This window comes from Myotis daubentonii, chromosome 11 (assembly GCF_963259705.1).
Source record: "Myotis daubentonii chromosome 11, mMyoDau2.1, whole genome shotgun sequence".
Taxonomy (NCBI): domain Eukaryota; kingdom Metazoa; phylum Chordata; class Mammalia; order Chiroptera; family Vespertilionidae; genus Myotis; species Myotis daubentonii.
In genome coordinates, this window is record NC_081850.1 from 15,057,600 (window position 1) to 15,129,688 (window position 72,089).

General features: G+C 39.4%; 1 protein-coding gene and 1 long non-coding RNA gene across 2 annotated transcripts; both read left to right on the forward strand.

The window, feature by feature from the left end:
- Nucleotides 1-2,597: 2,597 nt before the first annotated feature.
- Nucleotides 2,598-36,278, forward strand: CAAP1 (caspase activity and apoptosis inhibitor 1). Its single transcript, XM_059656524.1, has 6 exons — nt 2,598-2,928; nt 8,868-9,068; nt 10,077-10,161; nt 10,663-10,738; nt 23,961-24,034; nt 33,946-36,278. The coding sequence occupies exons 1-6, from the start codon at nt 2,704-2,706 to the stop codon at nt 34,290-34,292; spliced, it is 1,008 nt and encodes a 335-aa protein (XP_059512507.1). The 5' UTR covers nt 2,598-2,703; the 3' UTR covers nt 34,293-36,278.
- Nucleotides 36,279-43,315: 7,037 nt separating this feature from the next.
- LOC132211853 (uncharacterized) lies at nt 43,316-66,202 on the forward strand. Its single transcript, XR_009447580.1, has 3 exons — nt 43,316-43,337; nt 50,473-50,530; nt 63,117-66,202. It is a non-coding gene; the product is annotated as an uncharacterized LOC132211853 (long non-coding RNA).
- Nucleotides 66,203-72,089: the final 5,887 nt, after the last annotated feature.

Genomic DNA, 72,089 nt, shown 5'->3' on the forward strand with positions numbered 1-72,089 from the left:
AAAAATCCACTTGAAAGATAAGTGTTGAAGGTATGGTTTAGTAGTATTTTAAATATTTTTTCTTTTTCAGTTAAACATTTTCTTATGATTTCCTTAATATTTTTTCTGGATATAAAAATACATATTCATTTAATGAGACACACAAATAAAAATTTCCGGTAATCATACTACCCAGAGAGAACCATTCTTAATATCATATAAAGGTATGTAAACATGTTTTATTTTTTTAAAGAAATGATATACATTGTTAAATAACCTGATTTTTAAACTTAACATACATTAGTATGCTTACTTCCACCTTAATAAATATATGGGTATACCCATTTCCTATTATTTGACATTGTTTTCTTCCAATTTTTTTCCCAGGTTTTGTTTAATGTTTAAAATTCGGGTGCTTTTTTTCTGGATGTACTAAGAAAGGCAGGATCTTAACTTTGAGGGCAAGTAAACCACTTTGGTGCCTCTTGTGGAGGAAAATAGTCGTCAAAATACAGTGAACAATGATAACTTTAAAAAGAAAAGAGCTAACACCCTCGTACAGAATAAGTAGGTTGATTTCGGTCTTAGGCCAAAGGTGAGGTCCTGTGACTGAAAAATAACTGTGGGGTTCCTGGACTCACTGTAATAAATCAGAAAAGTAAAATGTCCTGTGGCAATGATAATTTTTAATCAAATTTAAAGTCTCACGATATAGCAATGTTTATACAGTATTTTGCAACTGGATTTAAAGAAAACCAGTTAAGTATCATTATAAAGATCAGACAATTCAGGTAAGCTAAATATCATACATTAAGCAATTACTTTATACTAATTCTAAGTTTATCTTCATCCCTATGTGATAAGCACTGTTAGTAATCTTAATTTACAGGTGAAGAAACTGAAATAGGTCCGGTAAATATATAACAAGTTAGTAGTAACTAAACAATGAAGAAGAGAATGATATTTGATAAATGATGTTGCTAACATTGGGTATTAATACGGAGGAAAACAACACTTTGTTGTAGCCATTTCAACTATGGTACTGGTAGAGGCATGTAAGCTTGATACATAGACTAGAAGGTGGCTTTAACAAGCCTCCAAACCACATTTTTCATTCTTGTGTCTTCAAAGGAAGAAATGTTTGCTTATTTCTACATTATTTAAAAATTTTTAATAGAACAACCAGAGGTGCAATGTAATATAGTGAAAGAGGATTCGCTTTGGAGTTAAAAGACATACTTTTCAATGACATTTTCACCACTTGCTAATTTAGGAGAAGTTGCATAACCTCAGCCCCAGTTTAATTATATGTACACTGGAATTTCAAAATATAGAAGAAAATGAGATATTTATATAAAAGCCTAGCAAAATGTATGTCACGTAAGTGCTTATCAAGCATTCCTTTCCGAAATAGCACAAGGCTACCATCTTCATTAACAATAAAAGTGCTGTGTACAAAGAACATTCAAAAGGCAAAATGACAGGCACAGTGATCTGCCAACAATATTTTATTCTTGCTCCTCTCCCATTTAACCAACAGATTTAGTGTACATGTATAACCAACACACTGATTACAGTAAATTGTTAAACTTATTACCCGGTGATTTGATGAGAAAATAGTGTTCCAACCAGTTGGAAAGTATTCAACATTGCAAGTCAAAAATGCAAGTTAAAAGTTAATATTTTCATACATTAGCACCAATTTTTAGAAAGAGCCCTAACTGGTTTGGCTCAGTGGATAGAGCCTCGGCCTGCAGACCGAAGGGTCCCGGGTTCGATTCAGGTCAAGGGCATGTACCTTGTTTACAGGAGGCAGCTGATCAATGTTTCTAACTCTCTTTCCTTTTCCCTTTCTCTCTAGAAAAAGTCAACAAAATATATCTTAAAAGAAAGAAAGGAAGGTTTCAGTGTGTGGGTGACCTTTTCAGCTGGTCCCATATTCCAAGGAATGGATTAAGCAGAACAAGAAAAGGATGTTGATATCCTTTGATCAATTTATTTTGGGGGTACAAAATGCCATAGGGAAATGCAATTTATTTTTGTTTAGCTGCTTATAGCTTCCCTGGGAGCGGCGCCGGCGGTGGCAGCGGCCCGGAGCGCGGTGAGCGCATTTTGTTCACAAAATGTCAACAAAATAAACACCAGCCTTTGAATATTACTTAAATTGAGAAAATACAATGAAATACTAGTGCCAAGTGCCCTCAGAGGCGAAAAGGAATCATACCTAGGAATTAGTGTTAACGGGAAGGACAACGAAGCACATGACCCTATTCCTGTATAATTCCCTAGGCAACCTTTTCAAAAACTGTCCAGGTGCTGATGATAATGAGGTATTTCCTTAAATTCTCTTTCTTAAAATGCTATTTGTGCCATAAAAATTGAAGAGCAATGAAAGTGGAGAATCAAAAACTACAGGTTTAGCAGTGAGTCTGTATACTGACAACGGCTAAAAACTAGTCTCAATAAGGCAGATGGAAAGCTCCACCATCCGGCTTTCGCGCAGCAAGAAACAACAAACTTCAACAACGCGGCAAACTCACTGGCGCGACGAGGGGAGGCGGCGCGTGAGTCCCGGCACCGCCTCCGGAAACGCCTCACCGCGTCTGCGACGGGGCCGGAAGTGACGCCACATTGCGACGCCGGCGCCCGCTCCGGCGGCCGCGGTGAGGTTTAGGTTGTGGCTTCAGAGACGGCGGGCTTTCCGATGGTTCCAGCTCAAGCATCATGACGGGGAAGAAGTCTTCCCGGGAGAAGCGGCGCAAAAGGAGCGGCCAGGAGGCGGCGGCGGCGCTCGCGGCGCCGGACCTGGTGGCCTCGCTGGGCGACGGCGGCGGGACCGCCGGCTTCCCCGGGAGCGGCGCCGGCGGGGGCAGCGGCCCGGAGCGCGGCGAGCGCCGGAAGCGGCGGAGCGCGGACTCGGCCTCCGGGGTGCCGGGCTCGGCGCCGCAGGTGCGTGCTCGCCTTTCTCGCCCTGCGTTTTGGGGAGGATGCGGGTGACTGTCGGGAGCGCTGGCCGCCGAGGTTCCGCCGCGCGGAGGGGCGTGTCCCCACGGCCCGGTGCGCCCCGCGCTCCCACGTTTCAAACTTCAGGTCCCTGAATTTGCGGGTGACGAACTGATTGTGCTTTTGGCTCCCTTCACCCCTGTGGTCTCCCGTCTCCCTAAAAAGTACGAGTAGAGAGCCAGCCTTTACCGCCCGTGCCAGCCTCGCTTTGCCTCTCCACAGCTTCACCTTTAACAGGTGGCCATGAACTCCGCATTGCAAGACCAGGAAACTGAGTCAGAGGTTAAGGACGTCTGCCCAGTCACAGTTGGTTACCAACGCCTAGAATTGTGTCCAGTGTCTGACTACGTAAAGGACATGTTCTTTTTTTTTAATTAACATTTCATTTCGGTATATTTTATTTTTTTGAATATATTTTTATTGATTTCAGAGAGGAAGAGGGGGAGAGAGATAGAAACATTAATTATGAGAGAGAATCATGGATCAACTGCCTCCTGCAGCCACCTCTGGGGATCAAGCTCCGCAGCCCGGGCATGTGCCCTTGGCCAGAATCGAACCTGGGACCCTTCAGTCCGCAGGTCCGCGCTCTGAGGGACATGTTCTTCATGTTCCATTGACCTGCCAAGATAGCGCTGTTTTTAAGAAAATCGTTTCCTTAATAGTATATTATAAGGTGTGCACAAACACATACTTAAAACTTATACAACACAGAAATAAAGGGGAAAGTGTGGCAGGCGCTCTTTAAGAAGCTCCCACCACCCATTAATAGTTTGATACCCAGTCTCTTTATTAATTCTTACCAGACGTGAGTACTTAAAATTTCTACATATAAGCCTTATTGTGACATCGCCCCCATTGAGTTGGATAATACGGCTGCATTGTTGGGATGAGGGGCCTTTATATATGCAATTGCTTCTTTTTTAATGGCTGCCCGACATTTCATTGTATCTTTATTGATGAATATTTAGGTGTTCAGTTTTCTTGCTATTGCAGAGATGATACAAAAGTGAACACCCTTGTACATGTGTCATGTGCAAGAATTACTTTTACTTTAGATTGGAGTCTCAGAAGTGAAATTGCTGGGTACCTCTTCTGGACATTTTATAATGAACTAGAGGCCCAGTGCACAAAAATTTGTGCACTCGGGGTTGGGAGAGGAGGTCCCTCAGCCTGGCCTGTGCCCTCTCACAGTCTGGGACCCATCAGGAGATAATGACCTGCTGGTTTAGGCCTGCTCCCGGGTGGCAGAGGGCAGGCCCAATCCCTAGGTGCAGCCCCTGGTCGGGCTCAGAGCAGGGCCCATTGGGGAGTTGGGGCCCCGCCTCCTGTCATGCACAGAGCAGGGCAGATCAGGAGGTTGCGATGCCACCCTCAGTCACGCTCAGGGTAGGGCCGATTGGGGGGTTGGGGCACCGCCCCCTGTCACACTCAAGGCAGGGTCCATAGGGAGGTTGCAGCGCCACTCCTGTCATGCACAGAGCAGGGCCCATCAGGGGGGTTGGGGCTCCACACCCTGTCACACTGATCCCGGTGCTGGGAGGCCTCGCTGCTCTGCTGATCCCAGGGCCAGAACGCCTCTCGGCTCCGCTGATCTCTAGCCTGGAGGCCTCTCGGCTGCTGATCACCGGGGCTGGGAGGCCTCTCGGCTCCGCTGATCACCTGGGCTGGGAGGCCTCTCGGCTCCGCTGATCACCTGGGCTGGGAGGCCTCTTGGCTCCGCTGATCGCGGGGCCAGGAGCGGGCCGGGAGGCCTCTCGGCTGATCACCGGGGCCGGGAGGCCTCTGGACTCCGCTGATCACCGGGGCTGGGAGGCCTCTCGACTCTGCTGATCACCGGGGCTGGGAGGCCTCTCGATTCCGCTGATCACCGGGGCTGGGAGGCCTCTCGGCTCCGCTGATCACCTGGACTCGGCTGATCACCGGGGCTGGGGGGCCTCTAGGCTCTGCTGATCGCGGGGCTGGGCCGACTCTCACCTCCCTGATTGCGGAGCTGGGCCGACTCTGGCCTCCGCTGACCTCGGGGTCGGGAGGCCTCTCGACTCTGCTGATCCCAGGCCCTGAGGCCTCTCTGCCCTGCTGCTTCAGGGCTGTTTGGCTTCGCTCTGCTTGGAGCCTGAGTATGCAAATTAACCGCCATCTTTTAGCTTTTATAATTGAAACATTGTATCTTTTGGAGTTGTTGCTTCAGGAGCTCAGAGCCCCGCAGCTGCACCAAGCCTCCTATTCTCAGCTGCCTGGCTGCCAGCCGCCATCTTGGCTGACAGTTAATTTGCATATCTCACTGATTAGCCAATGAAAAAGGTATCAGTCGTACGCCAATTACCATTTTTCTCTTTTATTAGTATAGGATAGAATCATATTGCATGTGGTCTTTGGTGACTGGCTTCTTTCACTTAGCATGTTTTTTCAAAGTTCATACATGTTGATACTCATACCAGTACTTCTTTTTTTTGGCTGAGTAATATCACATTTGGTTATCCCATTCGTCACTTTATGGACATTTGGATTGCTTCCACCTTTTGGCTATCCTATATAGTAATCCTATATAATAAAAGGCTAATATGCAAATCGACTGAACAGCAGAACAATCGGTTGCCATGATGCACACTGACTACCGGGGGCAGACACTCAACGGAAGAGCTGCCCCATGGTGGTCAGTGTGCTCCCACAGGGGGAGCGCAGCAGCAGTGGCGGGAGCTTCTCCCACCTCCACAGCAGCGCTAAGGATGTCCGACTGACGGCTTAGCCCCCCCCCCCCCCCCCCCCCCCCCGCGGAGCTCCTGGACTTTGTGCACCAGGCCTCTAGTTATGAATAATGCTGCTATGAACATTTTTAGTGGGGACATTTGTAATATTCTACCAATAAGTATTTGCCATAGGTTTTGTAGTATAAATATGATTGGATTAAGGAAATTTCAATTCCTAGTTCCATGAGGATTGTAGAGTTTTATCCAGTGCTTTTATGGCATTCTGTTGAGATGATTACATAGTTTTCCTTCAGTAATCAGATAATGTAATTTTATTGATATATTAACTAATATTGAACTATCCTTGCAGTCTTCGAGATACCTACTAGTATTTGGTTTGTTGGTTTGGTTGTACTTGGCTGGAATTCAGTATTTTTACTTTTAATTCAATCTATGTTCCTAAGTTAAAGCAGCCTGTGGGTTTTATTTTTCTTGTTATCTTCTCTGGTTTTGGTATCAAAATTCTGCTTGCCTCATGGATTGAGTTGAGAGCCTTTCCTTTTTTGTCCAAACTTGACTATTGACCTATACAGCTTACATCATTCTGTGTCTAGTAGTTTTTTTTTTCCTCTTAACTCTTATTTTCCAAATTCTATGATAGTTACAGATGTATTCAGTTTTCCCACACTCTCTAGATTCAATTTTGGATATCTTAAAATAGTTTCCATATTTTTAGTATTCTGTATCATGATGCTCAGACCAATAATGGTAAGTTGTAAACATTTGCATACAGAACTAAACCCCATTTCTAATAAGAAGTAAGTGTATTTGTGAAGGAAAAAAAAGAAATTATGTTAGTCATATAGATAACATTTCAGAATTCCAAGAGTGCCATTATATTTATTGTGTATTGAGTTCCTATTTATTTATGTATTTATTTGTAACAGTTTATGGAAATACATACCATACAATCTACCCATTTCAGGTGTGCAGTTCAGTTGTTTCAAGTAGTTGCGCAGTCATCACTACGTTCAATGTGAAAATGTTTTTTACCCTCCCCCCAAGAAACTGTGTGTACATCTTGGCTGTTTCAAAGATGCACCCTCACCTTGTTCCCTCCCTAGGCAACTACTTATCTACTTTCTATCTCTATAGATTTATTGATTTCCCTGTTCTGGGCATTTTATAATGAATAGAGTCATATTGTATGTGGTCTTTGGTGACTGGCTTCTTTCACTTAGCTTGTTTTTTCAAAGTTCATACATGTTGATACACATATCAGTACTTCCTTTTTATGGCTGAATAATATTACATTTGGTTATTCCATTTGTCACTTATGGACATTTGGATTGCTTCCACCCTTTGGCTATTATAAATAACGTTGGTATGAACATTTGTATACATGTTTTTTTTTGCATAAGTTTTTGTGCAGACGTGGTTACATTTATTTTGGATATATATCTAGGAATGGAATTGCTGGGTCATACAGTAACTTCTTGAGGAATTGCCAAACTGTTTTCCAAAGTGGCTGCACTATTTTATATTCCTACCAGCAATGTGTGAGGGTTCTAGTTTCTCTACATTCTTACTAACATTTGAAATACTTTGTAAGCCATTAGAACCAGAGTTGACCTTCTTTACTTTTTCAGTCTAATTATAGTATCCTTCTAAGTAGGCTTTTAAAAAAAACGACTTATTATTATTTTTAATTTTAATTTTTTTTTTGTTAATCCTTACCCAAGAATATTTTTTCCATTGATTTTTAGAGAGTGGAAGGGAAGGAGACAAAGAAAGATCAGTGTGAGAGAGACACATTGTTCGGTTGTTTCCTGCAACCCAGGTACATGCCCCTGACCAGGAATCGAACTAGTGACTTTCTGGCGTGCATGTTGATGCTCTAACCACTGAGCATACTGGCCAGGGCTAGAAACTGATTTTTAAACCATTTCATTAGAAAAGAAAAAGAAGAAATCTACCTGAGCTACATAGTTTGGATTTTCCAAGGAAAATGACTTTTGAATTGCTATCTGCATTTGTTAGTCTTGGAAGGATAGTGTGTGTGTGGTATGCGAAATGGGGGTAGGGTAGATTGTTATAGGCAGAAGAACAGTATGTACAGAAGTCCTGCCTGTATGAGGTGAAGGGAGAACAGGTTATATTTGCGTAATTCAAAGAAGTTTGTTGTTTTTGAATCACAAAGAATGAGCAGGAAGGACTAGCTAGAACAGCCGTGGGCAAACTATGGCCCGCTGGCCGGATCCGGCCCGTTTGAAATGAATAAAACTAAAAAAAAAAAGACCGTACCCTTTTATGTAATGATGTTTACTTTGAATTTATATTAGTTCACACAAACACTCCATCCATGCTTTTGTTCCGGCCCTCCAGTCCAGTTTAAGAACCCATTGTGGCCCTCGAGTCAAAAAGTTTGCCCACCCCTGAGCTAGACCATATTACCCTAAAAGCAGTAGGAAGTCATTCAAAGGTTATAAATAAGAAAGATGAGTACTATGTACATTTTATAAAATCCATTCTGGTAACATTATACAAAACAGACTGGAGCGACCTCAGATTATGTTCGGCAAATACACTTAAGTGGCTAGTGAAGTAATCTGGGCAAAAGGTAGTGGTACCTTGGACCAGGATTAAGGCAGTAGATTTGGAGAGACTGGATAGATTTGACAGAAGTGTCTTAAATTACTTGATTACTTTGATTATGATTAGGTTTTATGATAGTTTTAAAAGTGATAATAGCTCCCGGTAAGCAGTAATACATTACTGTATAATATTTGTGATTTGTAATATTTTTGCTGCTATCCTGTTTTCTATATCAATTTAAGAATAATGACAAGACATACATAAAACTTTTGGATGAATGGCCAACTGAAGGATTATTCCAGTTATTTAGAAGACTAAAATTGTAGGAAATCATTCAATATTGAGTATATTTATGTGTCCTAAGATATTATCTCTTTACTTAATATAAACTTAATGAGATAATTGTGGTGTGGAGAATAAGTTCAGAGAATACTGAGCAAATAATTTTTCTTTCCTATGGTTTTAGATAAATAATCTATGTAAACCAAGAATTTGGAATATTTAATGAAGAATTTATTAAATGAATATGTGTGACGTTATGTACATATTCCATACACTGTAAGTAGTATTATGTAATGGTGCTTGAATTTCCTTTCCTTTTAGGAAGCCAAATATCTTTTACCAACTTTGGAAAAAGAATTACTCCTGGCAGAGCACAGTGACCTTGAAGAAGGGGGTCTGGACCTGACTGTGCCGTTAAAACCAGTTAGTTCCTACGTGTCAGACAAGAAGGAAATGCTTCGGCAGTGCTTCTGTGTCGTCGGCGAGAAGAAGTTACAGAAAATGCTGCCTGACGTGTTAAAGGTACTTCATTACATGTGGTACCAGACTGTGCACGTATAAAGAAGTTACACACCTTTTTTGTAGCAGTTGGCTTACTTAATGTAAATTATAATTGGATGTTTTCAACTAAAACAAGCTATTTAAAAACATATAGAAAAGGGAGTTTATATAAATGGCTTTGTACATGTAAAAATTTGCCAAGAAAAAAAAATGGGTGAATTTAGTGTGCTTAGGTAAGGAATTTATTGACCTTCTGGAAATAATTCTGTTAAATGCAGGCATTGTTAGTAATTAAGTTAGAGGTATAATGATTCTTTCTGGTGCTTCAATGGGAAGGCAGAGGAGGACTGGGGGAAGGGTAAGAGTTCAACTCAAAGGACTTGTATGCATACATATAAGCATAACCAATGGACACAGCCACCAGGGGCGTGAGGGCCTGTGCCGGGAGGGTGGGAGAGGTCAATGGGGGAAAAAGGAGACTATTTGTAACACTTTAAATAAACAAACAAAAAAAGATAATACATTGCTGTGTAACAATATTCAATGATGTTTGGTAGTGGCTTATATTTTATTAAATTTACAAATGTTTTCATGTATTTGTTTCTGAAAATTATTCAGAGTAATACATGCTATTCTAATTTTAGAGTTGTAGAAATAGGGTTTGGACAAGTTAGGCTCAAAATCATATATGTAAGATAGAGAGCCAGGATTTGAATATTTAAACCTTTAGAAGAACTACCTGACATAACTAGAATGCTATTGATAATATCTGGGCTCCTGATTACTCTTTGGTTTGTTTTTTCCTGATAGCATGACTGTAAATTCTCATCAAGTTTTATAAATTATAATGTTCACATGTTAACTGTCAGTTTTTCAGATTTCATCCCAGGAAAGGATTAAAAACACATGGCTTTTAATGTGTTGTATTGTAAAGTTTTGCTAATTGGACTTTTTAGTGATTGCTGCTTCCTAGTTTACATTGCCATTATATTACATAAATGCATTTTTTAAAATGTCATTGTTTTTTAGAACTGTTCAGTAGAAGAAATTAAAAAATTATGCCAAGAACAGTTAGAACTCCTATCTGAAAAAAAAATATTGAAGATTCTTGAGGGTAAGAATACATACTTCTCCATTCTGATAACTTTTTAGTTAATACTATATTCAGAATAAATCCTGAGGTGTTCTTTTTCTTACTTGAATATTACTTTAATTTTATTATTGTGTAATCATTGAAAAGTATTTTTACTTCTGTTTGTTCAGAGAAATATAGTTTATATACCAGAATAGCATTTCAAGAATAGACTTTTTAATAATGTATGTGTGGTTTTTCCATCTCAAGGGTATAGGTAAGAGCATAAGTTTGTATACAGTAATAAAATGAAATAAAAAATGTTTACCCAAAATACTATAAAATTGTTTTTTGAGAAAGCAAAGTTTTTTCCTAAAATATTTTATTTTCTGCTTTATAATCTCATTGTTCTTAGTTACCTATAAACTTTAAAGTTCTTTGATCTTCATCATGTTTAAAGATGACACTTTTTATATAATGATTAAAATTAAATTATTGTGACATTTTATAAGTATGCTTTTAATAGTTTGTTTCATTTATAAGGTGACAATGGTATGGACTCTGATATGGAAGAGGAGGCAGATGATGGCTCGAAGAAGGGATCTGATTTAGTCAGTCAGTAAGTTAAAACTTTTTCATTTTAAAGTGTTTTTGGTACTCCTTTGGTGAGTTGTTACCTGAAGAATGATTATTTTTCTGTGTATTATATAATTAAACAGTGTAGAAAGATTGATTTACTTTACTTGTAATGATTGGTTTCTTTTGGTATATATAAGGATGAAGTTTATTGCTTTCAGGATTAAGGTGATTTTTTTAAATAGCTACTCAAGATACAGAACAACAGCAATACCAACTTGAAGCAGAATCATATCTCTCATTTGGAATTTGAATAGTGATACCCACTATTTGTTAAGTACTTTATCAGTCATTATGTTAATGACTTAGAACATTATTTCACTGAATTCTTCTTCAGACCTATTAACATTAGGCAATAATAGCCTCATCTCACAGATACGATCATCAGGTGGTTTATTTTATATAGATATGTATAATTGGATTATCTATGATAATAAAGGCATAATATGCTAATGAGACTGGATGTCCTTCTGGACAACCTTCCAGACGTCCTTCCGGATGAATCCGGGGCTGCGAGGGAAGCCCAGGCCCTGGGTGCCAGAGGGAAGCCGGTGCCAGCAGCTGGAGGAAGGAAGGCCTACTCTTGCATGAAATTTGTGCATCAGGCCTCTAGTTATGATATAAATCCCTAAAGTTTTAGAACACTGACTAATCAAGAAACAGCATGCTAATTTTTTTTCTAGATAATTCTGTTCTGTCACTACTAATTTTAGCATCTGTTGATGATTTTTGACTAAAGCAATTATTTTTTGGTAAATGCCAAAGACTGACTTGTATCTCTCTTTGCAAAGGTAGTGGCACAAATAAGAGTTTACCAGTGGCAGTAGCATAAATAAGTAGTACATAGTTAACCTGAAATCTTGAGTATTTTGTCATCTCTAATAGAATATTACAGGGCGAGTATCACCAAAAAAGGACAATTTCATTTCCTGTTATAACTTCTAGCCTCCAGAACTGTAAGAAATAAATTTCTGTTGTGTAAGCCGGTGGCAGCGCTACCAAACTAATTTTACACATATACACATTTCTGGTGAAATTTCCTACCCAAACTTATTTTGGAAAAATTTTAAACTTACATGAAAGTTGAAAGATTGATATAATGAATATCCATATACTCTCCACCTAGATTCATCAACAGTAACATTTTCTGTTTTTGCTTTTTCTTTGTATATTTCTCATTTTCCCCCTCAGAGCCATTTGTATTAGTTTGCTAGGACTTCTGTAGCAAATTCCACAGACTGGCTGGCTTAAACAACAGAAATTTACTTTCTCACAGTTTTAGAGGCCTGAAGTTCAAGATCAGGGTACTGGCATGGTTCCTTTCTTCTGAGGCCTCTCTCCCTGGCTAGCAGATAGCCATCTTCTTTCTGCCTCTTCACGTGGATGTCCTGTGTGTGTGTGGCCCTGCCCTGTGCCCCAATCTCTTATAAGGACACCAGTCAGATTGGATTAGGCCCCACCATGATGCCTTATTTTAGTTTAATTACCACTGTAAAGGGTGTGTCTCCAAAACAGTCACCTTCTGAGGTACTAAGGTCAGAGCTTGAATATTGGAATTTTGAGGTGGAGGGAAACACAGTTTCAGCCCATACACCATTTAAAAATAAGTTGTAGATGTCGTAAAATTTTATGCCTAAACAACTCAGTATGCACTTCCTAAAAATAAGGACAGTCTCCCACAAGGTCATCACTCATAAGAAAATAAACAGTAATTAAAATAATGTAATTAAATGTATTGTCATGTAAAATCTCCCCAATTACTAAAAAAATTGTTTTATAGTATATTTATTTATTTTAATTAATTATGTGGTTGATTCTGGTCCAGGATCCATTTAGAGTTCATGTGTTCCATTTGACTGTTAACACATTTCGTACCGCTCAGGAGTTTTCTCATGTTTCGCGCCCATGGAAAAAGGAGCGAATCTAGATACTTATGTAAATTTTGTTTGGTCCCTCTTCATAGAGGAAAATGTTTTACGCAGTACCATATGTTAAAAAAGTACTAGGAACTTTAATTGTTTAATTGTTTTTGTAAATAAAAATGTTATAATTATTGAAAAACAACACCTAAAGTGCATTATGATGAATTAAATAACGTGCAGTTTGCCCCAAAACGTGCGGTCCCTGGCGTATGTCTTAGAGATTTCTATGCGGTACGCAATGTGTTAATATCAATATCACAAAGCTGAGTTTAAAGGAAAGATTTAGATCAGTGATGGCAAACCTCTGACGCGCGAACTCATTTTTTTGGTTGATTTTTCTTTGTTAAATGGCATTTAAATATATAAAATAAATATCAAAAATATAAGTCTTTGTTTTACTATGGTTGCAAATATCAAAAAATTTCTATATGTGACATGGCACCAGAGTTAAGTTAGGGTTTTTCAAAATGCTGACACGCCGAGCTCAAAAGGTTCGCCATCACTGATTTAGATATATTTTGTGGCTAGTCCAGGAACTTAGTACAAATCTTAAAGGAATTAGAAAATTAACAAACCAAAAGGAAATTGGGAAATGAAACATGAAGGTAAACATTAAAACTAAAGAAATAGAAAACAGAAAGGATAAACAAATCCATTAACTTGGTCTTTGTAAAAACTAGAACATAGATAAACTCCTCTTGGATCTAGTTAAGGCAGCAGTTTTCAGCCAGTGTGCCGCAAGAAATTTTAAAGCATGAGATACCTGACTACTTAGTCAGGGGCACAGACCTCTTTTCCCTTAGATTGTCAAATAAAACTGCTAACACAACAATGACAACATCTAACACAACAATAGCCGTTCAATGTGAATGAGTCAAAATTGTACCTATTTTTTTGGTCTGAATTTTAGTAATTAGTTTATATGTGTCATGAGATGTAAAAAGGTTAAAAATTGCTGAGTTAAGGAAATAAGTGGAGAGCAATTTAATTGAGATCAGGAAGGAAGAAGGAGACATGTGTGAATCTAACTAGTTCACCTTAAGTAAGCAAATGTCTTAAGTTTATAAAACAATATATAGGTATTCTAAAATCTTTAGTGTCAATGATTTCATAGTGTTTTAAAATTTTTAGGTATTGTGACAAGATTTGCAAATGTTACAGATTATGACAGTTGCTTAACAAAAATAACAATTTTAAGTTAATACTGTGATATGGAGGCCTGGGTTTAGGTGCTATCTCCATTTGTAGATGTGCTGCTGGAAAAGAAGTTTTATTGTAGCTAAAATAGCACTAAAAATGAGAACAGGTATTAACTTGGCCTATAATGCGAGGTGATTATGCTCTTAGGAATGTGTTTATAATGAAATTTAAGTCTTGAATAGCGCAATAAAATAATCAGGATTGAAGTTTTATGTATAAAGAATAAAAATACAAACACTTTAGGGAAATCTTAGCAATATTTTAGAATTGCTCTAATAACTTTTTATGAATTTTAAATTAATATGCTTTTAGTAAGTGATACTGAGGGAGATGTCAGTAGAAGTAAAGCTGTATTTCCCAACAGATAATAAGCAGTGTTGAGATAATGTCACAGTTCTAGAAGATAAAGAAATTTTAAAATCCAGGTTCTCAAAATAAAGCGCACCACAGAGCAGGAGTGTCCTGAAACCATTGTTCCTAGTTACTGCTACTTTCTTAGCAGAGGATGGATATGTTCTAAAATACTCATTCAATGCCAATTTTGGATGGTTAACTTTTTTAAAAATTAGATATTTCTAAATAGGTCTTAGGAACTTTAAGCAACACATATAAATTGAACCATTTCATGTTCACTAGACTGTTTAAATAGCAAATAAAATTTCACAAGGAATTGTTTTGTGAAGTGAAAAAATTTTTGGTAGGGATTATTTTTAAATCTCCATTTAATTATCCGCTTTGTAAATCTGAAATGTCAGTGCTTTTGCTTAAAATGGCATGCATGAGTATTCTTAAAATATAAGTGGTTGAAAAGAGCAAGTTGATGTCATTTAAAACAAGTTGCTACTTACAATGTGCTGGTTATTAGTTACAATATACTAGATTTTAATGATTTGTAATAGTTATGTTTCTTAAATGGTCTAGTTATTCCACCATTTAAAATGAGTAGCTTGCTGTTTACTGCTGTTTATAGTAAGTTTAGGCACTTTAGAGATGTTAAAATGAAAGAACAGCATAGTTCATTAAGATGTTTATTCTTGAAAATAAAGGGCTATTCCTCTGGCTTGATCACTGTCTGACTGAGCAGGAACTAGGATTGCGTTTGTGACCACTATTCTATTGCTGAACCTGGCAGCAATACGTGGTAGAGCTCTGATGCTGTTTGTTTCTTAAAAAGCCAGTGATTCACACTGCATTAGTTTTCCTGTTGAGCTATCATGGTACAGCTGCTTGCCACCTTCTGTTTTTAATAAGGATAAAGCCTCCATGTTCTCTTTGATGAGTTAGGGCTGCCCAAGGGGTTCAGCTCAGCTATCTGTAGAGGACTTAAGAATTTGGTTTGTTTCCACAAGTAACATATATTACTTGAATATCTAAATATAAGTAACTTTCAAAGGGGCGATGGCATTCAGCCAAATGCTAAACTCCCAGAGTAACTGTCGATGAATTTTGGAACAAACTGCTATTATTAAACTTCAGTGGAATAAAATATTTGAATAGAAGTTACTGTGCTCTGGAAAATTGGATTAATGGGTAGCATAAGTCTACAGTACTGATTTAAGTAAGCATTTTATCAGTGGATACAAAAATAGGCCTCAGGTAGACTCGACACCTGGGCTTGCTGGGAATGATACACTTCAGAAATTCACCCTGAGCTTCACCCAGCTCACTTACCCACTCGGGAATTTATGGTGTTTTGTACGAGTTATTTATTTGTTCGTTTGTTTAACTCTGTTAGGGAAATTTTCAATGTACGATGAACCCTTGCATATCTATCACCCACCCACTATGTCCCTTCTCATATTCTATCCTCCCAATTTCTGCCAAATTGGTAACTTTGAAGCAAATCTTGACCTACTTAGTTTAAATGTTAAGCAGATAGGAATCTCTAGACCAGTGATGGCTAACCTTTTGAGCTCGGCGTGTCAGCATTTTGAAAAACCCTAACTTAACTCTGGTGCCGTGTCACATATAGAAATTTTTTGATATTTGCAACCATAGTAAAACAAAGACTTATATTTTTGATACTTTATATATTTAAATGCCATTTAACAAAGAAAAATCAACCAAAAAATGAGTTCACGTGTCACCTCTGACACGCGTGTCATAGGTTCGCCATCACTGCTCTAGAACAAGGGTCCTCAAACTACGGCCCGTGGGCCACATTCGGCCCGCCGAAAACATTTATTCGGCCCTCCGGGTGTTTTTGCCGCCTAGCAGCCAACTAGTTTTTTTTTTAAACTATAGTCTGGCCCTCCAACGGTCTGCGGGACAGTGAACTGGCCTCCTGTTTAAAAAGTTTGAGGACCCCTGCTCTAGAACATCCCTTAGAAGGGAAGGAAGTGAGCTTCTCCGGTTTCAGATGGGATCTTCGTGTGAACTGCAGCTGTGCTCCCCAGGGGGACTTTGAGGGACTGAGGAAGCATTGTTTTGTAACTGTATTCCCCTCCCCTCCCACCCCCCCCACCCCCCCCCCCGCGCCACACACACACAAAGTTTGTATGCTTTATATTACAGAAACCTGATTTTGAAAGTATCTCATCACTTTTCTGTCAGTGTATTGTTTGGTGTTTTTTTTTTTAAAATATATTTTATTGATTTTTTACAGAGAGGAAGGGAGAGGGACAGAGAGTTAGAAACATCGATGGGAGAGAAACATCGATCAGCTGCCTTCTGCACACCCCCTACTGGGGATGTGCCCGCAACCAAGGTACATGCCCTTGACCGGAATCAAACCTGGGACCCTTCAGTCCGCAGGCCGACGCTCTATCCACTGAGCCAAACCGGTCAGGGCTGTCAGCGTATTGTTTCATCCTGATGCTCAATCACTGGGTTGGATGTTAGCTGGCATTTTTCCTTTTTTTCTACTATTCCCTCATCATTTTTTGAAGTTGAAATTTTTTTTAACATTTACCTGACTCATTGTAGTAATTGCCCTTACTGTTTCACTTGAAAAATAAATTCACTAATGTTCACAATGCACTAAACTTGTTAATTCTCTAATCCTCCTGTGTACTTCTCTCACCTTTTGAACTGTTTGCTTACCAAGAGTCACTCATGTTTGTTTCCAATTCAGTTATCTTAGTTGCATAATTTTAGTTAAATGTATGGACTGATGAAGTATCTATATGACAGAGGAAAGTTGAATGATTTGGAAAAACTCAAAGAGGCGTTTCTAAAAAGTTGTCACTTAGCTGTGGGATAAGCAACAATAAAATTTGGGGGCACATAGTATAAATACAGAGGGCTATTTTTTTGAACTCATATTTTTGCAATTTAAATAAGCCCAAACTAGAAATGGCTTATGTGAGTAGGTTGAGACTGAGTTTTTTTCTATGGATTCATATTAAAAGTAAGGCTGTGGCCCAGTCGGCTTGACTTAGTGGTTGAGCGCCCACTTATGAACCAGTAGTCACAGCTCGATTTCAGGTCAGGGCACATGCCCACGTTGCAGGCTTGATCCCCAGTGTGGGGCGTGCAGGAGGCAGCTCATCAATGATTCTCTCTCATCATTGATGTTTCTCTCCCTCTCCCTTCCTCTCTGAAATCAATAAAATACACACACACACACACACACACACAATTTATTTATTTAAAAAAATTAAAATGGAAAGAATCTGGTTAGTTTGGTCCTGTTTCTTTATCCTTCTGTTTAGGTATCCTCCCAGTATTTATCATTAACACAAAATTGACTTTCTTTTTCTGTTTAGAAAATTTTTTTAAACCTGTGGTAATTCACATGTGGTTCTTAAGTTCTGCAGATCTCCTCAGTGTATTATTCTGAGTTAAAAAACAAATTCATTGAGTCATAGAAAGGATCAAGAGTGGAACTATATTTGAGGTAAAATAAAGAAATTTGGACTGATACTGGTTTGAGCACTTAAATTCCAGAGATCGGTATAGGACTCACTTATAATTCAAGGCCAAGATTGTAAATTAAGCTTCTTTAAGAAGGAGCAGTGCAGGTTAGAGAAGGGAATTATAAAAATAAAAAAATGAGGTTTTTTGTTTTTTTTTCTTAATGGAAAGAGGTACAAAATATCATTGCAAGATTCTTAACCCAAACCAGAATTAGCAGTGTTCCCTCTCTTCCCCCTTTCTCTCTCTCCCGTTGTTATAAAATTCTTATGTAGTTTTAAACTGTTTTATTGAAATACCATTTAAATATAAATTATTTTTAGTTTTCCTAACTCTAATACCTAGTTTGTCTTATCATCTAGAGGTAAATTTTATAAAATTTTTCATAAAACTAGCAAAAAAATACTTCATATGTACATGTACCTTTCTTATACTTTAAGACATTTCCTTTTTTTGTATATATCTTGCCTTTCACGCTTTTTGATGAAGATATTTAAATTGTATTAGAGAAATCTGAATGTTGTATATAATTGTAGTTTCAAAGTCTGCATCTTGGAAAAATTAACTAGATTTTAAAGTTCCAAACTATTTTCTGAAATTTTTTTCAACTTCAGATAATACTGGTATAAAATCATCTACTGTTTCACTTTTTAGACACAAGGTGGTGCACTGGACTTACAGTCTGAAATTCTATTGATGAGTTTCTTCAACAGCCTTAAGATAAAACAGAACATTATAAAAGTTCACTTTGGGCACTAAAGTAAATTATTTATGAAAGCAGAGAATTTTTATAGAGGGATTTAGTTTTATTTGATGGGAATCCAAGGGACTTTCACAGAGAAAATTAAATAATGTATAAAATAATTCATTTTGCTGCACTATTAAAACTTTTTGTTTGGAAATAATTTCAGTCTTATTAAAATGTCATGAGGATAAGACTATTACAAGAAACATATACTCTTTATCTAGGTTTACCTATCATTAACATTTTATCCTACTTGCACATCTTCTCTTTATATTGGTGTGTTTTTTTTTTTTTTTTGGAATAAAATAGACTTTATTGACGATTTAACAAAAAGACAAAAAACAAGTTAACATCAGAGCAACACCATTTGAATCAAATGTCAGACATCAAAGTTTCCAAACGGACTTTTGGTAAACCCACTACTGGGAAATTTGCACTGGCCCTTAGTTGTAAGCAATCCTTTACTCACAACATCTCACTGGACCTTCTGTCCTCTCATTCTCTTCAATCTTCTCTGTTCCCATGTTGTCCTGTAGAGCAGATGGAATAACCCTTTTGATTCTTCAGTTCTCTCCAGTCATTCCACCAGTTCTCACTTTCTAGCATAGATTCTCTCACAAAGTGTTCCTTCCCATGCCGGGGTCCAACCCCAGCAGGTCCAGGGGTCCCCAAAGGTGTGGACGGAGTTGGCGAAGAAGGAATGACACGGAGACAGCGCTCAGTTGATCAGCAGCCTAGCCAGGATCTCTAGCCAGGATCTCCAGCCAAGTTCTGGTCTGGATCTCCAGAGAGGTTCTGCCTAGGATCTCCAGCCAGGTTCTGTGTCCATGCTCTCCTGCTAGGCTCCACAGCCAGGCTCTGTAGCCATGTTCCCTCACTAGGTTCTTCAGTCAGGTTCTGTCCAGGTTCTCCAGCCAGGTTCAGTCACCAGGTTCTAGTCAGGTTCTCTTGCCAATTTCTGTAGTCAGGTTTAGTCCAGGATCTTTTGCCATGTTCTCTCCAGCGAATTTCTTCTGTCTGTAGGTTCTGTGTAGGTTCTGTCCGTAGGCTCTCTCTTCTAAGTTCTGTCTATATTGGTGTGTTTTTTCCTGAAATATTTGAGACTAAGTTACATACTTTACTCCTAAATACTACAGTGTGCTTTTCCTAAGGATGGTGGTATTCTGTTTTATATAACCACAGTATAGTGTAACTGTAGTTAATTCAACTTCAGTATTTCAACATTGGTACAGTACTTTTATCCAATCTACCATTGGTATTTTAATTTGTCATTTGACTTAGTAAATGTCCTTTACAATGTTTCCCCCCTCTAGTTCAGTAGTCTCATGTCAAATATAACGATTAATTTTTATGACTCTTTATCCTCCTTTATCCTGGGATGTTTCCACAGCCTCTCTTTGTCTTTTATAACATTGATCTTTAATCAATGTTTTCATTTGGGTTATACATTCTCAGCTAGAATATTGCATGGGTGATGGAGGTTGACGCCCCTGGCCAAGGTGTCAGGCCTGGGAAGGGGGCGGAGCCGGCAATTGGAGGGGTCTGAGGGTCCCCTGCCCAGGCCTGACACCTCGGCGAAAGGCATCAGGCCTGGGCGGAGGGGCTGAGCTGGCCATCAGAGGGAGATGGGGGTCCCCTGCCCAGGCCTGACACCTCTGGCCAAGGCATCAGGGCTGGGAGAGGGACCGATCTAGTGATCAAAGGGTGATGGGGGTCGACGCCTCTGGCCAAGGCGTCAGGCCTGGGCGAGGGGCCGATCTGGCGATCGGAGGGGTCTGGGGGTCCCCTGCCCAGGCCTGACGCCTCTGGCCGAGGCATCAGGGCTGGGCGAGGGGCCGATCTGGTGATCAAAGGATGATGGGGGTTGATGCCTCTGGTGAGGCTTCAGGCCTGGGCAAGGGGCCGATCCGGCAATGGGAGGGTGATGGGGGTCACGCCTCTGGCCGAGGTGTCAGGCCTGGGTGAGGGCGGTGCCGGTGATCGGGGGGAGATGGGGGTCCCCTGCCCAGGCCTGAAGCCTGGGCCAGAGGCGTCAGGCCTGGGCTGGAGGGGCCAAGCCAGTGATTGGTGTGAACTATAGAGGAAACACCTTTTCTGACCACTCATTGGCTAAGCTCCCTGTATGCCACTGGTAATATTCTTAGTAACTTAGGTAATAAGAATCCAAAAAGGTCATCTAGGGTTTTTCACCACACTCCTGGCGAAAAAAACGAAGGTCCGCTGCTGGAGGGCTAAGAAATGTCATATCCTGCCTTAGCCGGTTTGGCTCAGTGGATAATGCCTTGGCCTGCCAATGACAGGGTCTGGGTTCAATTCTGACCAAGGGCATGTACCTAGGTTGTAGGCTCCTCCGTGGCTGGGGCCCAGGTCAGGGCTCATGCAGGAGGCAACCAATCAAACTGTTCCTCTCACTTTGATGTTTCTCTCTATCTTTCTCTTTCTCTACCACAGTCTCTAAAAATCAATGGAAACATATCCTCAGGTGAGGATAAAAAAATAATAAAGAAATTATTATTATATGAAAGACACATCTTGAAAATGCCTAAAGAAAGTTGACATTTTTTCATGGTGAAGGGACTGGAGTCCGTGTTGATGAAAAAACCTTGCTGGCTGCGGTGACTGGCAGTGGCTGCAGCAGTGGGGTGATGGGGCAGGTGCCTTCCCCTGATCAGCCCGGTACCTCCCACAAAGGGAGGCCAGACTGCGGCTTAGGCCCGCTCCCCAAGGGGAGCTCCCAGTATGTGAGAGGGGGCAGGCTGGGCTGAGGGATTTACGCAGTCCTATCTAATAAAAGAGAAACATGGTAATTAGCGTACGCCTGCTACCCTTCTCATTGGCTAATCAGCGAGATATGCAAATTAACTGCCAGCCAAGATGGCGGATGGCAGCCAGGCAGCTTGAAACTAACATGAGGCTTGCTTGTTTCAGTGACGGAGGACTCCAACGTTCCCCGCCTGCCTTGCCGGCCTCTGAGCTTGCAGTTTGAAACATAGTAGAAGCTAAACAAAACTCCAGAAACCTGCTTTCAGCAAGCCAGGATCTCAGAGCTGGAGTTGATACAGTGTTTCGATTATAGAACACAAACAAACCATATACCTGCTTTCAGCAGCCGAGGCCTCAGAGCTGGAGTCACAGCTAAAGCTGGCCCAGAATAAGAAAAGGAAAGAAAAAAAGGAGCAGTTGGGAGCTTCAGTCACCCGCCAGCCTGAAAACAGCCCTCAGCCCCTCACCCAGACTGGCCAGGCACCCCAGTGGGGACCCCCACCCTGAAGGGTGTGTGACTAGCTGAAAACAGCCATCAGCCCCTCATCCAGGCTGGCCAGGCACCCCAGTGGGGACCCCCACCCTGATCCAGGACACCCTTCAGGGCAAACCAGCCGGCCCCCACCCATGCACCAGGCCTCTATCCTATATAGTAAAAGGGTAATATGCCTCCCAGCACCAGGATCAGCGGAGCCGCGAGGCCTCCTGGCACCGGGATCAGCGTGACAGGGGGCAGCGCCCAAACCCCCTGATCGCCTTGCGGCTCTGTGTGTGACGGGCCGGGGCCACAACCTCCCTATCCGCCCTGCTCTGTTCGTGACAGGGGAAGGCGCCCCAACCCCCTGATCGGCCCTGCTCTGTGTGTGACAGGGGGCGGTGCCCCAACTCCCCTATCGGCCCTACTCTGTGAGTGACAGGGGAGCTCCCTAACCCCCTGATTGACTCTGCTCCGTGCGTGACAGGGTACGGAGCCCCAACCCGCCTGATGGGCCCTGTGCTCTGCGTGACAGGGCAGCGCCCTAACCCCCTGATTGGCCCTGCTCTGTGCATGACAGGGGGTGGCGTCATAACCTCCCCATCAACCCTGCCTTGAGTGTGACAGGGGGCGGTGCCCCAACCCCCCAACCCTCCCTACCCTGAGCGTGACTGAGGGTGGCATCATAACCTCCCAATCCGCCCTGCTCTGTGCATGACAGGGAAAGGCGCCCCAACTCCCCAATCAGCCCTGCTCTGAGCCCGACCAGGGGCGGCACATAGGGATTGGGCCTGCCCTCTGCCACTCGGGAGCAGGCCTAAGCCAGCAGGTCGTTATCTCCCGTGGGTCCCAGACTGCGAGAGGGCACAGGCCGGGCTGAGGGACCCCCCCCCCCCCCCGAGTGCACTGGGCCTCTAGTCTATATATATAAAAGCCTAAGCGACTGAATGACCAAACGACCTGTCTCTGTGACACACACTGACCACCAGGGGGCAGACCTTAAACGTAGGAGCTGCCCCCTGGTGGTCAATGTGCTCCCACAGCCAATCTCCCAGTCCCCCCCCCCCCCCATTGTCTCCCAGATTGGCCCTGCTGGCCAGCCGGGCCAAGGGACCCCACCCATGCACAAATTTATGCACTGGGCCTCTAGTGTAGTATATTGGCATTCACTCTGCCCTGTGTTGCCAAGGAATATTATTGATATCCTTGTTGAGTTCTGCCAGTCATTCTTGTGAAAGAATAAAATCTGGCATTAGACAGAAAGAAATACACAAAACAGTTATCACAGTTATAAATCTCTCAGATGATAATACCAAATTCAAATTATTTTGTAGTCCCTATTTGAGTTTGTGCTTGTATTAGTAGAGTTTTAATATGTAAAAAACATGTAAGTTCTAATTATGTTGATTGGAAAGAATATTACAAACTTCTCAACGAAATTATTATGTCTTTATCTTTTGGTTATTTAAGGAATTTGTTGTTACTAAGTAGATAGTTTGAGTAGGAAAATTTCCTAAATACTTTTAGTGTATTAGTTTTGGGGTGTGTATGTATAAAAATTCTCAGAAGGTAATGGGTATTTATTTTAAAGAAAATAGCCATTTTGAATATATGAAATTCATTAATTTGATTTTTGCTGAAAACTATTTGTAGTATCAATATTAAGATGATATAATACCCTCTAAGAAGGAACATTAGTTTGCAGCTCTGTTGCAAAACATGGTGAATCAAAACTTTTTTAGGTCATGATCTTACACTTAATCTATATGTATTTTCCATTTGGGTTACAAAATTAGGTGAATATAAAATAATTGGAATTCCAAAGTGCCCATTAAACTAGCAGTTGAACTTGATAAATTATTGGATTCATCTGTGACTTATTTCTTCATTAGCTACTGTGCAGGGTATTAGAAGGGAGACAACGTTCTCTCCACATTCCTTTCAGGTTTGCCCCTTGATTTCACAGAGAAGTATACTGCTTAAATTGGTGGTAGTTTAGAGCTGCTCTTTCTGACCCTTGTATACATGTTTCTGAGTTGCCAGAGTACACTAAATCAGCGGTCCCCAACCTTTTGGACCTCGCGGACCACCGGTTAGCGACCGCTGCACTAAATGGTACCCTGGGGGTGTAGAACATTCAATGTGCCTTTCCAAGTGTCTAACTTAATTCTTGGATATTGAGCTGTAAATATTATTTGATTGACTGTAGGTTTAACAATTGTTTTTATTTATTTTTATTCCTCAGACAAGACATCTGTATAGATTCTTCTTCATCCCTGAAAGAGAACAAGCAACCTGAAGGTCTGGAATTAAAACAAGGTATGAATCAAGTACTTAATTTTTATATAGCATTTACCTGAAGATTATAAGCACTAATAATACATTTTCAGCTCACCTTATTTTACAGTTAGATGACAGAAAAGTTTATTTGATTCAAGATCAAAAGAGTAAAGAATACATCCTTTATTTCATGAGTCCTTCAGCCCCAGAGTGGTTCTGCCTTAGTGATGTATAGTTACAGAGGCCACCAGAAAGTTGTCGTCTTCAATAGTTCTAATTTGATGATCTCTATTACATATCCTTAGTTGTAGATATCAGAGATATGTTAACTGGTAGCTGTGGTTTGTATGTGGAAAAAGAAATCTTATGGGATAATTTACTCTCTTTTTTTTGCAGAGATGTCTTGTCCTTGTTTACTTTCTTCCTTATTTATTGTTTTCTATAAATCGGTATTTTTTGACATTACCGTTTACCAGAAGTAAAGTGGCAATTTGTAGTTTATTTGATCCAAGTAGATAATAGGGCTAATCTTTTAGATATATATTTTTTGTTTGTTTCTTCACATCCTCAATGGGAAAATTGAAAGTAAAAATAAAATTTTATTACTCAGAAATCCCATTTTTCCTTTTTCCTGCTAAAAATACTTCAGAGCAAGTGATAACCTTTTGCAGCCAAGAGGATTGTAATATTTATGATGTAAGCAACTAATCTTTGATAACTTAGAATAGTTTTTTAAAAACTTGAGTTATAAGAACTTATTTCATGGAGAGAATCAGGTTATCAATTTATTTAGGCAGAATTTTTTTTAACTGTGGTCTGTTACTAATGCTTAATTAACAAATTGAAAAGGTGTTGGATAATGAATTTTGTGATTCTTTCAATTTATATATAGAGAGAACAAAGCCTAGATATTCTGTAATTCTAACTTATGTACTGTTGAGTTTATAAATATTTCTGATTGACCTTGAGAATACCATTGCTTTTCAGAAGTCCTCTTTTTGTTAGCCAGACGAAATTATGTCTTTGTATTCTGACTCCTACTGAGCACCCCCCACAGACATAAACTCAGATTCATAGTTTTCATTTACATTTATTTGCCATATATAAATAATGCAAAGCACACATCACTTTCATAAAATGTAGTCATAGTCTTATAGCTCATGCACCATTTATCTGTGTAATTGGACAACATTGCCGTTGCTTTTGCCTCTGTTTTTACTCTGTATCACATGAGCAGGCAGTGTGGAGGTTAGCTAGACCATCTGTGGAGAGAAGAATGTCATATAAAGGACAGAAAAAAACGAGTGGTCAGGCTGATTCTAGGGAAGAAAGAATGGAGACCTCGTACAAAGTAGCCAGTGCCGCCCTCTAAGGGAAGATGTTTTTCTGCTTCCATGTTCAAGCACCTGGAGTCATTAGAACTCCCTTCCCAGTGTCAACAGCCTGTTTTGCTTTGGTTTTCTTTTGGTAACTTCAGTCATTTGAAACCCAGCCATGGAGACAAAAAGGGAGAGAAAAAGGACTCAGAGTAGCCAGATACCACAAAGCTTTTATGCATAGGAGGTTTTATAGGCCACTTCGGTTCTCACTGAGGCATCAGAACTGTCAAAAACACACGATCGTCAGTAAGTGACAGTAAGTAGAGGTGAAAAAACCTTGAGATCAGAGCACATTAGTTTCATTTTGCAATACAGTTCATGTTGTGACCAAATCTGTAGGAAATGGTTAAACTGAATTTCAACTCCTTTTTAAAGGAAGCAGGGAAATAAGTCTTCTAGAAAAATGTCTACAAAAATGATTAAAATATAAAATGTTTTATTGTGTAATGGGATAAACATAAATTACCTAGACGATTCAATTATGTAGAGCTTGTCCCAGATAAATATTTGTATAGCTGAAATCTGAACCAGCTAATAAGTAACTTGCTTGGAAATAGAAATTCTGGTAGGCTCAATACAGATTATTGCCTTTTTTCTAAATGAATTAATGTGGCCTATTTTTAATATGCAAAACTTTCAAAATTGATTTAATATTTTCTCTAACTTTTTTTGCACAGCTAGCTATTCTTGCTCACAGTGAGCTCAATAAAAACAATATAATGCTTTTTGTGAATGCATTGTCATTTTATTTAACAGTTTGGCTGTTTAAGAAAATTCATTGAAGCTTGCTTACTAAAGTAACCCTTTGTTCAGTAGACCAAAATGTAAAGCAGCATTGAATTTTCCCTTTGCTCTTTGAGAATAAAATAAATCTTACTGTACTACCTATTAATGGTGTATGATGCTGACAGGTATTTAAATTACATTTTCATTTTTTTCAGCTTCTAAAATATTCAAATATTTTTAAGTAACTATGAATTACTTAAATTGAAATTGGCATTTCTTTGTTTAGTACTGGTTTTATTGATTTTGTTGATAGGAAATAACATTTATAAAACTGGTTTTGCTAAAGATGGGTATAGATTATACCCTGACTTCTGTCACATTTTAATAAAGAATTAATATCTGAAGATTCACCTTCCATGTGCAAACATTATTGAAATATAAATATAACCTACTGGGGATTGATTGGTATTGTAGTAAAATAGAAATTCTGTTGAGGTTATTTTCCTGAGTCATTCATTTTTAGCAAGAGGGCAGTTGTAGAAGAAACACCAGATATAGTTTTGCTTTTTGTCTTTAGCATAGCTATGTTTGTAAACACATGCACATATACATATGCAAGCCTGAGATCTTACGTTAATTTCTGGAGGATTTCAAGGCTTGAATTTTTGAAAAGATTTTGTTCAGCTTTTAAAATAATAGTGGTTTATATAAATTTCCTAAATTAGTTATTTGTTTTGTCATTAAAATAAAAACTGCTATTGGTTAAAGGTAGAAAATATTTTTAAAATATCAAATCTCTGCTAATATTAATGAGTTTTTCTATTTATCTAAATAAACTTGCTTAAGACATTCAGTAATATTAAAATAATGATTTATATTCAAATTGTTGCTGTAAAGTTTACAATTGGGGAATATGAGTAATTTTGAAAATTATTCTCCTTTGTAACTTCAAGAATTAAGCTCTTGTCCTTGGAAGTTGTTAGGGTAAAACTTTTTTTTTTTTTTTTTTTTTATCCTGACCCAAAGATACTTTCCCATTGATTTTTTTTTTTTTTTAAGAGAGTGGAAGAGAGGGAGTGAGGGTGGAGAGAGAGAGAGAGAGAGAAAGAAAAAACAAAAACAAAACATAATTGTGAAAGAGATATTGATTGGTTGCCTCCCTCATGCACCAGGACCGGAGCATGGTATCCAGCTTGCAACCCACGTGTGTGCCCTTGATTGGGAATCAAACTGGAGACTGTTTGGTATGTGGGCTAACACTATAATCGCTGAACCACATCGGCCAGGGCAGGATATATTTTTTTTTTTTATTATACATGAGAAATACCTAAGTTAAATGTGGGTATTTAGGTTGAAGATAAGTTGAAATCACTTGAAAATATTTGAAGGTCTGCCAAATGGAAGAGTGATTAGGCTTGATCTATATTGCTTTCGAGTATAAAAATAGGGCCAGCAGATAAAGTTATCATTTGAATATTTCAAATAATCACAAGTAACAGAAAATGCAGTGGGCTGCCTTCTGAAATACATTCCTGTTGGTGAAGGTGTTTGAAAACAGGTTATAATAAACGGCCACTTGGTGACACTGTTGTAGAGCTGACTCGAGTAAATGTCTGGCTGTTTGGCCTTGATCTTGAAGTTCTTTTCTAGCTTCAGATTCTGTAAATGCCAGTGCCTAGTGCAGTGTCTTCACTTGGGAAGAGTGCATAATAACTGGTTTCTTAAATTGTTTAATGGAAGCAGGATGAAATACACAATTTCTTTCTAACTACATTTTGTTACTCTATTAGAGGAAAAGATACTTGATTTAAAATGTCTTTAAATTATATGATGGTTCCTTGGAATGCATACATATGAGTATAATCATAAAAATAAATATGCAACCATATGGCATATAAAATTATCGAAATCAATAAGGCGTGTACTACATCTTATTCTGAATCTTTTACATTAGTTTTCTCAGGCAGAGTTTTGTTGTGCTTATGCTCGGATCTGGCCACTTTTTCTTTTTTATTCAGATAACATTGGTTTTTAACAGCAATTTTCAACCTTTTTCATCTCATGGCACACATATATTAATTACTAAAATTCTGCGGCACACCAAAAAGATTATATTTTTTCCCCGGTCTCACAGAAGAAAAAGGTATAATTTTCATTTATTTACATTGGACAGCTATTGTTATGTTGGCTGTTGTCATTTTTTTATTTGACAATCTAAGGGAAAAGAGGTCAGTGCCCCTGACTAAATAGTCAGGTATTGCATGCTTTAAAAATCCTTGCAGCTCACTGATTGAAAATCTCTTGTTTTATAACATTTTGTAAGTTTCAGATACACAGCATTATAATTTGACATGCTAATTTTTAAAAAAACGTAGTTGCCTCATGCAATTATATTTTGGCCTTCTATTTCATGAGTTAGTGAATTATCTTTGAGAATTATCTTCTTAATAAGAGCTTTAAGGCCGAAACCGGTTTGGCTCAGTGGATAGAGCGTCGGCTTGCGGACTGAAAGGTCCCAGGTTCGATTCCGGTCAAGGGCATGTACCTGGGTTGCGGGCACATCACCAGTAGGAGATGTGCAGGAGGCAGCTGAACGATGTTTCTCTCTCATCGATGTTTCTAACTATCTCTCTCCCTTCCTTTCTGTAAAAAAATCAATAAAATATATTTTTTTAAAAAAAAGAGCTTTAAGAAATTGAAAATTAGACTTTTAATAAGGAAAAAATGCACCCAGCGGGTGTGGTTCAGTGGTTGAGCATCAGCCCATGAATCAGGAGGTCATGGTTCAATTCCTGGTCAGGGTAAATGACTGGATTGCGGGCTCGATCCCCAGTGAGGGGCACTTGCAGGAGGCAGCTATGTCTCTCTGTCGATGTTTCTCTCTATCCCTCTCCCTTCATCTCTCAATTAAAAATTATATTTTTAAAAAGGGGGTTAAATTACATTGCCATTGTTTAGTAAAGGTATTAAATATAAAACTACATGAGACCATTTGAATCCTTAAAGTGAGGGATAAATGGAAAAACCCAATTAATTTTCGTTCCTGTTGGTGCTGTTATTATTGTTCTAAGGTAGTACTGACTAGGGGAGGCAAAACTGAGTGAGTAGAGGGACTAGAATAAAAAGAAATGAATTTGCAGTTTTAATGTTGAATTTTGCTAAACAGAACTTGACAGCCAATAGCTCAAAGAATAAATACATTTATATAAAATTTAAAAGGTAGAGAAAAATGCCACCAGAGAAACTTTTATTGCTTTGTAAAAGAAGAGAATAAAGATTATCAGCTAATTAAGCAGCATTGGTAGGCCAAGAGTTTTCCATGCCTACCATGTACGTACTGCCGAGTAACTCTCTGGATTGGCAGATGTTTTGTGCTGCCTCTTTGTATATCGGTATTGCAGGCATGAGCGCTAGAAAGCTGAGGGAGACTGGGAGGAAAGTGTTACAGGCTGCCTGGTGTTGGAAGCAGAGAAGCATATGTACCACTGGTAAAGTTTGAGTCTAATTCCTTTCTTCCTAACCCTAGTTGCCTCCTTGATCGGCTGTATTCACAGAATGCAGCTTCTCAAAAGGAGTTAACTTCTTTAAAGGATTTCAGACACTGTTCTGGGAAAATGCTGTTCAGTTCGGCAATTGGTGAAGCAAAGAGTGGTGTAACCATCAGTGCAACTTAAGAATTTACATTTCTTTTCTCATTCCTTTGAGCTTTTCACAAGTTATTACCAACAGTAACACCAAATGGGATCATCCCTCCTTTTATTTTATTTTTTTAAAGATTTTTAATTGATTTTTAGAGAGAGAGGAAGGGAGAGAGAGAAACATCAAAGTGAGAGTGAGACGTAAATCCTGTCTCCTGAACCACCTTCCTGGGATCGAGCCCACAACCTGGGCATGTGCTCTGACCCAGAATTGAACTGGCAACCTTTAGGGTGCATAGGATGATTCCCAGCCAATTGAACTACACTGTCCAGGATCTCCCTGTGTTTTTAAATCTAATTTTTTTCTAACTCTCTGCTTTTTAATTTGTCTCTTTCTATGAGTAGTAGTTAAATGAAAGGGTGAAAATTACATTTTCTGTGGCTGTTAGCCCACACTGTTTTTGTACCCTTTGAAAGCCCCTCTGTTGCAATTAAATACGATACTTTTCTAGATTTAAAAAATAATAAACTAAACTGGCAAGGCTTGTAGATGCATAATGCCTTACGTGTTTTGTCAAGAATGAAATTACAAATAATTTGAGTCAGTATTTTGAGAGAAGTGTTAATTTTCATGTGTTTTTGTGTTTTTTAATTGTACCCATTTTAAACATTCTATTTCATTGGCTCCTAGACATACTCTTAGGGCAGCTGCTTTGGTGGTCACAAACTCCAAACCTTCATCAAATGTTTGGATCCCCTCTGAATCCTCTGCTTTTATCTAGTTCATTGGGAAAAGTACCTTCTTGTGTAGAAGTGCTCCTACCAAAGGAAAGATAGTCAACATTAGGCTTGCAATCAGATTTTGTTAGTTCCTGTCCCTTTTACATATCCCTCACCATTAGTTTATGATTTAATTAGCAGTTTTGGTTGCCACATCATATTATTGATTTAAGTTGAGCTTACAGATAACAGACTTTAATTTTTTAAAAATTGTTATTTCTTTTCCCCCCCTTTTTTAAATATATTTTATTGATTTTTTACAGAGAGGAAGGAAGAGGGATAGAGAGTTAGAAACATCGATGAAAGAAAAACATTGATCAGCTGCCTCCTGCACGCTCCCCACTGGGGATGTGCCCGCATTCAAGGTACATGCCCTTGACCAGAATCGAACCAGGGACCCTTGAGTCCACAGGCTGATGCTCTATCCACTGAGCCAAACCAGTTATGGCAATTAATTCCCTTTTATTGTGCATGAATTTCATGCACTGGGCTACTAGTTTATTAATAATAATAATAAAAGATCTGATTGGTAGAGCAGGACTGCGAGAGAGGATTGGGACTGAAGGGTGAAAAAGGCCTGGACGAAGGGAATCTCTGACCATTTTCCATTGCAGTGACAGCAATTTTCTAAATTGCTCAGTGTGATACAATTTAAAGTTCTGTTTTCAAGCCATTGAGACTTATTATCTAGTTTATGTTGTGGCCAAACGTGTTACAAAATAAAGTGAGGTGATTGGGCATGATGTCCCCCATGAGTGTGCAGAGGGAGTGTGGCGTGGCCCAAGAAAGAGGAAGGGTGAGTGATAGGTCACAAATCCAAAGGAAAAATGATTATTTCTTAGTTTTTTGAAATAGCTTTAGAGTGTCTATATACTCACTCACCACCTCTTCTCCCAGTTTCCCTTATAATATCTTGCATTAGTGTGGAAAATTTGTTACAGTTGATGAATCAGTATTAAAACATTGTTATTAACTAAAGTCCGTTTACATTAGGGGTCATTCCCAGGGTTTTATATTCTATGGCTTTTGATAACTCTATAATAACATGTACCCACCATTACAGTACCATTAGAGTATAGTTTCTCCTCTTCATCCTTCCCCCAGACTCCTGGCAACCACCCATCTTTTACTGTCCAGTTTTGTCTTTTCTGGATATCGTACAGCGAGAATCACAGAGTCTGTAGTCTCTTTACAATGGCTTCTTTCGCTTGTCAATGTGCATTTGAGGTCTTCCATGTCTTTTTGTGATTTGATAGCTCATTTCTTTTGTTGCTAAATAATTTTCCATTGTCTGGATGGACTGCACTTTGTTTATCCGCTGACCTATTGAAGGACATCTTGTTTGCTTCCAAGTCATGAATAAAAGCTGCTACAATCATTTGTAGGCAGGTTTTTGTGTGGACATAATTGTAACTCTGGGTAAATACCAAGTTTAGTTTTGTAAGAAACAGTCAGACTGTCTTTCAAAGTGCCACACCATTTTACATTCCCGCCAGCAATGAATGAATTCCTGCTCCAAATTCTTGCTAGCATTTGGTGCTCCATTGTTATGTATTTTGGCTGTTGTTATAGGTGTGTAATGGTATCTGGTTTTATTTTGTAACACTCTAATGGCATATGATATTGATTTTCTTCTCATGCTTTGCCATCCATATATCTTATTTGGTGACTTGTCTCGTCAGATCTTTTCCCTATTTTTAAAGTGGGATGTTTGTTTTATAATTATTGAGTTTCAAGAGTTCTTCTCTAGTTTGGATTTCAATCCTTTATCAGATGTGTTTTGCAGACATTTTCTCTCAGTTTGTGGCTTGTCTTTTCATTCTCTTATTATTTATTCATATTTACACATACTTTGTAGGTCTATGTATCTTACATATTGTATTTATTCAGGTGGCTTTAAGAGACCTATGAGAAGAAGATACACTCAGCCTGAACCAACATTCTAATATGTGAAGCTTGTGGTCATTCTGATTCTGTTAAGATCTGGGAGGCAGAATAGAATGTTTAAGTGCATAGATTTTCAAAATATACTCAGGTTTGACTTTGCTTCTGCCATTTTAGTTTTGTGAACAAAGTTACTTAAACTCTCTGCCCCTCAGTTTCCTCATTTATGAAATGGGGATAATAATTATGAGTGTTTAAGGGGATTGTCAAGGGCGGGGGGAAAAAAAGGACACATATATAATACCCTTTGTAATACTTTAAGCAATAAAACAATAAAAAAAAGAAAAGAAAAAAAATAATTATGAGTGTCTAATATTATCTTGGCATAAAAGAGTTATAGAGAAGTGCTTAGTAATAGTAAGTGCTCAATAAATATTAGCTCTTGTAATTATTTCTACCATCATTATTGTTGTCATTAACGCTTTCTGCTTCATCCCCTCCGTATCATCTTGACTATCTAATTGGTAAAATTGTTTCTATATTGAATTATAGTCTGCATTTATGTAACTTTTACTTATTGGTCCTTTTGTGTCCTTTGGATTATGAAAAATACCTCTTCTGAATGATGTCTCTTTGACTTTTGAAGCTGATCCCTTCTATTATCAGAATTTCTTCATTGATCAACCTGTTTTGTAAATAAGTTTTCTTTATCATAAGGAAGTTAAGAAAGTTAACATTTTGGGGATCAAAACTTTTAAAATATATTAGAATTTAAAATATAAATAAATTGAAGGTATAAATGAGCACTCAGAGTTGTAAATGACACCTGGATTTGAGTGATGTCCAAGGCCAAGGGGCTGAGAGCTATAATCTGCATTTATATTCACTTGTCATCAGTTATAGAAGTTTTATAACAAATGCATTTTAAAAAATTATGGTGTACTAACTTTATTAATTAAAATCCTCTTGATGAAAACGTATTTTATCTTAGAAAATGGCCTTGGGCATTCTCTTTTAATTTATTGGTTTAGAACAAAGGGCTTGAAAAGCATATGAAAAGATTTGGGGTAATTGCAATGTGCATGGGGTCCAGCTTACTAACGATTTTTCCCCTTTTTTTGTAGTTTGTAAAACAAAGTATTTTAAACTCTTTCCAGAGTGGAATTTTGCTTCAATAATCAGCAGTACCCTGTCCCCAAAGGGTTTCCAATGTCAGTTTTCAGTGTGTAATGTAGAAGCTTCACTGTGGTGTAAAGTTTTACGTATTTTATTTAAGAAAAAAGATCACAGAACTCCATATGATGGTATAAATTTCCCAATGCTTACATGTTTTAAATTGGAAGAAAAATACATTAAAGTTTACATTAAATTATATCTGTTCTCAAAGTGGAGGTGTCAGTGGGATGGGGGATTATAGAGTATGTTTGGGACTCCATGGTGGGAGGTGTGGGTCAAAAAAGCCCGTTAAGCATAAATAGAAAGGAAATTTTGACTAAGGCAATCAGATTACATGGTTCTTTCCCACTTTTTTTGTTTGTTACAGGCAAAGGGGAAGATAGCGATGTTCTCAGTATAAATGCAGATGCTTATGACAGCGACATAGAAGGCCCATGCAACGAAGAGACAGCTGCTCCTGAGGTCCCAGAAAACACAGTCCAGAGTGAGGCTGGTCAGATGGATGATCTGGAGAAGGACATTGAGAAAAGTGTGAATGAGATTCTGGGACTGGCAGAGTCGAGCCCAAAGGAGCCCAAAGCAGCTACCCTCACTGTTCCTCCACCAGAAGATGTTCAGCCTTCTGCACAGCAGCTGGAGCTGCTAGAACTTGAGATGAGGGCAAGAGCCATTAAAGCCCTGATGAAAGCTGGTGATATAAAAAAGCCAGCCTAGTTATTTAATTTGAACCTGAATTTTAGTTGTGTTTGAACAAAGCCACATGATATGACTTTGTATCTGAAATTTATTTGGGTCTTACATGATATATCTCATGTAACCCTTGTTAGATAAACTCAATCTAGACCTAAAATACCTATGGCTATTTTTGTTGATGTTACTTTCATATTATATATGTGTTATTGTTTTATGAGTTCATGACAAATATTGTTAGATAATTGGATACTTTGTTAGATAAGTATTTTAGCTTGTCTGCAGATTAATATCTGAAAAGCCATTAGCAGAGTCATGGTAATTTTTTTCTTAATTTTTAAATATTTAGGTACCAAGCCTAAAAGCTTAAGAAAAATTGACTAAGCATGTTGCTTTTAAGACCACCTATATTTTGCAATGAAATATTAAATTAGTGCTCCTAGATTTGTTAACAGTTTAAGAATTTTAGTTATGCTCATATGCACCTTGAAAATATGTATTATCTTGAAGATATACACCTTCTATGGTTCTGGATTTACTAGTAAAAACCGAGCAACATCTTTTACTGTAAGGCTTAGAGATCTGAAGTGTCTGAGAAAAACATATTTAATAAAGAAAAAAAGGACTTAATGTAAGTCAGTTTTTAATAAAGTAGAGTAGTTGCCCAGCTTTAGTTCCAATAGACAAGTCATTCTGACAGGTATTTGATTTTTATTGGACACTTTGTTGAAGTGTTTTTCTTCACTAAAAAGGGAACACGTTTTCATTTTCATTCCAAGCTATCGGGAAGAGGAGAATATTTTATCATAGAGTTGTTCGTCTGTTGTTTTTGCTTGAAGATCTGATGTGCTATAATTCCATGAATTAAAAATAATAAAGACTGTCACTCTGAATTTGAAGACTTTTGATACTTTTCCAAAAGCAAAATTAATTTCAGGAAGCTTTGATAAGTCGATGTTATAATTAATCTAATTTTGTATAGTTTTTGTAAATAACTAATAGTTATGGATGCATTTTACCCCATCACTAATTGTAGTTGTTTGATACCAAAATACATTTAGGTAGAGACGCTTAACTTAAAATAAATTGTTGGGTTTTTTTTCCCAAAATATAAATCTCGAACTGTTGTTTTTATAATTGCTCACAATTATAATGTATTTTATGTATAAGCCATGCTTTCCAAATATTCTACGAGGATTTTCCTCAGACACTAAACTTTCAGGGATTGTGTTTTATAGCTGGCTTAATTATATATACACTAGAGGCCTGGTGCATGAAATTTTGCATGGGTGCAGCCCCTAGGCCTGGCCGGCCATAGAAGTGCGAGCATCTGGCGTGGGAGGGCAGGTTCCAGCTGACCTCTGGCTTCTGGGCAGCACCTGGGCCCCCCCTCGCACCTGCCTTGGCCTTGCGCCGCCCACTCACCTGCTCCACCATCCTGCCGTGGTCCTGCTCTCGTCGGGGCCTATCGGGGCCAGCAGCGCCTCCACTACCGCCTGCTGCCAGCACCGCATCGCCAACGCCCACCATGTTCCGCGCTGCCCCAGCAGTCTTACTCCTGGTCTCCTGGTCGAATGACCGCCTGAGGGAACAATTTACATATTAGGCTATTATTATACAGGATTTTAGAAGGTGACTTATAGAAATAGGGAGTATTTATGGAACATTGGAGTTGCAGTTATAAATTCTTTTTGTTGTTCCTAAACAACAAATAACTTTGTCATGTTTTTTTTCCTCCCTGAATCTTTATGATGAAGCGGAGGCCTGCATCATTTGAAAAGCTGCTCTTAGGTGGTAAATGTGAATATGGTTTAAGTAGTGGTTTAAATATGGTTTCTTGTAGTTAACTGCTTTAAGAAAAAAAAAAGCATTGATTATAGTAACATTTTCTGTCAACTTACACTAAAAGTTAAAATGGTAAAATACTGCATAATAAACTGTAATAATGCTGCTACTAATTATAAAATGCAGTTGATGATGTGTGTGATTAAACATATGGGAGTAGGAAAAGGTCTGAGTGTTGTGTAGCTGATTAAAGTCACCACCTTCAGCATTATGTGTGTTCTATTCAGCGTGCAGGCGGGTTAGAGGACATTTGAGTAGAGTTGGTATGTGTGAGGTGGAATGAGCTGAGCAAATTAGAGGTTACTTAGAGTCCTACTTAGAAAAGCAACTTTTTATCTTATTCTTTTTTAATGTTGAAAGACAGAGCTTTTTGAAAATGAATGGCTTTAGAGAACAGGGATAAGTTTGCTCTAGACATGCCTAAGTAATGAGAAAATAACATATATTGATCTGATGCTGTTATTTAAATCATCTACTCACAGGTATTTATTGATTACCTTTGAGGTTGTTTAGTCTTCAGAATCTTAAACTCAAGGATGTTACAGTATAGATTTAAGTGTAGAATAGACTGACTAAAAAAGATATGGGTGCTACTTCCTTTTATATCCCATTCCTCCTTCCTTTGCCAAGGTAAGGAAAATTTCTAGACAATGTTGCATTAATTAAAAGAGAAAAAGTTTGGCAGCCTTAATTTCCGTATAAAGCAGTCCATTTGACTAGGAACTTGGCCAAAATCTTGAATGATAGGTGGCAACTGATAATGGGGTCCTCTGCACTAGACCTTGGCCCACTTTTTGATGTTCCTGCTAATTTACACACTAAGATATATCCTAAAAACCTATTACCACATTACCTGTGTAACATACTAATTATGGAAAATCACCTAAACTCCTCAAATCCTTTTGTTGAGCACCATCAATTCCTTAAAACTACCAGACAATATATCCTTTTAAAATATATCTTGTTACCAAAACCTATTTTCAATAAATTATTAGATCCCAGGGCATGATTAGCTATCTGAGTAGAAGTGTTCAAAGTCATTTGAACAGAATAACAATTTGTGACAAAATACGGTACAGGGAAAAAGTAGGTTTACAGTTAAGTCTATGGAAAATAATACAATAATAATACAAGAATAAACTTTTGCATACTCACAACTGTAAACCTACTTTTGCCCCACACTGTGTTTATTTTTTAATACCGTTTTCAAGGTAGATAAAGCTGGGGTGAACCCATAATTTGGGCCAAATATAGCTGGCAGCCTAAAAGTTTTAAAATTTCACAGTTCTGTTCCATCATAAAAAGTAGGAAAAGAGAGTTCAGTTATACTTTTTCCTCTGTTGTACCTGTTTAATTCTTAAAAAGTAAAAGACCAATATGCTTTAACTTAAAGCTACTAGATTTTATCTTCAAGTACACTCCCTTTTTAAAACAAAAAATACTAATGAATATGTTAGTAGGAACTCAAGTACATTTCCTTGATATTTAATCATTTTGAAAAGCATTGTGATGCAGCTCTGGCTCCTGGCTCAGTTGGCTGGAGCATCCTCCTGTACACAAAAAGGTTGGGGGTTTGATCCCTGGTCAGAGTGCATGCCATCAATGGATGTTTCTTCTCTCCCTTCCTCTCTAAAATCAATAAAACTTAAATTAAGAAAAGCATTGTGATACAAGAAAAAGAGTGGAGTTAAATGAAAAGAGTGAGAGTTAAGAGCAGACGGTTCTGATTCTGTCTAAACCAGCTGTGTAACCTTGGATGGAAATATGCCCAGTAGGTGTGGCTCTGGTTGAATGTCGACCTATGAACCAGGAGGTTGCACTTAGATTCCTGGTCAGGGCACATGCCCGGGTTGGCTGGACTGGTTGGTGTGACTCGCACGGCTCCGTTCTATCCATACACTTAATTGAAAGTCTGAATGTTTCAGGGTGGACGTCGTTGTCCTGAATTTTCCAGCATTGCACTGGTGCCTCCAATTTGCACCAAATCTGTTGAGAAGTCATTTGTTATTTTGATTCTGTTTACTTATATGTGTCCTGTTTGTTTCTCTGGAAGCTGTTAGGAGCTTATCATTATTCCCAGTATTCTGAAACTTATTGATGATGTGTCAGAGGACGGATTTTTTTTTTTAATGTGTTTTATTGATTTTTTACAGAGAGGAAGGGAGAGGGATAGAGAGTTAGAAACATCGATGAGAGAGAAACATCGATCAGCTGCCTCCTGCACACTCCCTACTGGGGATGTGCCTGCAACCAAGGTACATGCCCTTGACCGGAATCGAACCTGGGACCCTTCAGTCCTCAGGCTGATGCTCTACGCACTGAGCCAAACCAGTTAGGGCGGATTTTTTTTTTTAAAGATACTACTCCTGCTCCCCTTTTTCCTGCCTTATACCCTGGCCATGTGAAACCCCGCCAGGTAAGTGCAGGGGAGCCTACACTAGAAATGATCAGATTCACCTTTTCTCCACGCTCCGTCCTAGTCCTCAAATCAGAAACTGTTGGATGGATCTTTTTTCCTTCATTGAAGGTGTACTCTTTCAGGGGCAAATTTTTATGTCATTTGGTTCTGGGAAGTTTTTAAACATTGCTTCTTGGATGGATGAGTTCCCTCTACTGTTATTCTGATCTCTATTTCTATTTCTGGAACTCATTAAGATATTGATATCTAGGCCTGGTTTTTTAATTTATTTTTTTGAATTGTTAAGAGTTTATTTGAGCCAAACTGTTGACAATTTCCAGAAAGCAAGATCTCAAATGCTCCCTATTTTTTATTGTCTCTATTTTCCACCTTTTTCTTCTACTTTCTTATATATATTCTCAATATTCTCTTCCAGTTCTTTCAATGATTTTTAAAAATGTTTTCTATCATATTTTTATTTTTTAACATTTTTTCCAAACTTATTTTTACTATCCAAAAGGCCTTTTTGTGTTTTCATCTCTGAATGTTTCCTTTTAAAAATAGCATTGTGCTCTTGGTCTGTAGGGCAATGGCTCCATCCTGTGTCCTGGGGATCTGGCACATACCCTGTGAGGCCTGGGCCATGCAGGCAGAGCTTGACCTCTGACCAGCCTTAGTCTTGGAGCAGCACCCCGAGGTCCTCCCAGAAACATGGCCAGAGAGGCAGTCTTGTAAGGACCCATCACAACATCTTCTCGTCTGCCTTTTTTTTCTTGATAGGGACTCGCTGTCTTGCAGAGGATGTCTTGAGGCAGTTTTCCCATCTGCCTCTGGTTTCTCTGAGATCTGAGACTGTCTTGCCCCACTTAGGGCACCGCTGCAGGCTATGAATTGCTTAGCTCCTCAGCAACAGTGTCCCATCAATCCTCTTCATCTTTTACTTTGTCCTTACCCTGCACAAAGACCATGGGAAATTGACTACTCTCTTTTTCATTGTCTATGCAAGTAATAAGCTGCCTGAATCACAGAGAGCTCGTTTTTCTTTACCAGCTAAATCTGCCTACTTGGCCCTAGCCCTGGCCTTTTGCTTGTTAGTTTCATGGATGTAACATTTTACCTCTCTGAGGATGTTAATTTTAGTGGTTATTTTCAAGTTGTCTTCTACTCTTTGCCTTCTAGTTCCTTCAAGTTAATTTTTTTCTTGTTTTGCTCTCTATCTGATGTTTCTCAAATTCCCTTGACTCCTCGGTGGTGTTTGGCTGTTTTCGTATGTATGTATGTATGTATGTATGTATGTATGTATAAGACACTAAAAAGCTGAATGAGAGCTCTCTTTGTGAATGAGGCTCATTCATTGGTAGAATTCACTTTTCCCTCGGGCTGGCTGAGGCTGTCCACAGTTCACTCTAAAGGCTTTTTACTGACTCCTCGTATTTTCATAGACTAACCCTGCCCGTAACTCCACGTGGTATGCCTGAGTTTATGCCTGTGGCCTTGATGAATGAAGACCAGCTTTCATGTTTCACCCACTGTATTCTGTCTTTGGAGGAATGTGGGATCTTCGTTACTGAACCTCGCTGGGATTTGTGTTTAGACTCAAGTTGCTTCTTGGTTTCCTATAGGCCCCCTTGGGTTGAACCTTCTTCATCAATGAAGTCAATTCCCCTCAATTATTTGTGTTTCAACTGCCAAAATTTTCTTAACCAATCTGTCTATTGATCTAAATGGGTTAGTCCTTTCAATATCTATACTTGTTATTTTAGAGGACTTTGATGAGGGAACAGTGGCAAATGTGGTATTTAGTATTCTTTGTTTACGCAGATGTTATTTGATTCCTTAACCTGTTTTTGCTTTGTCAATATTAAGAGGTTTTTTTTTTCCCTAACTCTAAATTTAATGGAGAATCTTGATCATAAATGGGAAGGTGTGAGAGAAAGATGGACAAGGATGACAGCAGGTGAGAAAGGGATACTAGCAGCAGGCAATGACACGGTTATGCAGGCGGTCATGTGTGTTTTTTTCACTCCAGTAACTTTTAGTAAAATATGTGTTGATGTTAGTTATTTGTTGTTTATGTTCTCAGATATGCAGTATTGCTGGGGTCCAACCCCAGCAGGTCCAGGGGTCCCCAAAGGTGTGGACGGAGTCGGCGAAGAAGGAATGACACTGAGACAGCGTTCAGTTGATCAGCAGCCTTGCCAGGATCTCTAGCCACAATCTCCATCCAAGTTCTGTGTCCATGTTCTCTTGCTAGGTTCTCCAGGTTCTCCAGCCAAGTTCTGTCACCAGGTTCTCTAGCCAGGTTCTCCAGCCAGGTTCTATCCAGGTTCTCCTGCCATGTTCTGTTGCCAGGTTCTGTCCAGGTTCTGTTGCCAGGTTCAGTCACCAGGTTCTAGTCAGGTTCTCTTGACATGTTCTATCCAGGTTCTATAGCCAGGTTCTGTCTCTAGGTTCTGTGGCCAGTTTCTGTCTAGGATCTTTTGCCATGTTCTCTCGCTAGGTTCTGTCTCTAGGTTCTGTGGCCAGTTTCTGTCCAGGATCTTTTGCCATGTTCTCTCGCTAGGTTCTGTCTCTAGGTTCTGTCTCCAGTTTCTGTCCAGGATCTTTGCCATGTTCTCTCCAGCGAAGTTCTTCTGTCTCTAGGTTCTGTGTAGGTTCTGTGTCTAGGTTCTGTGTCTAGGTTCTGTGTCCTGTTGTCTTGTTACATCTGTATTTATACCAGTTGATTCCAATCCTATCAATCTCTATTCCAAAGGTTAGGGCGTTTCTTATCTCCATTCCAGGGAATAAAGATTATGTAGCTTAAGCATGATTGTTCATAGTTAAAGTGATTAATTACCCGCCTGGCACTTAGTTAATGGGTTTTATTCCCTCCCTAACTTCAGGGGAAAATCCCTACCTGGGGAAACAACCTTTCTCAGAGAGGTGACCTTGGTTAAAACACATAGTGCCAAGAAGGAGAGCAAACATATTAAGAACAGTATGCCATGTATGCCAGGTCCCTAGAAACAGCAAGGATGGACCGGCTCCCGGCACAGTATGTTATCTGATTAGATCTTTTCACATCCTTTTCCTTTTAATTTCAAGAACATTTACTTGAATTATTGTAGTATTTGTTCTTGTCTCTTGCTTTGGTTTTCTTGTAATTTACATTGGGTTTGACTATCTTCAATACTGTATATATATGTCACTTTCTTGTGAATCTTTTTTATTCTCATTTTGATTTAAAATTTTTCATTTTTCACCTAATTCTCTTAAGGTACCATCTGTTGTACTAGTATTTATTCACTCTTATGTTCGTTCTATGTTAGTTTCTACTTGTGAAATGATTTTTTTTTCTTTCTCATTCTTCCCTGAGTTATCTCATATCTAATTCCAGTTCATGTTGTTTTAAGGATTTGTATCATTTTCTTAATAATGTTAATCTCATTTTAAAGTACAAGGTAGTAGTTTTGATATGTTCTGTGGGTCTGTCTTTCTGGTTGCTTTTATTGTCGGTTGAGATATTATTCTGCTCATTATCTTTCTCTCTTATTTATAACAATCTTGCATAGGATTTGACTTTAATACTTTTGTACCTTATTTTTATGTGAAGCCCATTTTTCTGACCTTTTAGAAGGAACCTGGTTCAGTTTGGTTTTTCTACTTTAATGCTCACTTGTCTTTTTGTACTCTAATGTTCAAAACATTGTCCTTGCTTTCTGAGTTTGCCTGACTTTCCTCCTCCCCCCACTTTTACCTGGACTTCTCTATCCTGCTTATTTTGATTCAATAACCAGTTTGATTCTTCTTTGTGTGGGACTCTGTCCTGGAAGGGCCCCCTGGTTGGCCAGTTTCCGGGAGTTCTCATGGGGTAGGCTGACCCAGCTCTTTTCAGACCTTACACCTTGCATTCACCTGCTCTGATTAGAGGCAGAGCCCCTCCCACTTTTGATAGTCTCAGATTGGCTTGCTATCACTTCTACTAATTCTTCTAGAATCAGGCCTATTAGATGCCCAGTTGGCGTCCCTTTGGCTTCCCCTACAGTAGTGCTGATATTATGAAGATCCTATGACTTGGTGGTGGTTTCTTCTAACATGCTTATATTTGGGAGTTATGGGATATACCTATATTTTGTTTTATTTTAAGTGTTATGTTGTCCATGGGTTTTTGTTTTTCTTTCTATTGCTCTGCCTAGTTTATGTAGGGAATTGGAGAGATTAAAAAAGCTTTTGCTACCACTACCTTCCCAGGATACTCATGTGTTTTCATCTTAAAATATGTATTCAGTCTTTATTATATACAAATAATAATGTATTGTATATCAAGGAGAACTAATTTATATGTAAATATCTTACTGAATTATTTACAAATTATTTTGTAAATATGTCTTCTTTAAATTATTTTGTAAATATGTATTCTTTAAATTATTTTGTTAATTATGACAAGACTTTCTTAAGTTTTTTAAAGTTATTTTCTTTAAATTTTAAAACCAAAGCCTGTTTTTTCTACTTGGTAGGAGCAGTTGTTAGCCTGAAGGCAAAATAAGTTAATTCTGCTCCTTAATAGCAAAGGAATGTAGCATCATTAGGTATAATAGTTCATGTCAGTTTAAGGATTTTTAAAAAATCTATTAAGACTAAAACTCATTTATATAAAAAATATGGTATTATAGATTTAAAGGGCCAGTATTTTAACATTACTTTAAAACTCTTTAGAAGTTTTTAAAGATTGTTTTTTTTCTTTGAACAGCTTATACTTATTTGTCACTCTCCTGTTTTAGTATATCTTCTCAGTCTGGAACCCATTTTCTCAAAGTCCAAAAGAGAACTGACTACATGTTTTGGTAGGTAACTGATTTTTCCCTCTAAATACATTTGAGGTAGGATTTTATTTTTCTTTTTGATTAATCCTCCCCTGAGGATATTTTTCCATTGAATTTTAGAGAGAGTGGAAGGGAAAGGGAGAGATATATAGAGAGAAACATTTATGTGAAAGAAACGCATTGATTGGTTGCTTCCTGAACATGCCCTGAACCAGGCCAGGGATCCAGCCTGCAATCGAGGTATGTGCCCTTGACCGGAATCGAACCTGGAACCCTTCAGTCTGAGGGCCGATGCTCTATCCACTGAGCCAAACTGGCAAGGGCTGATGTAGGATTTTTAATAAGAATCTATCTTTAACCATGGCCAGTTGGCTTGGTTGGAGTGTCATCCCATACACCAAAAAGGTTGTGGTTTTGATTCCCGGTGAGGGCACATGCCTAGGTTTTGGGTTCAATCTTGGCTTGGGGCATGGTAGGAGGCAACCTATTGATGTTTCTCTCTCACATCAATGTTCCTCTTTCTTTATCACCCTCCCCCTTCCTCTCTCTAAAATCAGTAGATATGTCATAGGGTGAGGATAAAACATATTTTTTAATTCTATCTTTAGTGTAATTAAAATCACCACCTTAATAGAAATAGGGTATTATTTCCTATCAACATTTATTAGACTATTATAACATGCTCACAAAATAAACAAGGAAAGACACAAATGAAAACCCTCTGTCTGAGATGAGATTAAGAACGTATCAGTACATACTACCACCTAAAGTTTTCCCCTCTGTCCTTTGAAGTAGCTGATAGCTATAAAATAACCTTTGGGGTATTAAACACCTGTGTAATAGCTTATCTGTGGGATTTTTCTATTAGTAAGCATGGCAGAAGAGAATATAATATCAAAAACACTAAGATATCAAATTAAAATCTGATTATGAAGTCCTTTGGCCTATACATAGTTATATAAACCTTCGTGTTTGTTTATATGACAAATATGTAATATGGTAAAAGTGTTTATTATGTTTATCTTATTTACAGCCAGATTTAAATATTAAGATATTGCATTTGTTGGGACAAGTTTCATGTTTTATAGTCCTTGCCATTCACATTAAAAATGTAAATGGAATACTTATACATTCCGAAGCCTGCAAAAAGGTTTTAGCTGCACACTAGGTTAATCGTGCTGCTGCTGTAGTCACAGGAGAAAGAACCAAAGACAATTACTATAAATACAGCAGGGAGAGGAAGCTGTGGAGGACATGTAATCATCCCTGCTTGTTTTTTAAATACGTATTCATACAATTGGCTATTCTGTTTTAAATATATCTTAAGATGCCATCTTTCCTCACCGAATCTGTAGATCCTTTGTCAGAAGTTAATGTAAATTTTAACCTATGGCAAAAAAATCAGTCTTAAATAACTTAACTTTTCCATGTTGAGTGAATGAAGCATTCCATCCTGGTATAGAACATGGTTATGTCAACATATGATAACTGTAAGAACTCGGTTTTCATATTTCCATCTCTGTGTTAGTTGATATCGTTAAATAGCGTGCTAGCCTTTAGTGAAGGACGGGCACTTTGCTAATAGCTTTTGGGCCCTAAAATGAATCTGTATTAGGTGCATTGATTGGGAATTCGGGAATCTTTAAATTATGGTTCTTCCTCACGTGTTTAAATGTTGTGAATTGTCTGTCTCTTTATAGCATTAAATTATTGAGGTGACATTGGTTAGTTACATTATATAAATTTCATGTATACAACTTGATTATCCAACAGCTGTATACTCTATTGTGTGCTCGCCACCTGTAGTGCAGTCTTTTTCTGTCACCATATATTTGATCCCCTTTATCCTTTTCATCCTCTTCCCGCTCCCTCTTCCACTCTGGTAACCACTGTTCTGCTGTCTGTCTATGAGTTTGTTTGTTTTGTTTGTTCGTTTGTTGTTTTTTGTTTTATATCCCACATATGAGTGAAATCATATGGTTCTTGTTCTTTTCTGTCTGACTTATTTCACTTTTTTAGTCTGATACTGTAACAATCCATCCATGTTGTCCCAAATGGCAGTATTTCATCAATTTCTATGGCAGAGTAGTGTTCCACTGTGTGTGTGTGTGTGTGTGTGTGTGTGTGTGTGTGTGTACCACATCTTTATCCAATCATCTTTCAAAGGACACTTTGTTTATTCTATATGTTGGCTAATGTGAATAATGAATGTTGCAATGAATGTAGGAGGTACATATATCTTTACAAATAAATGTTTTCAAAATTTGGGGGTAGATATCCAGAAGAGGCCATGCTGGGTCATATGGCATCTCTCTTGATTTTTTGAGGAGCACCTCCATGCTGTTTTCCATAATAGCTATGCCAGTTTACATTCCCACCAGCAGTGTGCAAGGCTTCCCTTTTCTCCACTCCTCTCCAACACTTCTTATTCTTGTCTTGGTGAGAATAGCCATTCTCACAAGTGTGAGGTGCAGTCTCATTCAGATTTGGATTTGCATTTTTCTTATAAATAGTGATGTTGAGCATCTTTCCATATATCTATTGGCCATCTGTGTTTTCCTTGGGAAAGTGTCTGTTCAGGTCCTCTGCCCATTTTTAATGAGATTTGTGTTTTCCTGTTGTGTTATATGAGTTCTTTACATATTTTGGATATTAGGTTCTTATTGGTGGTATCATTTACAAATGTATTTTCCCATTTGGTTGATTGCCTTTTGTTTTGTTGATGGAGTCTTTTGCTGTGCAGAAACTTTTTTTAAAAAATATATTTTATTGATTTTTTACAGAGAGGAGGGGAGAGGGATAGAGAATCAGAAACATCGATGAAAGAGAAACATCTATCAGCTGCCTCTTGCACTCCCCCTACTGGGGATGTGCCTGCAACCAAGGTACATGCCCTTGACCAGAATCGAACCTGGGACCCTTGAGTCCACAGGCCGACGCTCTATCCGCTGAGCCAAACCGGTTCGGGCTGTGCAGAAACTTTTTAGTTTGATGTAGTCCCATTTATTTATTTATTTTTTTATTTTCCTTTCCATTGGGATCAAGTTCACTAAAACCTCTCTGAGAACAAGGTCCTTAAGTTTAGTGTCTTTGTTTTCTTCTACATGTTTTTATTGTTTCAGGTCTTATTTTCAAGTCCGTAATCCATTTTGAGTTAATTTTTGTGTATGATGTCAGCAGTTTGGTTTCATTCTTTTGCATATGGTTTTCCAGCTCCATTTATTGAAAAGGCTTTCCTTCCTCCATTATATGTTTTTGGCTTTTTTGTCAAACATTAGTTGTCCATATATGTGTGAGTTTATTTCTGGGCTCTCAATTCTGTTTCATTGGTCTGTGTGTCTGTTTTTTCTGCCAATACCATACTGTTTTGATTATTGTAGCTTTGTAGTATAGTTTGAATTCAGGGATTGTGATGCTTCTGGCCTTCCCTCCCCACCCCGACCGCCCCCCCTCCCCCCCCCTCAGCATTGTTTTGACTATTCAGGGTCTTTTATGGTTCCATACAAATTTGAGAAATTTTTGTTCTATTTCTTTGAAAAATGCCATTGGGATTTTGATGGAGCTTGCATGAAATATGTATATTGCTTTAGGTAATATAGCCATTTTAGCAATGTTGATTCTCCCAATCTGTGAACATATACTATCTTTTCATTTGTTTGTGTTTTCAATTTCTTTCAACAATGTCTTATAGTTTTCAGTGTACAGATTCTTCACTTTATTTGTTAAGTGTATTCCTAGGTATTTTGTCCTTTTTGTTACAATTGTAAATAGGATTGTTCTTTTCTTTTCTGATATTTCATTGTTAGTATACAGAAATTCAGTGAGTTATCAATTGTAAGCTCATATTATAAATTAGTTTTAAATTGTTTGCCTTTATTAGCTGAATATTATCAGAAAATAGAGTTTTAAATGGTAGGAAAATGAGGTTTATATATAGAACTTATGGAACTACCAAGTGGATAGGAAACAGGGGTGAGGCTCCCCACATGAGCTTGGTTGATATGTCTACTTTAAACCAGCCCTACCTGACCAACTTTTTTTTTTCTAAATATATCCTTATTGATTTCAGAGAGGGAGAGAGAGAGAGAAACATCAATGATGACAGAGAATTATAGGTTCGCTGCCTCCTGCACGTCCCACACTGGGGATTGAGTCTGCAACCCAGCTTGTGCCCTGACCAAGAATTGAACCTTGATCTCCTGGTTCCTAGGTCAATGCTTAACCACTGAGCCACACTGGCTGGCCTGACCAACTTTTTTTTTAAGGCTAAAATTATCCTTTTTCCTTTTTTAAAAATATTTTTTCCCTTTATTGATTAAGATATTACAAATGTGTCCTTATCCCCCCAATGTCTCCTCATCCCCCCAATCCTGCCCTCACCCTCACCCCCTATTGTCCACATCCATCACTTATGCTTATATGCATGCATACAAGTCCTTTGGTTGATCTCTCCCCCTCACCCCCACCCTCCCTTACCTTCCCTCTGAGTTTTGAGTATCTGATCGATGCTTCTCTGTCTCTACATCTGTTTTTGTTCATCAGTTTATGTTGTTCATTATAATCCACAAATGAGTGAGAGCATGTGATATTTATCTTTCTCTGACTGACTTATTTCACTTAGCATAATGCTCTCCATCTCCATCCATGCTGTTGCAAATGGTAGGAGTTACTTCGTTTTTACAGCAGCGTGGTATTCCATTGTGTAGATGTGCCAAAGTTTTTTAATCCATTCATCTGATGATGGACACTTATGCTGTTTCCAAATCTTAGCTATTGTGAATTGTGCTGCTATGAACACAGGGGTGCATATATCCTTTCGGATTGGTGTTTCTGGTTTCTTGGGATATATTCCAAGACATGGGATCACTGGGTCAAATGGGGGTTCCATTTTTAGTTTTTTGAGGAAACTCCATACTGTTCTCCACAGTGGCTGCACAAGTCTGCATTCCCACCAGCAGTACATGAGGGTTCCTTTTTCTCTGCATCCTCACCAGCATCTGTCATTTGTAGATTTGTTGATGATAGCCATTCTGACAGGTGTGAGATGGTACCTCATTGTCGTTTTGATTTGCATCTCTCGGATGATTAGTGACTTTGAGCATGTTTTCATATGTCTCTCAGCCTTATATGTCCTCTTTCAAAAAGTGTCTATTTAGGTTCGTTGCCCATTTTTTGATTGGATTGTTTATCTTCCTTTTGTTAAGTTGTATGAGTTCCCTGTAAATGTTGGAGATTAAACCTTTATTAGAGATATCATTGGCAAATATGTTCTCCCATGCAGTGGGTTTTCTTGTTGTTTTGTTGATGGTTTCTTTTGCTGTGCAGAAGCTTTTTATTTTGATGTAGTCCCATTTGTTTATTTTCCTTTTAGTTTCCATTGCCCTAGGAGCTGTGTTGGTGAAGAAATTCCTTCGGCATATATCTGAGATTTTGCTGCCTGTGGATTCCTCTAATATTTTTATGGTTTCCCATCTTACGTTTAAGTCCTTTATCCATTTTGAGTTTATTTTTGTGTATTGTGTAAGTTGGTGGTTTAGTTTCATTTTTTTGCATGTGTCTGACCAAATTTCCCAGCACCATTTATTGAAGAGACTGTCTTGACTCCATTGTAAGTTCTTGCCTCCTTTGTCAAATATTAATTGAGCATAGTGTTTTGGGTCGATTTCTGGGTTCTCTATTCTATTCCATTGGTCTATATGTCTGTTCTTGTGCCAGTACCAGGCAGTTTTGAGAACGGTGGCTTTGTAATACAGCTTGATATCTGGTATTGAGATCCCTCCTACTTTGTTCTTCTTTCTCAGGATCGCAGCAGCTATTAGAGGTTTGTTTGTTTGTTTTTTTTTATTCCAGATGAATTTTTGGAGACATCCTTCTAGGTCTGTGAAATGTGCTGTTGGTATTTTAATGGGGAGTGCATTGAATCTATAGATTGCTTTGGGTAGTATGGACATTTTGATGATGTTGATTCTTCCAATCCATGAACACAGTATGTTCTTCCATCTGTTTATGTCTTCCTCTATCTCTTTTTTCAATGTCCTCTAGTTTTCTGGGTAGAGGTCTTTTACCTCCTTAGTTAAATTTATTCCTAGGTATCTTAATTTTTTTGGTGCAATGGTAAGTGGGATTTTTTTTTTTAATTTCTCCTTCTGTAAGTTCACTATTGGTATATAAAAATGCCATAGATTTCTTGGCATTAACTTTATATCCTGCTACATTGCCAAATTCATTTATTAGGTCTAATAAATTTTTGATGGAGTCTTTAGGGTTTTCTAAGTACAGTATCATGTCATCTGAGAATAATGACAATTTTACTTCTTCTTTTCCAATTTGGATGCCTTTTATTTCTTCTTCTTGTCTGATGGCTTTGGCTAGCATTTCCAGTACTATGTCGAACAGGAATGGTGAAAGTGGGCATCCCTGTCTTGTTCCTGTTCTTAGGGGAAATAGTTTTAGTTTTTGCTCATTGAGTATGATGTTGGTTGTGGGTTTGTCATATATGGCTTTTATTATGTTGAGGTATGATCCCTCTATTCCCACTCTGCTGAGAGTTTTTATCAAGAAGGGGTGTTGGACTTTGTCAAATGCTTATTCTGCATCAATCAATGTGACCAACTTTTTTAGTAAATCTTTTTGGTCTTTTTTCCCCTTTCTTCTTCCACCTCACTATTAACTCTTTCTTTTGCTCTTCTTCTATTTTCCTGTCCTGCACTTTCTTCCCTAACCGATTATTATTTGAGATAAAGTTTTTTATTCTTTGTTGTATTCTGAACCTGTACACTTAAACATTTTTTTAAATGTCAAAAGTACGTTGTTTAAAAACCTGTTTTTCATTTTTAGTGTAGATAACTGAAAACTTATAATAGTAAACCAGGGAAATAGAATTTCTGATTGAAGGGGCTATTAAAGATCTAGTTCACAATGCCAACATGTTTATTGCATATGACTTTGCAAAAAATTTATTATTGAATTAGTATTTTTCATTACAAGAAAAGATTAAAGTTTTATATTATGCCACCTCCTTTCATCATTCCCCATAATAATTGCACATTCCACTCAAATATGAATTCTCTTCCTCTAGATGATTTGGAGTTCAGAGGTTTTTTTTTAAAAAAAGCTTTGTTTCCTAATTCCTAATATTTTTCTTTCTCATTTGCAGCATTATACATGTATAGCAGATAACTTGGACAAAAGAGGAGGTATAGAGAAGAATTCCAGTATGTAGATTTAACCTCTAATTTTCTTTCCTTTTTTCTAATACTTATTATCTGTTGATAAATTAGGAGTACACACAGGCGTATGCACCCGGGCGTGTGTACACACACACACACACACACACACACACACACACACACACACACACACGAGATACTCAGTGTTGGCAAGACTATAAAGAGGAGAAAGGTAAAAAGCAAACAATTGCGGAGGAAAAGCATTTGCACAAATATGAAAACCATTGGTTGATGTATTTATGATATCACAATCTAGTATGTATAATCAAGAAATTATAAAGTGTCAGTATCTTAGAATTGTGTATGAACTGTGGTCGCTGATTACCTAAGCTCAGAGGATGCGGAGCGGTGGGAGATGTGCGGAGGAGGCACCGCCAATAGGGAGAAATGACAGCTCGCGTGAGAGAAGTGATAGTGGCGTGGTCCTTAGAGACTGTTCAGTGCAGAGGCAAATAGTATCACAACAGGAGTTTTGTTTGCTCCAAGTACGACACTTCAGTGTGGTAATTGATGTGTCTAATGAGCCAGTCTGCAAGTAACACGTGCAATTGTGTGCAAAGACGTTTTATTGTAAAATGTGTAAAAATAAAGTTGTTTTGGTGTGAGGCGGGTAGGCGGCTTCTTTTCTTGAGTTACTGAATAAACGAGGCACCATCTTCAGATATTTGAACATGTCTGTGATATGCACTTACATTTTATTTGAGTCCTAGTTGCAGTCAAACTCTTTGTTTGCTGGAACAATAGAATAAAGGAAATGGGCCTGTGCACTCTGTGGTAGATGGATGGCCACTTAATGTTATTCGAAGCGTACGATATGTTTATCACCAAGAGCTGAAATTAGCCCTGAACTAGTGGGCTGTGTTTGACATTTTAAAGGTATAAACTCAGTGAGAAATAGAATTAAGGAGAGCAGGCTTTTATGCTTGGTAGGTCTAGGTGGCGCATTTACTTGACATACGTTGCTTATATTACCCTCTTGGCAGATTCTCCAAATATCGTGTTTTTTTTTTTTATGGCAATACTTTTATATGAACAAGTTTTTTTGTTTTTGTTTTTTTTTAAGGTTGACTGCAGTTAAATGGTGAGAATCTTGTAGTACGGTCAAAACAAAACATATACTCTGTATATGACAAATGTTAGTATTATAACTTATCTGAAACGGTTCAGTTGCACTGCAGTCAAGAAATGGAACTTTTTGTTCACCGTGAGTTTGCCGCCTCTGGCTTCCTCACAATTCAGTGCAGTGTTGCAATCAGTGAACACTTTTCTGAGTGCCCTGTTTGAAATGTTTGTGTTTGTATGATCCTGGGAGGAGAGCTCCCAAATTATATTTCCATATCTAGTCCCTGTAAGCATTTAAATTTGACTTATCAAAGCAATGAATAATCTTTCATTTGTGGCAGAATGTTTAATAAACAGCACCGAAGTGACATCATGGAAACACAAGAAGCTTAAGATGTTCTGTTAATGTTTTAAATCTGTATCTTTTTTTTTAATTTAAGATGGGGGGTAGGAAAGAAAAGAGAACTTCAGATTTTTATGTTTAATCGAACAAACAGCATGTGCTGACAAGTAATAAATAACAGCAGTCCGAAGTGACTAAATAAATTGCTTTCCACAAGCAATGATTCATCTTCTGTCTTTCATTGCCATCAGGCTAGGAGACAGCTTCTTTTTGTCAGCTTATAGGGAAAAATTTGATAGTATAACACTCCTGTTTCTGTTCCCGCAATAGAAGCTCATTATCTTCTATAGTAGCTGCATTTTAAAATATTTAAATACAATAATTAAGTCTCATTTGGTTGTTCATTTACCTAAAACTTTGTGAAGCTCTAATTGCTCAGTCTTTTTGGTGTTTTGCAATATTCTGGTAAAATCATTCCCCCTAATTTTTTCATCTTGGTAAACACTTCTTGAACACTTATATAGAATGCATACTCTGCTGTTGTCTGGTGTTCTATAAATGTCAGTCAGGTCAGGTTGCTCAATAGTGTTGTTCAAATCTTCTATATTCTGACTGATTTTCTGCCTATATTTCTTTACTTACTGAGAGAGGGTATATCGTTTTTGCAGCATAACAAATTACCAAAAATTGGGCTTAAGACAGCACACATTTATTATCTCACAGTTTCCATGAGTCAGGAACCTGGGGAAGATGTAGCTGGTCCTTTGCTCAGGGTCGCAGAAGAATGCAGTCAAGGTGTCAGCTGGGGCTGTGGTCTCCTCTGAGGCTTGGCAGCCTTCCAAGCCCAACCAGGTGGTTGTTGGCAAAATTCACTTCCACGCAGCTGTAGAACCCATGGCAGCCTGGTTTTCCAAAGAGTCTCTGACTTCTTCCATCTTTAACCTCCAGATCCTATGTTGAAGGGCCCACCTGATTAGGTCAGACCTGCTCAGAATAATTCTCTTAATTAACTCAACTGACAAGTGATCTCATTGGTGCAAAACCCTTCATTTTTGCCATATAACATAATGTAACAACAGGAATGAAATATCATATATTCCAGTCTTGTCTAGGAATTATACAGGGCATCAATAGCAAGGTTGAGAATTTTGGGGGTGCTCTTAAAATTCTGGCAACCACATAGGAGTATTAAAATCTCCAACAATAATTTGTGAATTTTTTTATTTCTCCTTGTCATGCTGTCATTTTTGCTTCAAGTATTTTGAAACTTGTTACTAGGTGCATTGATGTCTAGGATTATTACATCTTCTTTAAAAATTGATCTCTTTATCATAATGAAATAACAGTATTTTCCCTAGTAATGCCCTTTGCTTTGAAATCTTTCTTTTTCCTGTTTGTAATATAACAACTTCTGCTTTCTGATTTTCTTCTTACGTTTAATCCTCACCCAAGGATCTGTTTTTCATTGATTCTAGAGAGAGAAAGGAAGGGAGAGGGAGAAAGAGAAACATTGATCAGTTGCCGCCCATATGCACTCTGACTGGGGATGGAACATGAAATCTGGGTATGTGGCCAGGCAGGAAGTGAGCCCTCAGTCTTTCCGTGCACAGGATGATGCCCTACAACTGGGCCTCTCCGGCCAGGGCCACTTCTGCTTGGAATATTAATGTTGATTGCATGTAACATTATTATACTTAAAATTGTTTTTCTTGAAAAAAATATGTTGAAAAAATATTTTGATTAGTGTTAGGGTATATCTTTTCCAATCTTTTCATCTATTTGTGTCTTTAGATTTAAGTTATGTTTCTTGTAGGCAGAAGATGGTCAGGTCTTCCTTTTCTATTCAGTTTTACAATCTTGACCTTTTATTTATTTGTTAGATTTTCTTTACAGTGTATTTGTACGTAGCATAGCATTTGTAACACTGTCTCTCACCTTTTATATACCTTTTGCAATGTATTTCTATCATTTATTTTGACAGCTTTGTTGATATGTAATTTACAGACCTTAAAGTTCACCCTTTTAAAGTATACAGTTCAGAAGTTTTTATAGAGTTGCACATCCACCGACACTATCTGATTCCAGAACATTTCCATCACCCCCAAAAGAAACCTCATACCCATTAGCAGTCACTCCCCAGGCCCACCTTCCCCTGGTAACCACTGATATACTCTCAGTCTATGAATTTGCCTACTCTGGATATTTCATATAAATGGAATCATACAAGACATGGCTGTTTGTATCTGTCTTTTTAAAAATATTTTATTGATTTTTTACAGAGAGGAAGGGAGAGGGATAGAGAGTTAGAAACATCGATGAGAGAGAAACATCGATCAGCTGCCTCCTGCACACTCCCTACTGGGGATGTGCCTGCAACCAAGGTACATGCCCTTGACCGGAATCGAACCTGGGACCCTTGAGTCTGCAGGCTGACACTCTATCCACTGAGCCAAACCAGTTAGGGCTGTCTTTTTTGTTTTTAAGCTTCATCCATGTTGTAGCATATGTCAGTACTTCATTCCTTTTTATGGCCAAATAATTTTCCATTGTGTGGATACATCACATTTTGTTTATCCATTCATTGGTTGACTATTGGGTTATTTCCATTTTTGGGCTACTGTGAATAATGCTGCTATGAACATTCACACACAGGTTTTTGAATGGGCACCCACTTTCATTTCTCTGGCAGTGGAATTGCTAGGTATGTGTTTAGCTTTTTGATGAACTTACAGACTTTCCAAAATTACCGAATCGTTTGGCATTTCTACCAGCAATGTATCAGGGTTCCAATTTCCTTGCCATCACTTGTTATTGTTTGTCTTTTTTCTTTCAGTATTTTATTTTATTCTTTAATCCTCCCTTGAGGATATTTTTACATTGATTTTTAGAGAGAGTGGAAAAGAGAGGGAAAGACAGAGAAACATCGATGTGAGAGAACACATCGATTGGTTGCCTCCTGCACACACCCTGACCAGGGCCTGGGTCAGAAAGGAGCCTGCAACCCAACCAAGATTCGTGCCCTCGACTGGAATAGAACCCGGGACCCCTCGGTCTATAGGCCGATGCTCTATCCACTGAACCAAACTGGCTAGGGCTCTTTCAGTATTTAAACATGTTGCTTACCTGGGTTCTCATTGGCTTGTTTCCAGTGAGAAATCTCCTGTCATCATTGTCCCTCTGCACATAACGTCTTTCTCTGACTGCTCTTACAGTTTTCCTTATTACTGATTTTGAGCAATTCGATTAAAATGTGATTTTGGCCGGAACCGGTTTGGCTCAGTGGATAGAGCGTCGGCCTGCGGACTGAAAGGTCCCAGGTTCGATTCCGGTCAAGGGCATGTACCTGGGTTGCGGGCACATCCCCAGTAGGAGATGTGCAGGAGGCAGCTGATCGATGTTTCTCTCTCATCGATGTTTCTAACTCTCTATCTCTCTCCCTTCCTCTCTGTAAAAAATCAATAAAATATATTTTAAAAAAATAAAAATAAATAAAATGTGATTTTGTTTCTAGTTTTCTTCATGTTTCTTGTGCTTCGGGATTCATTGGTATTTTGGATTTGTGAGTTTATTATTTTTATCAAATCTGGGAAATTTTTAAATGATAATTTTTTCAACTATTTATTATTGCTCCTTTTTTTCTTTTGGAGACTCCACTGATGCATGTATAATAGTGTACTTCAAATTTTTAATCAAAGCTCACTGATGCTCTGTTCATTTTTTTTTTAATTCTCTTTTCTCTCTGTCTTTCAAACTCACCAATCTTTTATTCTGCAATATCGAACCTGCTGTTAACATCATATAATACATTTTTTTATATTAAACATTGTAATTTTCAATTTAAGAAGTTGAATTTGTGTCTTTTTAGATCTTCCATGTCTTTGTTTAACATTTTGAACATATAAACATAGTTATAATAACTTTTTTTGTGGATAGTGCAACATTTATTTTTTATTTTATTTTTCAATCACAGTTTACATTTGATATTAGTTTGTATCAGTTTCAGGTGTACAGCATGGTGCTTAGACAATCATATGCTTTACCAAGTCCCCAGCTATTTCCAGTACCACCTGGCAGCACGCACAGTTATATAATCACTTTTATTTATTTTAATTTAAATTCTTTATTGTTTAAAGTATTACATAAGTCTCCTTTCCCCACATTGATCTCTCCCCAGCCACCCCCACCTCCCAGCACATGCCCTTACACCTTCCTCTCTTGCCCTCCCCACTTCCCAGTTTATGTCCATTGGTAAGCTCACATGCATGCATACAAGCCCTTTGGTTGATCTCTTACCCTCTCACCCCCAACTTTCCCTCATAGGTTGGACAGTCTGTTTGATGCTTCTATGTCTCTGGTTCTATTTTTGTTCATCAGTTTATGTTGTTCATTATATTCCACAAATGAGTGAGATCATGTGATATTTATCTTTCTCTGCCTGGCTGATTTCGCTTAGCATAATGCTCTCTAGCTCCATCCATGCTGTTGCAAATGGTAAGAATTCCTTCTTTTTGACTGCAGCGTAGTATTCCATTGTGTAGATGTACCACAGTTTTCTAATCCACTCATCTGCTGATGGGCACTTAGGCTGTTTCCAAATCTTAGCTATGGTGAATTGTGCTGCTATGAACATAGGGGTGCACATATCCTTTCTGACTGGTGTTTCTGGTTTCTTGGGATATATTCCTAGAAGTGGGGTTACTGGGTCAAATGGGAGTTCCATTTTTAATTTTTTTAGGAAATAGCATACTGTTTTCCACAGTGGCTGCACCAGTCTGCATTCCCACCAGCAGTTATATAATAACTTTTAAAAAGTCATTTTCTGCTTGTTCTCTGTCAGCTCTGGGTTAGTTTCAATTGATGAAACTTTCTAATGATGGGGTCATATTTTCCAGTGTCTTTAAAGGCCAGTTTTGATTGCATGGCAGACGCTGTGACTTTCACTTTGTTGGGTGCTGGATATTTGTATTCATCTAAATAGTCTTGAGTCTTTTTACTGAGACACAGCTGAGTTACTTGTAAATAATTGGATCCTTCCCTTTCTCGCCTTTAAGAATTGGGAGGTCCGACTGGAACATGCTCATTCTAGGGCACATTCGTTCCCACCCCTGATGGAACACCCTCTATGCACTCAGTGCCCCGTGAATCCCGAGGCTGCCCGTGGCGGTTGGAGCAGGCCCTCCTCCCAGCCTTGTGTGGTGCTGGGCGCTAGTACCTCCTGCCCTGGTGGTGGTTCTGTCCTGACCTTGGCAGCTTCCTCACGTGCATGCCCTGCTCAGTACTCAGCCGCATACCTGTGGGGGCCTCTGCCTTGCTCCAGAGTTCTTGCTCGTCTTGGGTGTAGAGTGCACCTCACAATTTGTCTTCAATGAAGATTTTTCTGTGGCTGGTTTATGTTGACTTCTGTTCTTTTTTTAAAAACACACATATTTTTATTGATTTCAGAGAGGAAGGAAGAGGGAGAGAGAGATAGAAACATCAATGATGAGAGGGAATCATTGATTGGCTGCCTCCTGCACACCTCCTACTGGGGATCAAGCCCACAACCCAGGCCTGTGCCCTTGACCAGAATCAAACCCGGGACCCTTCAGTCAGCAGGCCCACGCTCTATCCACTGAGCCAAACTAGCCAGGGCCTGATTTCTGTTCTTTAGGGTGTTTTTCTAATCTTGATAAATTTGGGTCAAAACATACTCTCTTCAGGAGATCTTAAGCCTTGTCTGATTACTGTCTGATTCTGGAGACATACTCATTTCTGTGTTTTGAAGAGGTAGAGAAGTAAAATGTCAATTCGTCTCTCCATGGTCTGTTATGCAAGAGGGAGCTTGCTCTCCTAAGAGCATCAGTTCGCAGGACTGTCAGCGGGTAGTTGTTTGCGACCCTTCATTTCCTTTAACAGCCTGAGTTCCAATTTAGATTGTCATTTTTCTCCTCTTAACTACTTCCTCATAAGCAGATAATGAATGTTGCTGGTAAATTTTTAAGAATCTCTTTAAAGCCTTCTTCATTTACAATGAAATACTGTGTTGTCATCTACTTTTCTTAGTATCAGAGGTAATGGATTTTAAAAAGAGTTGAAATCATGTTAACTTCAAACTTTATTTAAGTGGCAAAGAAGAATTATTACGGAATAAATGTTCAATTCTATGAATAACTATTTTCTGGTTGTAAAATAATTTTTATTTGTATAATGCTTAATAGAAAGGCAGATGGTTAATAACTCCTATCTGCAACTATGGAAGTAAAAGAGAGTTTGTTTAAAAAAATTTTTTTATCCAATGGTTATGTGGGCAATTAATCTGTTGCTATTTTTCCATTTGGAACCGATTTAAAATGGTATAATAATATTTAGACACAATTTCTCAGCCATGGAACATAGTTTCTTATTTTGCTCTGTTCTTGGAAATGCTGAACTATTGAAATAGTTCTTTTCTGGAGAGTGTGGGCCTCCCTTTTATCCAGGGACAGATTTTGTGGCAAATCATTGAGTCAGCAGTTATTTTGAGTCTAACTGAAGGAGATAAAGTTCCTAAGGATTTATTACATATGTGTCTTGCCACTGAGTGAGCAACAAAAATGCCTACCCATCAGTGCTGACTGGTTGGGAATCTCTGAAACATGGTGCCACAGTCCTCATAAATAATAAAGTAACAGAATCGCGGGCATTTGACAGAGATCAATCTCTAGATGGATGAGTTAGTCTATAAGCAAATAGCTACTCAACCTCTTTTGACTTTTAAAAAGGCTCTGTGTGTTTGCTTATCCAGACCCCTGGATTTCAGTGAGTCCCTAGTGATCGAGAAATGCCTGCAGACTAGCCGGTGAGAGCAACGGAGGACTGGTGTGTGCAGGGACATGTTAATGTCAGGGGAGACACTCCTCTCCCGCTTCTGCAAAGTCTGCTCTTCAGCTTGTTCTCATGGAGATGTACCTTGGCTGTCTCATGAGTTGAATTTGACCTTGATGTCGTGGGGATGAGAAAGCATAGATTTCATCAGTGATCTGGGAAAAGCTGCCAGTAATATGGTGGGGTGGCCTAGTTTTATTTTTGACAGATTTATGAGGCTGGATTATGCAGTGCTTTTGTTATTGATATTTATATCATTTATATTTATATACATATATATACATATACATATGTATATATAAATATCAGTTTATTTATTTATTTCACACATTGAACTTGTCTGAAAGCATAACCTTGGTAGCCAAAGACATTTCCCGCCCTTGCCATGCTTCTCTGGCATCTACCACGGGACTGTAAACTTGCAGCTGATTGATAGGCGTGTTGCCTAGTAACCCGTCTCCTTGTTTGGAGTCAGCATCATTCCCTAACTCTGTACATGAATGAGATGATCTAAAGGCGAGTGAACATGAATCCAAGCAAGCCTCTGTCCAACTCTGAGCTGAGGAATGGGGTGGCAGGAGATGCCTGGAAATGGTCTCTGAGGTGCCAGCAGTTATCATCGCAGGTTTTTGGCAGGTATAGACTGGCCAGGATGGTTAGATGTTTGGAAACAGAGTCTAAAAAGTTATGTCATGTCCTGGCTGGTGTGGCTCAGTTGGCTGGGCATCATCTGTGTACCAAAAGGTCGCTCGTTGGATTACCTATCAGGGCACATGCCTGGAATGCAGGTTGGATCCCTGGTCAGGAGCCTGCAGGAGGCAGCCCACCAATGTTTTGCTTTCATATCAATGTTTCTCTCTCTTGTCCTCCCCTCCTCCCTCTCTAAAAATCAATAAAAAGTCTTAAGAAAAAAAAAAGAAAAAGAAAAGGCCTGTGACTAAAATAAAGTCACATTTTTAATAATCTTTGTACAGATGTGTGCCTCATTGCCTTTAACATTTGGACAAGCGGGTGTATTTTTTTAAAGGATTTTTGTTAAGAATGCATTGACTGAGTTTCGACAAACACCTAGACACATGTAACCTATCAAGATATGGAATACAGAAAGTTCTCTCATTTCCCTTCTCAGTGAATCCCTTCCCCAAACCCCAGAGGCAACCCCTGTTCTGAATTTTTTCCACTGTAGATTAACCTTGCATATTCTAGCATCATGTAAATGAAGTCATACAATACACTCTTTTGTGTAAGATTTCCTTAATAAAAAAAATATAATTAATTAATTAATTAATCAATGTTTAAAAAAAGACTTCCTTTGCTCTGAGTAATATTTGGGAGATTTATCTACGTTCTCTCCTGTATCAGCAATTTGTTCTTTGGTATTACTAGTGGCGCTGCTTACCAGCATCTATTGGCCTGTTCTCTGGATGGTCTCTGGGACTCTCTTGTTTTGGGCTGTATGAATAAAGCAGCTAGGAATATCACAAGCCTTTTTTTTGTGGACGCATTTTCACTTTCATTGGTACAATGCCTATGCGTGGAGCTGCTGGTCATAGGGTAGGTGTGTCTTTCATTTTAAAAGAAACTCCTGACTTTTCCTGGCGTGGTTGTGTCATTTTCTCCTGCTGGGAGCCAGGCTGCCCCGCCTCATCCTCTGATTGGCGGTGTTAGTCTCTTTAGCTGTGGACGTTCTGGTTAGTGTGCCGTGGTGTCCCCTTGTGATTTAAATTTGCATTTCCCGATGACAATGACACTGAGCACTTTTTCATGTGCTTATTGGCCATTTGTGTAAATATAAGTACTCTTCACATCTTTTGCCCATCTTAAATTGGGTTGTTTGTCTTTCTGTTGTTGAATTGTCGCAGTTCTTTGTATATCCTGGATAACAGTCCTTTATCAGATACGTGTTTTGCCAATGTTTCCTCCAGATCTACGGTTGGCTATCCATTTTTTTTAATGGTGTGTTTTGATGAGTAAATGTTTTTAATTTTGATGAAACCTAATTATTTTCTTTTATGGTTATTGCTTTCTTTGACCTAACAAATCTTGGCTACCTGTAAGTCATGAACATATTCTCCTATACTCTCTTTTGAAAGCCTTGTAGTTTCACCTTTTATATTTGGGATATTTATTTTGCCTTTTCACTAATTTTAACCATGTTTCAAGAATAGACCTTCTAAGCAATGTAATGCCCAGTTAAAGTATACTTTTATATATGAACAAATAAGTGAAGTTAATCAGGTTGAGAGAGACCTATTATATCTTTCCTGAGAAAGTGTGTGCAAATACAGAATTACTGAAAGACCAAACCCTCTTCCATGTTCATGTTTTGTTTTCTAGCATACGGTTTAAGAATAATAAAGGATTCATTGATTCAAGAGCAACCTTGACTTACAGAGGTGGTTTAAACATGCATTGTTCAGTTAAAGAAAAATTGACCTTTCTATGCATTTGTATGTAGTGGTGAACAGCAGGGAGAGAGGAGTAGCACCCACACCTCCAGCTTCAGTGTGCCCGCACATGGAATTTAAGAGGAAAGTGAGGATAGAAACCACATCCTCCTTGATTGCTCAGGAGAAAGAACTTTACTTCTCATGTTCCCAAGTTGTCCTTATATTGGTGGCGGTGAAAATGGCACCAGGTGTTGGATCGGTGGAGTCTGACCAGACCTCGGTTCAAATCTCAGTACTTGAGTCCTGGCTAAGAAAGAATTCAGAGTCAAGACTCAAACTATAAGCCAGAGTTTATTTAGAAAGTCACAGAGGTTGAAGATGTGAACCATAGAAGAAATGTGTTCAGGAAACAAGTTACGCAGACAAAAGAAGAGGCCCCTGGATCTGAAGAGAGAGAGAGGGAGGTAAAGGTAAGGTGTGTGCGTGCTCCCCAGAGGTAGAGCACACCGAGTCCTCCTTCCTTAGGGCTTTCCAGGGCAGGGATTTTAGGGGAGGTCCCAGGGAAGGATCTCAATAGAATTTTCATCACGCTCCAGGCCTGTTCTTTCAGGGTCTTGGTCTCTACTGAACGGTGGTGCCTGGGCAGGGCTGCACTCGTCAATGCAGCTGGTCCTGCAGTCAGCCAGGACATCGCTTGTCTGGTTTCGCTACGTTACCGGGCCTGGAACTGGAACACTCCTGAGGCCTAGATGTTATCCCAGGGGTTAATGCTCAAGGGAGTGGGGCTGAAAGGGCGCCCAGGGGAGTCACTTGAGACCATTCTTTGGCTCCTTGTTCCTCCTCCAAGGGGGTTTACGGCACAACTAGTGACATGCCAGGAGAGGAAAGGTTCGGGGGTGGGGTTGGGCGGTGGGGAGTCCAAACCCCCGGACCAGTGATATGCTAGTGGAGGAAAGGGTACCCTGTGGCAAGGACTTGGTTTTCCCAGTTTTGCCAGCTGCTGAGCACCCAGGGCTTTCTGCCTGGTGACCTCCTGGCCCTGGCCCATTGTCCTGGCTCTGCTCCTATCTGTCTGACTGCCCGCCACACTTCCACTTGTTCTCTCCTGTCTCACACATCGGACATGAGAGTCAGAGGGTGGCTGGCCACACTGCTTCGGGGAAAGAGTGTAGCTTGTGTTCCTTTGCACGGCCTGGCTCCCAGCTCCTCATGGGCAGACGCATCTGGCACCCAGATTAATGAACAGGCCATCTGATAGTCTAGCTAACACTGGGCAGTGGCTCCCTTAAACTCTCATGTAACATTTGCTCCGAAAATGGGTTTTCTGAAGCTTTCCACTTAAATAACTGTGGGTTAACTTTTCGTGGGGCCAACATAGTGGAAACTAAGCAGAACGTATAACCCCGGACTGTTGGGCAGCCTCGCATTGTCACGGTTCTGCCTTAACTCACTGCATATTACTTCCTTTGTAATTTGCAACCAAACTATTCACTTTTCTAAACTATTCATCTTTTAACGTCTGGAAATGCTTAAAGCATTTGGCCATTTGTTCATTTTGTGTAAGCCGTACACCCAAACAGGGTAAGAATATATTTGCCAAAGCAAAGCGTACTGCTCTAAGAGATCAGGCCTGTGCTTTCAAAACGTTTTTCTAACTTAGACAAGCCATCAAATGCTAGTGGTCGTGTTTCTATGCAATTCTATTGGTGATAACATTCCATGTTATGATGCCTCCCCCCCGCCAAAAAGTTATTTTTTTATGAACTTAAAAAAGTTTCTAATATAAAGGTTATATTATCAACAAATGCTAGTTTGAAAGAACCAAATAGGATTGTGAAGATTACCCTTCTTGAACAATGCCTTAAATGTTTATCTCCTTGCTCGTTCCTCATTGCTTTCTTTCTCAAGACATTATGGCTTATTGTGTCTCCAGCAGGTACCTTCCATGTGATTTACGCAGTGAATGGCCCTGCTTTCCGAGCAAGTTAATGATATAATATGCCCATTTATATTCAGAGCAGTCAACACTTTCTAGCTCTCAGAATAATAAAAGCACCTGCATTTAATATACATGGGAGAATGGGAAGGCGAATAGCAGATAAGGCACAATCAGGTAAGTGTAATCAGATAAAATATCACAATATTATAGTAGATCAGCATCTGGTAATGACTTGAATTTTGAAAGACTGACAAGCAGCATGGCCTAAAGCAGCCAGGCGTGCCTCATTCAGAGCGCCTCTTCCCAGAGCTGATTGCTCCTCTCGTCTTTTCCGGCAGATTAAACAGGTAGGGTTTCTTATTTTAACTCTTGTTGAGCTGCGTTGTGCCGCTGGAAAAACACTGGCAGTGTCCCTGCTGAGCCCAGATCTTGGGAACAAACAGAAAGGACGCATCTCAAAGTAAAACCTTGCATCGCCCAGCAGTTCCCTCAGATTGATCCAAATCAATTTTATTTAACAAAAGAAAGCTGGCAGCATGGGCAGAGCTCTCATTTTCATCTCTGTACTTGCCTGCATGGTGTTGACATTTTCTTCTTTTTCCTTTTTTTTTAAAGCAGGAGAAAACAGTTTATTAGAAACTGATTTGTCTCTCAGACCTCGCTGCCTGTGCTGGCCTTGCCTGAGCCCTCATGTCACAGAACCATCTGGTGTCCCGTGGAAAGCTGCAGTTTGCAAAAGTCAGAGCTGAACAAACCTGGTTTGTCTAGCCTAGTGGGACTTAGCAGTTTCTTTCCCTTTGAAATTCCTCTGGGTTGGAGGCCAGTGACCTCCCCAGTTAACTCCTGTTTGCTGGATAGAGACCTGGGGAGTAAGGTGCAGGCTCAGGTCTGCCCCAGCATTGGCCTCCCAGTGGCAGGGCCCTGGCCCCTTCACGCAGGGACCAGGAAGAGCCTGGGCTCCTGTCTGCCGCCTTTGGAGCAGGAAGTTCTGTAGACAGTGGAATTCACGGCTCCATCTTCCGAGAGGCCGGTGTTCACCCTTGTTCCTCAGAGCTTCTGCTTCCGTTTGCTGAACTAAGGGGGGCAGCCCTGGACACTGGCCAAGGGATGTCTTCTTCAATGAAACTTTCATAACTGTGAGTATGAAGCAAATGGAATAACTGACCATTGCATGTACTCGATGTTTATGGAAATGACTCTTTCCAGAGGCCTCCGTCCCTCCACCAGGTTCAGTGAGCTCAGCCTGTGGTACAGAATACCGTAGTCTGGCTGGCTTAGACAGCAGGCGTTATTTCTCATCATTCTGAAGGCTGAAAGTGCGAGGTCAGGGTGCAGCATGGCAGGGCTCTGTCGTGGGGGGGGCTCTCTTCCTGGCTTCCAGACAGTGGCCACTTCAATGCGGGGTCACGTGACCTCTTTGGAGACAGAGAAAGAGAAACTCTCTGGTGTCTCCTCTTATAATTAAACAAATCCCATGAGGCCCCACCAGCATGACTTCACCTAAACCTAGTCACTGCCCGAAGCCCCATCTCCAAACACCATCCCATTGGGGGTTACGGCTTCATCATAGGAATTGGGGAAGACACAATGCAGCCCACAGCATTGCCCAATGGTGTTATTGTGGCCACGTTAGCAAGTAATTGTATCATTGTGGCTGAGACAAAGAAAACTTCTCTCTGGCCCAAACGGTTGACATGCAGAGTATATTTTAAAAATACAAAAGATTATGGAGCAGTTCAGTCCATGATGGAGCAAACGTCAATCAGTTGGAACCTTCAGAACCATAGTCTTCCTTCTCACACACTCCCACACCTGCACTCACCCCTCCTGCCACACCTGCTTTAGGATTTTCCAAAAAGAGATCCCAAGAGAAAGTGCTTGTGTCAGGAATTCAATGGAAAATGGAAAGTAACTCTCAAGATGTTTATGTTGTCAACAGTCTCTTGTACTTTCAATTATACTGTCTACCCTTGCAGTAACATGGACTGACCACTGATCAGAATGATGGATTAGCTTAACCCCCCGAGGGAGCTTTATTCACCCAAGAAGTTGTTATGTATATTCTAAATACCAAGGATGGAACGAGAACTAATTTTCAGAAGATTTCGAGTGGCAGGAGTGGAAAGTAAGGAGGAGTTGGTGGAGACTCCGGGGTTAATTACAGCACTGTTTCCCGAGCATCCTGTCTTATGCAACGTTTTCTTTCATAGAATGAGTCATTGAGTGCTTTGGGGAGGTGGGCTGAGATCTACATTTTATGATTGAAAAACAACTTCTTCAAGGTCAGGAGAAGAGAACTGGATTATCCATTTAAACGTGAACTGCACAATATTGAACACTGAAAAGACCTCCCCCAACAGTTTTTTTGTTTGGTTGATTGGTTGGGTTGTTTTGCATTTCAGGTGTGACCCAGGAGGAGAAACAAAGCAGCCTGTTGTTATTTTCTCTTGTCACCTTTAAAAAAAGGTGTCTCTGTCTGATTTGTGATAGAGGCAGCCTTAGATAAAGCACAATTGAGGCTATTTCAGCCTCTAAATGGAGAGCATTTCTGCTTCTGCTTGAAGCCACAGTAAGAGGTATTTCACAAACAGTGATGGGGTCAGTGCAACCAAATTCTTTTCTGGCTCCACCTGCATTCCTCACCCTTTTAAAAAAATTGTTGATAGTATTACAGATATCTCCCATTTTCACCCCTCCCCTTCTCCTTCCAGCCTCTTACCCCCTCCACCCCCAGGACTTCACTACCCTATTGCCTGTGTCCAAGGGCTATGCGTATAAGTTCTTCGGTTTATCGCTTCTCATCCTCCCAACCCCACGTCAAGGTATGTCAGTCTGTTTCATGCCTCCATGCGTCAGGCCTTATTTTGTTGGTCAATTCATTTTGTTCATTAGATTCCACAAATAAGTGAGACCATGTGATATTTGTCTTTCTCGGATTGGCTTATTTCACTTAGCGCAATATTTTCCAGGTCCACTCATGCTGTTCCAAAGAGTAAGAGATCCCCTTTTTACAGCTGCATAGTATTCCATTGTGTTAATGCCCCACAACTTTTTTATCCACTCATCAGAGCCCTGTTCCTGGGGGGGAGGCTACTACAGTATGTAACACAGTCATCTGCAGTATAGTATGAGCACTGATCATCCTGCGTATTTAGAGGCAGACTGTGCTATATGTAATTGGATATGAAGCATAAGCCTTTTAACTTAGCGCTGTGGCTTATCCCACATTTTGCCCCCCACCATCCCATTTTGGGCAGATTAAATATTGATCTCTTAGAAATGATAGTGGGACTAGATTGAGGAATCTAAAAAGACTGGGGAAACATGTGGGTATGATGACATTCACCTATTAAGAAGGATAAGAATCATTACCTTAAGAGAGAATTTGCTTTTTAGGTAACAATAAAAAGATACTTATTAGTTACCTTTTCAGTTATATTTGAATCATATACTCTAACCAAGAGAAATACCTGTTTGCCTTTGTTAAATGCATGTTTCAAATCTAAACTTAGTACACTTCAAGCTTCTAGAATTAGATAATATTAGATTTTCGTGGTTCTTAGGAAGTTATTTAACTTTTGCTTCAGTTTTCTCATTTCAAAATAATAACATACCATTCTTATTCCAGGTTTAATGATCTACTCATATCTTAGCAAAGTTCTCCAGATGTTTGTCAAGATTTTGTCCTTATGTGTTGGGGCACGATAATTATTTAATAAATAGTTGCGATAAAGACATTGTGAAATACATAATAAGTAGACATCTAAGCAACAAGTGTGCAGAGTTGCAGGTGACAAATTGTGAAATATCAAAAATGATTAGTGGAGAAAAAGCGCCTGAAAAATACAGTAACTTAGCTGAGTAATGAGAGCTACGATGAACATACTCTGCAAATCCATCAGCACGGTGGCTCAGCGTGTCCTTATTACTCTCTGAAGTTAGGAATGACAGATACCAAGACCCTATTAATATTTTAGGTGCAGCAAGCATGCCACGGAGAAGGATGTAAATCCGTGGTCAGGTTCTGGACATTGTGAGAGGTCTGCCAGGTGGGGGGCTGCGTCGTCTTAGAGCTCCATCACTCCTCCTGGGGGCGTTCTCCTGGCAGCACCCAGCTGCAGGAAATGGACCAATTTTGAACAGAAGGATGGATGTGCTTGGACAAGGCAAAACTCTCAGAGTATTTAGCATTCTTTATGCCCACAGTGTATTTTAAGAAAATTTTTAAGGTATACATGTCAGTATATATCTTTAAATGCTCTGTCATCCGAAAAATAGTGGAACTCTTCCAAAGAATATATATCTGGGAGTCTGAAGAAATAGGTTTTCTCTGGCCCTAGCACGGGCAGTCTCCTTGTTCTAATCATCTCCAAATGCAACCTTAGTAACAGTGACACAATGTGTATGGACTACTGTGAGGTACTTGAAAGAATAAAGCTGAGTGAACTAAGGAAAGAAGAAAGGAAAACCATTAAGTAACACATGGAAAGTGCTCTGTCAGTGTGGTGCCCAACAATGGAGTGGCTTCCTACTCTGCTTCTTCTTTTTTTTTTTTTTAAATTAAATTTTATTGGGGTGACATTGGTCAACATGAACATATAGGTTTCATGTGTGGATTTCTAAGTGCCCACCACCCAAAGTCAGATCTTCTTCTGTCACCTCATATCAGGATGGACCCCTTCTCCCCACACCTCCTTCCCTCTGGCAACCACCACACTGCTGTTTGTGGTCATAAGTTTCAGTTTTATGTCCCACATATGAGTGAAATCATATGGTTCTCAGCTTTCTGTGACTTATTCAGTTAGCATACTGTTCTCAAGGCTCATCCATGCTGTTGCAAATGATGCTATTTCATCCTTTCTTAAGGCTGAGTAGTGTTCCATCCTGTACATGTGCCCAGTCCAGGGCTGCCTTCCTGCTCTGCTGCGGAGAGGGGCCATTTCCCGGGAGCCTTCACTCGGCCCTCCTGTGTGGCACACCACGTGTCCTGCAGCTCTTAGGAAATGGTGCTCCGAGTTGGCTTTGGAAAGGAGGACATGTGATAGCGTCCTCTTCGCATGTCCCTGTAATCCGATGCCCGGAGACCTTGCTCTTCAGAGCAGGGGCTGCTTCTTGAGGGCTGTTGGTCGTGCCTCCGCGGCAGGTGGCTTTGAAGGATCGCTGGTTGGAAGCTTGCAGGTCCAGAGAGATCGCACGGCAGAGACCAGGTATTTTTCCGTGGGAATTTCTAACCTAAAAACCACAAGGATCTCTAGAGAAGGGGGTGGGGTGGGAGGGAGCCAGAAGAGAAGAGGCATGATTCCGGGGGGAAAAGGGGGGCAGGAGGGGAAAGAGACTTTTGCCAGGAAGCCAGAATTTGTATGAGCGAGCGCTCCAGGACTAACACACCCCAAAATGTAGGTTTTTCCAGAAAATACATTCTCTAATTTGAAGTCGGTAGGAGCTTTGGATGTGAGATATCAGTGAAAAGACTATGTGTTCACATTTTATCATTTGCCGTAAGACATGGAAAGCTACAGATATTTAATAAATATGGGTAAAACGAATTGACTTGGTGATGGTAATGGGATGCACCATCTTGGAGGATGGCATACTGATGACGTATGACAAGGGCACTGGTTTCAGGGCCTATTGGCCAGAGTTCCAGGCATAGCTTTGCCCTAGAATCTTGCCATAGTACCTGGAACCTTCCCCTTTCTGAACCTAATTTTCTCATCTTCTGGGATGGAGAGGCAGAAGGAGATAATCTCACATGAATTCCATGTCGTCAACTCTGTCACCTGTCATAACAACCTCAGGGGTTGTCGTCTCTGCCCCACCTCTCTTGCCCCACATAGGGCACTTGAACATGTCTTGTGCTATTAAGATCTGGGGCCCTCTAGGTTCTTTTTCTTAGTTTCTTCCTTTCATGTTCATCTCCCCCTTTCTCTAGAACTCCAGGCTTTGCCTTGAAGATGCAGGATAGTTTGCATATAGCGAGGGGTTATATGGCTCTCCCATTCTTTCTACAGGGAAAGCTTACTCACCTGTACGCTGTGCGCCTTTGCCCCAGTCACCAGCCCCTCGTACAATCTTTAGCCCCTCCAACTAGCCTTTACCTCAAACTGGCCCAGATAAGATTTTAAAGCCTCAGTGCATTTTGCCTTTCATTCATTTTTTTGTGTGCAAAACACATATTACTGTTCCAATCTGTGTCCACTTCACCACCAGCTCTCTTCCCTTTTTTTTTATATTTTCCAGAACTCTTCAATCTTTAATGTGACAGTAGTTATAAGTACTGTTTACAGGACTTTCACTACATGCCAGGTATTGTGATAGGCACTTACACCTCTCATCCTGGCAGCATCCCTGAAGGGTAGAGGAGGAAACTGTTCCTCCGATTGTTTAAACAACTTTCCCACATTGTCTCTCTCCGAAGACAGTGTTATTTCTACTGCAATATGCTACATTTCAGCATACAGGGTACATAACAACTTGTTGCTATTTTGTTCAGGTCAGGTGTTTTTTAGAAATATTTTTTATTGATTTCAGAGAGGAAGGAAGAGGGAGAGAGAGATAGAAACATCAATAATGAGAATCATTGATAGGTTGCCTCCTGCATGCCCACACTGGGGATTGAGCCTGTAACCAGGACATGTGTCCTGACCGGGAATCGAACCATGACCTCCTGGTTCATAGGTCGATGCTCAACCCCTGAGCCACGCCAGCTTTTTATTTGTTTCAAAATCAGTAGTATATCATCAAAAAGAAAAAATATATTTCAGCATATGATATTTTGTTTTCTTGTTATTTTACTTTGTTTTTATTAACACAGATTTTATTTTTTAAATATATTTTTATTGATTTCAGAGAGGAAGGGAGAGGAAGAGAGTGAGAGAGAAACATCATTGATGAGAGAGTATTGCTGATTGGCTGCCTCCTGCATGCCCTATACTAGGGCTGGCGCCCACAGCCTGGGCATCAAACCGTGACCTCCAGCTTCATAAGTCGATGCTTAACCACTGAGCAATGCGGGCCAGGCATTAACACAGATTTTAAAGAGTTATGATCATAATGTGGATGTAGTCCTTATTGTAAAAATAATAATTCCACAAGCATTTTCTTTGTTGCTTTCTTCCATATTGCCATTTTAATAGCTGCATAATTTTCATCAGATCAGTTTATCATAGTTTTTTTTTTAAATTTCTACTGCAGGACAATTATATTATTTCCATTCTGTGCTACATTAAATTTTGTTGTAATAATGATATTTATGTACTTTTTTAGATTAATGGTACATTGGCTTTTAAAACCTTTATTATTATAGAAATTTTGAAATATTCACAAGAGACTAGAAGGCACCTGCATCTAGCTATCACTCAGCTTCAGCAGTAATCAGCATTTTGCCCATTTTGTTTTATCGACTCCCCCACTTTTTCTTGAGAATATAAAAGAAAATTTCAAGTATCAGGATAGACTTATAACTGATAAGAACTTTTCACTAATGTCATCTAATAGTCAGTCTACGTTTTCATTTTCCTGATTATCGCGAGAGACTTTTCACATTCGGTTTGTGCAAATGAGGATCCAAATATGGTGTGCACATTGCAATCGGTTGTTACATCATTACACACACACACACACACACACACACACACACACACACACACACACACACTTTTAATGCCTCAACTTGTTGGAGAAACCATGTCAGGAGTCCTGTAGAATATCCCACATTCTGAGGTTGATGTTTCCTCAAGGCTTATTTAATTTGTTTCTCTATCTATTGTATCTGTTTTAACAAGTTAGATGTTGAGAACTTAAGATGGTGGCTCCGTTTTTAAAAAGAATATTTTGTAATAGGGTCCTTTTCAATTGGAGTTCAAACTCCGCATACCTCTCAGAACATTTGTCCGGATCATAAGCTTCTCTTCTTTCTTGTTCTGCTGGAAAGCCTCTTGCACAGGCAGTTTTTTTAGAATAAAAGCCCCTGCTGATCCCAGCCCTGGGTGTGGGGCCTGTGTTAACATGAACCAGTTTCCTTCTAGCCCCTTCAGCCTTGGAAGAAAACTAGGAATTGCCCAAAATACTTTGATTGCTGTTGGAGAAAACCTGGATTTGAGAGAATAATTGAGAATTGGGGAAGGATGCCTCAGCCTTAGACAGGGAGTGTCATGGTTCACTGGTTAAGCTAAAGCGGATCAGGCCTGACCATCAGATTGACGGGCTGAGACACTGACCCATTTTTCGGCCTCAGTACTCTCTGAGAATAGGGTAGTTTGAATGAGATTTCACTTCGTTCCAGGCTTAGCACGGAAGACCATCAGAAAGCAGTCATTTCTAATGAGTCTTGTTTTATGATGCTGATTCTCCGGGTACGGTGAAGGAGCCGTGGCTAGAGCCGGGGTGTGGGGCACGTTCCTATCTCCCTATAACACACTCCTCCTTGCATTTTAGATGTGGTGTTTGAGGCTTCTGCTCAGGACCCACCAAACAGAGCAAAGGGATGTTCAGGATGTGAGATTCCTGGAATCGTCCAGGAGTTGGGAGAGGCAGAGCAATTCTCCTTTCTCTCCCGGCCCAGGAAATTACAAGGCATACTTAGCTCTCCCTGGAGATCATTAGGTAGAGTCAGACCTTCCACCTCCTGGTTGGCCTATTTCAACCCACTCCATCTCCACAACCCACCACAGCTTTGTAGGAAACGCATTGCTGGACCAGGAGGCACAAGGTCCCACCACAACCTTGCCCGCCATGCCTGCACCGGAAATGCTGGATGGAACTGCTATGCCATTACTCCAATGTACACCAGAGCGTGCTATGCTATTGTGTTAATGGGAATATGGGTAGAAAGGGCTCCTCACAATAGCTGCAGAGGAGGGCTGTGAAGTCTTTTATTTATTTTTATTTTTTTATTTTTTATTGCTTAAAGTATTACAAAGGGTATTACATATGTATCCATTTTATCCCCCCGCCCTAGACAGTCCC

Excerpts from the sequence above, each read along its gene's own strand:
- CAAP1 (XM_059656524.1), top strand. The coding sequence starts at position 2,704 with ATGACGGGGAAGAAGTCTTCCCGGGAGAAGCGGCGCAAAAGGAGCGGC. Across the intron at positions 9,069-10,076 it reads TGCTGCCTGACGTGTTAAAG|AACTGTTCAGTAGAAGAAAT; the intron begins GTACTTCATTAC and ends ATTGTTTTTTAG. Across the intron at positions 10,739-23,960 it reads GGATCTGATTTAGTCAGTCA|ACAAGACATCTGTATAGATT; the intron begins GTAAGTTAAAAC and ends TTTATTCCTCAG.